The following is a 72,089-nucleotide window of genomic DNA, read 5'->3' as shown; positions in this document are numbered from 1 at the left end:
TGTGGCATGATAGTAGAATTAATTCATCCCCATGTTTGTGCCGAATCTGGGGGGAATGAGATCAGTGGAGCTCCCTCTGGTGTTGTGTCCGAAGAAGAAGAATTATCCCTTTAATATTTATCCAACAGATGTCGAACGTTACAGATAAAAATCTAGCTTGCTCTGTACTGTCTTGCATCCTGTTTCAGAGAAGACTTTCTCATCCTTCGGGAAATAGCCAAATTCTTTGGCCAACTTGTCGGCCACGTCTTCGTCTGGCATCAGGCCCTTGGCAGCCATCTCAGCCTTAGCACACAGGACAACATGCTGCTTTTCCAGAGGGAGAAATGGTACGAAGAAGTCCACCAGGTTCTTGACTATCAATCCGCTATGACCACCTACACCATGAGGTTTAAAAAAAGACATGGGAAGGGGGGGGGGGGGTAGTCAGTATTTGTTTTTATGTATCCCCCTCAATACAAACATTTTCTGCAAATGCTCGCATATTTTCTCCAGAATGCCTACTATGACATGCCCAGAATAGGGACGTTGGTTTCATGTTCTTAATCAAATTTTAATGTCAATGTCCCTCTCTTTATACAGTATAGGCATTTCAGTAACGTATTAATGTGTAATGTAATCACTTTGCTTGTTGTTGGTCAAAGCCTCAGAAAGATTCCTTTCCAGGTCTTTCAGTTCAATCTTCTCTCTGTCTCGTCCTGATCTCACGAAATCCAGAGTTGTGTTTACGATGCCGTCTCCTCCAGCATTACTATTACAAACAAAATATAAAAAAACAATCACAATTGTGTGTTACAATAAATCTAATAAGCAAGTACATTTTTTATTGTGCACACCAGGGGGTAAATCGTGATTTTGCTCTGGGCAAAATTAGATACATTTCAGCTATACTTATAAAGACTATGTAATTTTGCGTACTAAATAAAAAGGAAGGATGGATACTGTGGATTTAAATACTTCTGAACCATTCATTTTGATTGTTTGCATAATTACAAAGAAGATGTATTGGTGATGGTAACTAGGCCAAGCTTGAAGGATTGATACTAGTACTACATCAGAGGATGAGAAAACACATCCATACACTGGAATTAAAGCTGAGGAAGACTTTCCCCACTTTCTTAACCACTTAAACCCTAAATACTTACTGTACAGAAGGTACAGAATTACAAAAAGGAAATAATATAGAATTTACAAATGTTCCTAGTGCATTCAATGAAACAACTAATACATCTCAATAAGTGAACAGTTGCAGACAGAGTGGCACATCCATAGAAATAATTATTATTTGCCTAGCACTGAGATTGTGTTGGCAGTGAGAGAATTAGCAGAAGTAAATTACAACATAAGTAATTCAACCAATACAGTATGTCACATCAGCAATTCTAACAGAGTTTGTGTTCATTCAACCAGTTGATTCCCCTGATAAGAAATATTTTTTATCTAAAGGGATTCTAGGCAACATTAAGCCTAAAATTTAAAGATATTTTTATATATATATTTAGCATTTCCCCCCCTCTATCAGCCACTATATAATGATGCTGGGGTGTTTTCCTACATTGAAACACAGTCCTCTTTCTGAAATCGGTATTTTCCCTACTGTTTATGTTTTGACATCTGGGTGTCCGGGAGGTAAATCAAACGCACGCATGTGCACGTCCGTGTGAACTGTTCGAGTGAAACCGAATGGAACCGAGTGCAGCCGACAAAAATGGAACGAGCCGGCATTGTTTTCTGTGGGCAGTTTTTACTTTTTACTTTCGGTTTTAAAAAACTTCATATATGTGGTCAATTAATCATGACAGAGCCTATTTAAAATTTTTAATTCAGAGAACCGGCAGGGGCGGGCAGTGACACGTATGTATCCGAATAAAGCAACCTATTTTCGGCATGGCCCCTTCTAAAGTCCCCCTGCGTCATATTGGCTGGGGATGGGGAAAAGGAGCTGCTGATTGCCTGAAGGGGACTGAACTGCTGATTGGCTGAAGGGGTTGTCAGTCAACGGTACTAACTGTTTGACAACAGTTTTTTTCTTTTTTTGATCTTTGAACTTGCCTAGAATCCCTTTAAGACAATAATGAGTTTTGTCTTCACCTGATGAAGATAAATATAGCTTTCCGATAGGAGATTCCATTCAGTTTATCATAGTAATCTAAGAAGGACGTAATGCTGTCAATCAGGAGAGGAGACATCTTGTCCACCTCATCAAAGATGAACATGGAGGTCTCACAGCTGCTGACACCGTCTCTGATCTGATCTGGTAACTGAGACTGGGGATAAACAACAGACAAATGCAGAACGATAAAAAACAATTGTATCTGTGTAGTCAGAAAGAACCAGTTGTCCCAGCGTAGTAACCTTTTAACAAAAACTAAAAAAGGATTTATTGATTCTAGAGCTAGATGTTACAATACCTTGTAGGTGTCAATGTGACTGGCGTGTGGGAAATCATGTCCAGATCTGAAATGAAGGATAAATTTGCTGCTTGCGCCCTCTTTGTAGATGTTCTCAGCTATGAGGTGGCTGACAAAGGTCTTCCCTGTACCAGTCCAGCCATGGAGAGAAAGGACCAGGGGCTTCTTGCGGTTGTTGTCGTTCATGAATCCAGACAACGCTTTCAGGATGACGCGTGTTGCTATATGCTGCCCAAACAGCTTGAGCTTCAGGTCAGCCTCCAGACCTAATGAATGCAAAGTATAATATCAACATGATTACAAACATTGTATCAGTTTGTGTGGTAGAGACTTGACATGTGACCTTAAAACCTCTTTTCCTGAATTTTCCCTGTGAATAATTTTTTTCTTGATTTGCCTTTTAAGAAAGAAGTTCAGGCTGCTACGCTTTCCTCATATCTAGAGTTCGGCACGGCCGATCCGACCGATCCGTTAATGCCGACCCATTCAAACAAATTTACATTTCCAGCCAATATTTCACAAAATGACCATTTAGACAGGCTGCTATTGCTAAAGGATAAAAGAAAGCATTTAGTTTCCTTTCAGTGTGTTCAAAGAAACGAACAGATATAGGGAGAAACAACAGCACTTTATTGACTCCAGGATCCAGGCGCTGATGCCTCGGCCTACGAAATAAAATACTAAACATTTGTATTGCCAAGTATAGGCAATGGTAGGCATAATGTTTGACCTACAATACACATTCCACAATACCAAAGTGGCTTTTATATCATAACAATCATCAGTGAATAGAAGTCACATCCTGCCACCAGCACCTGCACGTCCTCTCTAACTTTATTGTATAAAAGGGCCAAGTGGATGGCAGAGTTCACACCAACTATAAAATAATTACAATGGTGAACGATATAGTTATAGTTATAGTTATAGTTATAGTTATAGTTATAGTTATAGTTATAGTTATTGTTATAGTTATAGTGCTCAGCATGAACGGCCATTAAAGGAGAGATCCGCCCATTTTAAGTGTTATCTTTGATGTGTCGCTAATCACTCACCATCATTGAAAGGGACGTTGAGTTATTTCAGAGAGTCCCGTGTCGTGCAGTCTGTCGAGATGATGCTGGTTGCTTACTTCTTCCACAGACGCCAGGTTCTGTGGAAGAAGTAAGCAACCAGCGTCGTCTAGTGCTGCACGAACGATAACTCGTGCGCGACTTTCAGTATATGTTTGAGTATCATGAGACTCCACAATGAGCAATAGTAGAGAAAAAACTAACTTTGCATCGGTTAAAATAGACGAATTTCACTCTTACACTGGCTCCCATTATGCCACGGAGGGGGTCGCCAGACTGCATGACACGGGACTCTCTGGAATAACTCAACGTCCATTTCAATGATGGGGAGTGATTAGCGACACATCAAAGATAACACTTAAAATGTCCGGATCTCTCCTTAAGTCAGGTATAGACATTTTTGAAATAACCTTCTACCTGGCAGCTCATACTGTGGATCCAATTTGCTCACCATGTCTTTAAACCCTTTTTTTCCCACCGTTTGGAAAGACACCATTCTCTTTGCTACAGTAGGTAGTTGGTTACAGCTGCGGTGCATGACTTCCACCTTGCACTGTCCCTGCTGTACTTTGTGGATTTAGCGAAGGCATTCCTGGCTAATTGGCTATCCTCCAGCTCCAGGTCGCTTTATGCCCACTTGAGCTGGAGCCAACCTCGATTAAGTTAGTGGTTCTTTTATATATGATTTTTTTTATATGAAGCTTTTATTTGGCGCACTGCCATTGTCTGTACTGCTTCTTTAATCAATAGTCACGTGACAAGGTTTGGCTGACAAGATGTCAAGATTTCATAACACCGCGCAACCTTATTGTTCAGTAACAGTGGTCTCCCCGTCTCTCCAGCTCTTCATTAAACAGAAAATGTTCAGGTGGGTCATTGAAAACAGTACCTTGTTATGAAAATATGGAGTTAAATTAACCGTTAAATATAAATATTGTAATGCCAAATAAATCTTCCAAAAGGAATGATTCAGGTCCAGACAAAAAGGCAATAAGGTCGAGTTGAACTTTATTCCTTTATTCCGAACTATTCACCTGGCTCCAATAAAATCAAGGGAACCCAATGCATATAATTAACTCTCAACAATATTAACGTTTGTGTTCAACAAACCAAACATTGGTGTATGTTGTTATTATGAATGTTACCTGTTTTGTTGAAAGAGATCCAATCCGGTCTGCAGCATTCCTTAAAATAACAAAATATCGGATTGGTGGTCACTGCCGCTGTGAGTACTACAGGGATGATATAAATATATTCATTGTTATTGAGTCTTATTATTCTATATATACCTCCTGGTATATATAGTATACAATTTTGTATTATGGTATAATAGATGGTATATTATATATATTATATATATTATATACTATAATATATATTATAGATGGTATAAAATATTATATACCATACACTGCCTAAAACCAAACAAATCTGCTGCCGTTGCCACTGCCGTTACCGCTGTCGCTGCCGCTGCAATGCCACCAAACACGAAGGCTTCATTATCTGGCATGTTGGCCAGTAACACCAGTATTAACATCAGTGAAGCAGCTGGCTGCTTGTGAGGCTGCATTTCCATCGATGTCACCAACTTCTTAACAATAAAATAAACGTCCTGTGCCACAAAACTATGTTAAAACCCGCAGCACTGATTCAATCCCTGTGTTTAAATGATCAAAAACAACAACATGAACAACGGCGATCCAGAAAGTCACTTGACAAGAGGAGACATTCTCTGGGATTGACTTCTGCGTTACACAAGTAGTAGCCTCGATCTCCAGGCTTTTATTTTAAGCCGTTGAAATCAGGAAGTGGGAGTCAACCTTTCATTTACCCAACCAACCAGAGTGCAGTGGGCGTCGCCCGTCAATAGGAGCCCAAGGATGATTTTGAATACCCCCTCTAGACCAGATATGAGACTGGCTGGGGCAGGCTACATAAGTAGTAATACAAGCACACACACGCACGCACGCACGCACACACACACACACACACACACACACACACACACACACACACGCACATACACATACACATACACACACACACACACACACACACACACACACACACACACACACACACACACACACACACACACACACACACACGTGTGTGTGTGTGTGTGTGTGTGTGTGTGTGTGTGTGTGTGTGTGTGTAAGGCTTATTACTTCATTAATCCAATGAAATAAAATGTGAGTTCTCTTCACCTCTCTCTCTCTAAGCACAGCATTGCCATTTTACTTTCACTTTCACATATGCTGTGCAAACAGATCTGATCTACAAGCATACAACGCATCACGCAGCGACCGTTTTCTTTTTTGCTTGGAGATCAGACATTTTGGGCAGCAGTAGCTGCATTGAGCAAATGTGTGAAACATACCGATGCTTGTTGCGCTGAGATAGATAGAAAGGGGAGATGCTTTAATGGCAACTGAGAATGTGAATATTTGTTGGTTTGTCAAGAGATAACACATGTGTTTAATTAGACAGATACAGTGATTATGACGGCCAGGCATGCACTTGGACATCTCTCCTTTCAATGTGAGATTTCTTTCTCCTTTGGTCTCTCCGCTTAACGCAAGGGAAATAGCACTGCGTCTTGTGCTGATCTTAAAGGGAATGGCAGCCGATACGCTGATTGGTTTGATTAAAGTAACGCCCAAACACACCCATGTTAAGTTATAAGGCCTGGCGGTAATTAAGACGTCCATAATAGGGCCCTCAGGGTATAACGTTAACTGTTCGAAGTCTGAGGCTCTCCCCCTGACGGCATATTGCCCCCGCAGCCTCTTCCAGGAAGGGGCTTCCATCGGCTTGAGGTATTTGGGAATTAGGCCTACTCTTCCTCAACAAAATTTGTTTTGTTTAAATAACATCATTTATGTAATAAATGATGTTATTAGTGGAGTGAATATGGACCGTCTTTTTATAAAGATCCCAGTCGATGTGGAGAGGTGGTCTCGTTTGTCTTTGTGGGGAAAAGTAAAAGTCTTAAAAATAAATTGAATCCCGAAGTTAAACAATTTGTTACAGTCACTCCCTCTAAATATCTCTAGGAAATATTTTATACGGTTTGAATTTTATATGGACCGGTAAAAGAGCCAGAATGTGAATAGAAAATCTACAGTTGTCAGTTGATGAGAGAGGACTTGGACTGCCTAAACTAAGTAACTTGGTTTCCCCTCTTTATCCTTGCTGGCCTTTCGGTTAAGCTGCCATCTGAATTCCAGTCCCATCCTATTATATCCCATTTTTAGATGGTTTGGAAGAAAGTCTCCCAGATCTTTAAAACTAACCCATACTTGAACTCTGAATCGGGTTCTAAAATGTTCTAAATGTTTTGAGACATTAATCCTAGACTTTAGTCTACCCAGGACACAGGCCTGGCGATATTTAGAACTGAAGCATCTATACTGGTTAAAACTTTTGGCTCAACCAGGACTGTCCCACTTTGTTCAGTTCTTTTTGGCAACATAATCAAAATATTTGGTCTGGGTCATGAAGCATCACATTACTATGTCATAGTCTAACTGTAAGGGATCTGATGTTGAATGGATCCAGACCAGTATGATGGTGGGAAAGCAGATCATAATGAGGGGGTGGAAGATGTCAGGGGGACCCTCTGTGCAGGAATGGCTGACTGAGCTGGGAAAAGTTGCAGCATATGAGCGTTTACAGAGATGGACAAAGTACTCAACCCCAGTACTTGAGTAAGAGTACTGTACAGACACTCCTGGTCAAATTTACTCCACCAAAAGTAAAAGTAGCTCATTCAAAATGTTACTCAAGTACGAGTAAAAAAGTAATTGCTTTTAAATATACTCAACTCAAGAATTCAAAAGTACATGCTTAAAAATACTTAAAGTACAAGTAAAAGTAAAAGTCCTTTGAAGTCCTCGACTACCTCGAGCACTGTACCGTTGGCAGTGGCAATGATGTCCTCTGTGTTAAATACCGATACTTTTGTTTTCTTGGCATAGAGCTTGAGGCAGTTCTTCCTGCACTCCATTTCTACTGCCAATAGTAGTTCCCTTACATTCTCTGCTGTGTCCGAGACTCGGACAATGTCATCTGCATAGTCGATGTCAGTAGTAATCATGATGGGAGTTACTAGCTTATCAATCAATCAATCAATCAATCAATCAATAAAACTGTATTTATAGAGCACATTTTCACACAACCTTAGTTGACCAAGTTACCAGTGCTGCACAGGTATTAAATCAAAGAACAAAAACACATAACATGTATAAAACACATAACATAAATGCATGGAGACACAGACACATAGCGAGATTGTACATTTACTTTGTATCATTTGACAATTGAAAATTTGATTTATTTACAGAAGGTAGGAAATGTTGGATAGGAGTTAAAATAGGAATATTTATGAGTGGATGTTGATAAAAGCCAGAGAGAAAAAGTTAGTTTTTAGTAAGGATTTAAAATTCTCGATGGACATAGCAGATCTGATGTGGGGGGAGATTGTTCCACAGCTCTGGGGCCGCCACCGCAAAAGTGCGGTCAGCTTAGTCTTCCTTGGGTCCAGCGTGAACCCCAGTGCCTCAAAAGATTAGTATTTTCTCATGAGGAAATAACAGGAGTCACACATAAGCAGGGGCCATGAGTGACACATCGCCGACAAATACCGTGACCAGATCCAAACTGTTCATTTGAGGGACAGAAGTACCGCATGTGTGGGACAATGTGGGACGGGCGGTGGGGGAATTAATAGCAGCGTATTACTTAAGTTGCTATTAAATGCCTTGATGTCATATTCGTCCATAGGCCTAATACTGCCTATCATTTTGTTATTAACCTGCTGTAGGCTAGGGGATATTTCTCATGTTATTTTAACAGGCTTAAAAACATATCTTGCTGGAAAAGAAACAATGAGTTTACAAACAATGATTAACAAGTGGAAAGCCAACTATTAGGAGGATAGGTTCAAAATCCAACACTTACATTGTTTCATTTTGAACCGTTGCTTTTAAAACAAGCTTGCAAATAACTGTGTGTTCTAACTTGATTCTGTAGTAGAGGATGTTTCGCCGACATGCAAAGCGACGAACTTCACCCTGTCAAAACAAGATGGCAGACAGACAAGTCAACTTGCTTGGTCTCCACACAAACAACCTCTGATTTCCTATAATAACATATCTGGTCAAAATTCATGTCAGATCCTGTGTCTAGTTGAGACATGACCTTTGACACGGTCTAAATGTCTCAATAGAAGAGCAGGGAGAGAAAACATTTTATTCATTAAAAAAGCCTGCAGAAACACCTAAACAAACGAAAATAGAAATGACTGAGGAACCAGAACTAAATACTTTTACTTCTATACACCCATACAAGATGTAACAAAGAGGCGAGCGGAGGGGGAAGCCAGAAACACGGCTAGGGTGAGAGCAGAAGTGTGGCCAATTACATTTTAGGGGAGAAAAAAGAAGCAGCCAACCTAACAGTATTGGAAATGTACTCAAGTAAGAGTAATAAGTATCAAAACAATCTAATACTCAAGTAAAGTACAGATACTCAAAATCTGTACTTCAGTACAGTACTCAAGTACATTTACTCCGTTACTGTCCACCACTGCTCATCATGCAGTCTGCGTGCAAAGTTTCACACCAGCAGTGCCCGAGATTAGATCTTTACGGATGGAAGGACTATAAAGAAAATCTATTTGGTACAAATTCTCAACTGTGACCTTTTTGTCAAGATACAATAATATTCAGCTTCAAAGGTTAGGACATGGAGCTAACTTTAAACTGAGGCCATCTGTTCTTAAAAAATAAAGAAATAAATTAAATGCATAGAGTAACTGTCATGAAGGGCGTTTTGATTACCCATATTTTTTCACCAGATCATAAGTAACATAGTGATATGACACAATACCTTACATGCTCATTCTGCATGCATACAGTTGACATAGAAAACAGAACATTCTCTCTGTTCTGTGTATGTTTGTGCAGAGACCTGCAGACATTAGCGCCAATCCTTTGGGTGCCGGGGAGCCCGAGCGAGCACCCAATGAGAAAGCCGAGCACCCACAGGAAATGTGTCGGTCGGATGACTATTGTGTGATGCTTTGTAACCTGCACAGGATACATGATGTACCCACTCTGATACCGTGTGTTATTGTGAACAGATTTCTGTCATTCAAACTCTCTCCCTGTAATCTGCAAAGTCCTTATACCAGTTATGGTTTCATCATCAGCCAGTAATCAAATTTTATGACTTGAAATGTAGTTAAAAAAAAAGTTATTTTTGCACACCTACTGGGACAGGTGCGTAGGAGCAGGCAGCCAGTGCATGAGACAGGAAAGAATGATGATCGTGCACACTGTCTTCACTTACAGCAAAAAAAATATTCTATTGCGAGTACAATGTTTCCAACTGACATTCATCAGGTATTTCTGATTAAGGGGTTAAAACTTGGTTGATGTGTGTGTGACTTGTTGTTGAGTACCCTACCCACCCAACATAAATCGGCATCCATGCCTGCAGAGATGGTGGTTGCAGAGAGGCAGGTGTTGTTTGCAAGATTTTTTTTTCTTTGTGACCACACGCTCTCATGAGAGCAGAGGATGTTTCATACCTACCCACACGCACGAGAGCAGAGGATGTTTCATATCTACCCACACGCACAACCGTTAACTTCACCTTGTCAAAACAAGATGGTGCCGACATGCACAGCGGTGAACTTCACCCTGTCAAAACAAGATGGCAGACAGACAAGTCGACTTGCTTGGTCTCCACACAAACAACCTTTGATTTCCTATACTGACACATCAGGTCACAATTCATGTCAGATCCTGTGTCTTGGTGAGACATGACCTTTGACACAATCTAAATGTCTCAATAGAAGAGCATGGAGACAAAATATAACCGCCCCAATTGGATAAGTTATATTGTATTAACATACAGTACCATACAGATTTAAAAAAAAAACATTTCATTCATTAAAAAAAAGTTACATAGTGCCTCTTTAAGTAGATCTCATAACTCACCTGCGCTGATGTGCTTGTAGAACCACTACGTTATGCAAAGCCTGCAGAAACACCTATAAAAATGAAAATAGAAATGACTGAGGAACCAGAACTAAATACTTTACTCCTATACAACCATACAAGATGTAACAAAGAGGCGAGCGGAGAGGGAAGCCAGAAACATGCTAGTGAAGTGTGGAAAAAAGAAACAGCCAACCTAAAAGTACTCAGTACTTTACAGCCTTCTTAGAAATGTACTCGAGTAAAAGTAAAATATTTGTCTCGGAAATGTACTCAAGTAAGAGTAATACGTATCAAAAAAATCTAATGCTCAAGTAAAGTACAGATCCTCAGAATCTGTACTTAAGTACAGTACTCAAGTACATTTACTCTGTTACTGTCCACCACTGCACGTAATAATGAAAATAGACTATGATACCTTAATGAAATTGCGGAGGGACTGACTTGCATCTCCAGTGTCCGTGCTGCGGTATTAATTTGTAATAGCCTACTGTAGGCTACTGTATATTGATCACATGAACGCCACACACAACAGCCTAATAATAATATTATTATTATAATAAATCTTACCATCTGATGAGGAAACTATAGTGGATGAAAGCTGTGTCCGACGTAATAACCCATTCCGACATAGGACAGTGATATATTGATCAAAAATTTACTAATTTAATAAATAAGTAATCAATAAGCTCTGGTCCATAATCGGATAGCAGCGTTCCACTTGTATGCTGGATTTCATCATCTTTTTACCTCGGTAAAGGTGCGCTACTTTCATTAAAAAAGGCTTATATAATATCTTTCCACGTTTTATTAGCCTTTTATTTGGTAATGGGGTTAAACCTTGTAAACTTCTTTATTCTCATTACACATGAGAGCATTTATTACGTGATCCGCTTCAGACAGAACAGTAAGTTGTCAAGGCGATGCGACGCATCTGTTATCTTTAGACGAGAGACGGCAGAGTTGAACTTGCATCAGCGTTGCCAGATGTTGTGAGAGAAATAAGCAACCTGATCTAGGAAAACAAGCCCAAAAGAAGCAACTGGCACTTAGGCCATTATGAGCACTTTAATTAAACCGTTGTGAGCATGTAGATCTGCTATTTATTTATTTTGATCTTGAAATAAAATGTGGAATATTTGGAAGATTTTTTAAACATTCTAACAACACAAATCTGGTACGAGGCTCCAGCTGGCACAAAACATTATCAGATGGGGCTTATAGGGATAAATTAGCCTAACTTGGGGGTCCATGACAAAAAAATATTTGAGAACCACCGGTTAAAATAATTGAACAATTGTGAAGAAAGCCCAAATAATCAACTACACTTTAGAAACAAGCCCAAAAAAACGCACCCCACAGCTACCAATATTTACAAGCAACTTTACAGAAAAATAAGCCCAAATTCGCTTATAATAAGTGGACATGGCAACACTGTTCAGTACGGTGACGTTGAAGTTGGATGCAGCCTTCCATATTAATCATGTCCTACACCTGGTCATATGCAAGTCTCAGGGATATACGAACCCCTTTGAGAATTGCACGTCATTTTGTGAGTACAGAAAATACGCCCTCCTTTACGAACTTTATTTACCGCATATTTACGAATTAATGAATCGGGGCCAATTGTCACTAGCCTAGTAGGCCTACACACAATACAGAGATTGGAAGGCAGCTGTTCTGCTAGATGTGACGGTTCTACGGACCATGTGGTTATCACAGCAAGGATGTTATGGTACCACATTATTGAGACAAAGTAGGCCTACTGTAGATCCCTCTAGGGTAGTAGATCTCAAACTTTTTCACATCAATGACCCACAAATTGATTATGTATTTGGCCGCGTACCCCCATCTGAACAGATTTTGTGCCAGGGACTTCCATAAGAGAAGATGTGTAAAAAAAAAAGATTCCTTTTTCTTTTCATGATTTTTTTAAATGGGTAACCGGAACCTTCGGCACCAATACTCTGCCCATTTTTTTTCTCGGCCAGAGTGTCCCGGAACACTGGGCCGCTTGGTGAGAACTTGGTGAGAACAGTGGGCACCAGCGAACACTTGGCCCTTAGTGTTCTGGAACACTCTACACCTTTGAGAAATTCATACAAATTAGCGAGACAGAATAATTGTTAAATTGGCAAATTTTGGGGTTAGGGGAGAAAGAATATGTGCTTTGCCTTTCTGCTTTATCGCCACGAGGCAGAAAAGTTTAATAGAAATTGGTAAATTGACACATTTTCGTGACTAAACAATTGAATACATGTGCTTTGAAATATGGTCGGAAATTATTTTAACATTGTATATGAATGCAAATGAGACCTTTGGAAGGCGTTTAGCCTGGAAGCTGATAGCTCAGATGATGACCTCAAGTGCTAACTGAAACATTACCACATCAATAGTATGCCGCCTAATTGATTGTCTGACTGGATTGCAAAAGTATAACAGTGTAAAATATGAAGTTAGGATCTAGTTAGGCAAATAACATATTTATGCCTCCAGACTACAGCCCCCAATATTAAGTTAGGAACTAGTTAGGTAAATCAATTATTTTATATATGCTTTCAGACTACAGCCGCTATTCTTTTTTCCCCCTCTTTTTTTTCTTCATAAACACAGGTTCTCAAACATGTTCATGTCAAAAACCCATTTTGTGCCAGGGATCCCCATAAGTGAAGATTTGTGTTCAAATCTTCAGAAGTATTCCACATTTTTCAAGATTTTTCAACATCTTTCAAAGAAAATTAAAAACGGCTATTTTTAGATAGCTGAAGCAGAAAAAAAGTGTTAAAACTGATTTTGATGTGATCCTTGATGCGGTTCCAGGGGGGTCACCAGCAGCAAATAAAAATTAAAATAGTAGATCTACAAGCTCACAATACGTTTTATTTAATATTTTATGGCAGTTTAACAGACAATTCAAGACAATACAGAAACGTAACATAATTGATTGATTAATTGATTGAATATTTTATAAGACAAAAATTTAAATCAGCACTAATACATTTAAGATACTTTGTCTAAAAGGTCCATCCAAAAAAGTCATTGCGGTCTTGTTTCCATTGAGGTCCTTGGTATTCAGAAGAAGATTGATTGATTGATTGATTGAATACTTTATTAACAGTTTGCAAAAATTACAAAGGGTTATACAATAATGCTGAAAGGATTATACAAAATAAAGCCATGAGGGCTTGTTTCCATTGTGGTCTTCAATTCATCAAGACATATACAGTAAAGACATACAATATTATACAAAAAATCATCAATACTAGGAGCGGTAAAAGTACAGAAAAATAATAGGGGTAATTTATTTTGGCAAGTTAGAAGACTTGCATATAGGTGCTCTTTTATGGCGGTTTTGAAGGAGGGTAGGGAGTTTTGATGGCTGGTGGTAGGGCATTCCACATTGTGGCATGATAGTAGAATTAATTCATCCCCATGTTTGTGCCGAATCTGGGGGGAATGAGATCAGTGGAGCTTCCTCTGGTGTTGTGTCCGAAGAAGAAGAATTATCCCTTTAATATTTATCCAACAGATGTCGAACGTTACAGATAATAACCTAGCTTGATTTGTACTGTAAGCACCCTGTGAGAGAGAAGACTTTCTCATTCTCCGGGAAATAGCCACGGTCTTTGGCCAACTTGTCGGCCACGTATTGGGCTGGTATGCCCTTGTCTTTCATCACAGCCTTAGCACACAGGACAACATGCTGCTTTTCCAGAGGGAGAAATGGTACGAAGAAGTCCACCAGGTTCTTGACTACCAATCCGCCATGACCACCTACACCATGAGGTTGAAAAAAATACATGGGAAGGGGGGGGGGGGGGTAGTCAGTATTTGTTTTTATGTATCCCCCTCAATACAAACATTTTCTGCAAATGTTCGCATATTTTCTCCAGAATGCCTACTATGACATGCCCAGAATAGGGACGTTGGTTTCATGTGCTTAATCAAATTTTAATGACAATGTCCCTCTCTTTATACAGTATAGGCATTTCAGTAACGTATTAATGTGTAATGTAATCACTTTGCTTGTTGTTGGTCAAAGCCTCAGAAAGATTCTTTTCCAGGTCTTTCAGTTCAATCTTCTCTCTGTCTCGTCCTGATTTCCAGAAATCCAGAGTTGTGTTTACGATGCCGTCTCCTCCAGCATTACTATTACAAACAAAATATAAAAAAAACAATCACAATTGTGTGTTACAACAAATCTAATAAGCAAGTAATTTTTTTATTGTGCACACCAGGGGGTAAATCATGATTTTGCTCTGGGCAAAATTAGATACATTTCAGACTATGTAATTTTGCGTACTAAATAAAAAGGAAGGATGGATACTGTGGATTTAAATCCTTCTGAACCATTCATTTTGATTGTTTTCATAATTACAAAGAAGATGTATTGGTGATGGTAACTAGGCCAAGCTTGAAGGATTGATACTAGTACTACATCAGAGGATGAGAAACACATCCATACACTGGAATTAAAGCTGAGGAAGACTTTCCCCACTCTCTTAACCACTTAAACCCTAAGTTTCCCCCCCTTTTTTTTATCACACACATAGGTACAGAATTACAAAAAGGAAATAATATAGAATTTACAAATGTTCCTAGTGCATTCAATGAAACAACTAATACATCTCAATAAGTGAACCCTTGCAGACAGAGTGGCACATCCATAGAAATAATTATTATTTGCCTAGCACTGAGATTGTGTTGGCAGTGAGAGAATTAGCAGAAGTAAATTACAACATAAGTAATTCAACCAATACAGTATGTCACATCAGCAATTCTAACAGAGTTTGTGTTCATTCAACCAGTTGATTCCCCTGATAAGAAATAATTGTTATCTAAAGGGATTCTAGGCAACATTAAGCCTAAAATTTAAAGATATTTATATATATATATATATATATATATATATATATATATATATATATATATATATATATTGCATTTTTCCCCCTCTATCAGCCACTATATAATGATGCTGGGGTGTTTTCCTGCATTGAAACACAGTCCTCTTTCTGAAATCGGTATTTTCCCTACTGTTTATGTTTTGACATCTGGGTGTCCGGGACGTAAATGAAACGCACGCATGTGCGCGCCCGTGTGAACTGTTCGAGTGAAACCGAATGGAACCGAGTGCAGCCGACAAAAATGGAACGAGCCGGCATTGTTTTCTGTGGGCAGTTTTTACTTTTTACTTTCGGTTTTAAAACGCTCTCAAACTTCTTTTTTTGAGGCACGGAATTTACTTTTAAGATATCGTTTGGATAGAATGTAGTTGTTTAACTTCATATATGTGGTCAATTAATCATGACAGAGCCTATTTAAAAATGTAAATTCAGAGAACCGGCAGGGGCGGGCAGTGACACGTATATATCCGAATAAAGCAACCTATTTTCGGCATGGCCCCTTCTAAAGTCCCCCTGCGTCATATTGGCTGGGGATGGGGAAAAGGAGCTACTGATTGGCTGAAGGGGACTGAACTGAACTGGCTGAAGGGGTTGTCAGTCAATGGTACTAACTGTTTGACAACAGTTTTTTTCTTTTTTTGATCACTGAACTTGCCTAGAATCCCTTTAAGACAATAATGAGTTTTGTCTTCACCTGATGAAGATAAATATAGCTTTCCGATAGGAGATTCCATCCAGTTTATCATAGTAATCTAAGAAGGACGTAAAGCTGTCAATCAGGTCAGGAGACATCTTGTCCACCTCATCAAAGATGAACATGGAGGTCTCACAGCTGATGACACCGTCTCTGATCTGATCTTGTAACTGAGACTGGGGATAAACAACAGACAAATGCAGAACGATAACAAACAATTGTATCTGTGTAGTCAGAAAGAACCAGTTGTCCCAGCGTAGTAACTTTTTAACAAAAACTAAAAAAGGATTTATTGATTCTAGAGCTAGATGTTACAATACCTTGTAGGTGTCAATGTGACTGGCGTGTGGGAAATGATGTCTAGGGTTGAAATAATGGATAAATTTGCTGCTTGCGCCCTCTTTGTAGATGTTCTCAGCTATGAGTTTGCTGACAAAGGTCTTCCCTGTACCAGTCCAGCCATGGAGAGAAAGGACCAGGGGCTTCTTGCGCTTGTCGTCGTTCATGAATCCAGACACAGCTTTCACGATGACGCGTGATGCTATATGCTGCCCAAACAGCTTGAGCTTCAGGTCAGCCTCCAGACCTAATGAATGCAAAGTATAATATCAACATGATTACAAACATTGTATCAGTTTGTGTGGTAGAGACTTGACATGTGACCTTCAAACTTCTCTTCACTTTTCCTGAATTTTCCCTGTGAATTTTTTTTTTCTTGATTTGCCTTTTAAGAAAGAAGTTCAGGCTGCTACGCTGCCCTCATATCTAGAGTTCGGCACGGCCGATCCGACCGATCCGTTAATGCCGACCCATTAAAAAAAAATTACATTTCCAGCCAATATTTCACAAAATGAACATTTAGACAGGCTGCTATTGCTAAAGGATAAAAGAAAGCATTTAGTTTCCTTTCAGTGTGTTCAAAGAAACGAACAGATCATTATGGCAGAAACAACAGCACTTTATGGACTCCAGGATCCAGGCGCTGATGCCTCGGCCTACGAAATAAAATACTAAACATTTGTGTTGCCAAGTATAGGCAATGGTAGGCATAATGTTTGACCTACAATACACATTCCACAATACCAAAGTGGCTTTTATATCATAACAATCATCAGTGAATAGAAGTCACATCCTGCCACCAGCACCTGCACGTCCTCTCTAACTTTATTGTATAAAAGGGCCAAGTGGATGGCAGAGTTCACACCAACTATAAAATAATTACAATGGTGAACGATATAGTTATAGTTATTGTTATAGTTATAGTTATAGTGCTCAGGATGAACGGCCATTAAGTCAGGTATAGACATCTTTGAAATAACCTTCTACCTGGCAGCTCATACTATGGATCCAATTTGCTCACCATGTCTTTAAACTCTTTTTTCCACCACTGTTTGGAAAGACACCATTCTCTTTGCTACAGTAGGTAGTTGGTTACAGCTGCGGTGCATGACTTCCACCTTGCACTGTCCCTGCTGTACTTGTACTTGTGTGGATTTAGCTAAGGCATTCCTGGCTAATTGGCTATCCTCCAGCCCCAGGTCGCTTTGTGCCCACTTGAGCTGGAGCCAACCTCGATTAGGTTAGTGGTTCTTTTATATATGATTTTTTTAATATGAAGCTTTTATTTGGCGCACTGCCATTCTCTGTACTGCTTCTTTAATCAATAATAACGTGACACGGTTTGGCTGACAAGATGTCAAGATTTCATAACACCGCACAACCTTATTGTTCAGTAACAGTGGTCTCCCCGTCTCTCCAGCTCTTCATTAAACAGAAAATGTTCAGGGTCATTGAAAACAGTACCTTGTTATGAAAATATGGAGTTAACCGTTAAATATAAACATTGTAATGCCAGATAAATCTTCCAAAAGGAATGATTCAGGTCCAGATAAAAAGGCAATAAGGTCGAGCTGAACTTTATTCCTTTATTCCAAACTATTCACCTGCCTCCAATAAAATCAAGGGAACCCACTGCATATAATTAACTCTCAACAATATTAACGTTACCTGTGTTCAACAAACCAAACATTGGTGTATGTTGTTATTATGAATGTTACCTGTTTTGTTGAAAGAGATCCAATACGGTCTGCAGCATTCCTTAAAATAACAAGATATCGGAGTGTAGGCCATTGCCGCTATCGCTGCCGCTGCCCCGAACGCTGCCGTTGCCACTGTCGCTGTCGCTGTATTTGTCAGATAAACTGTCGCTGCCTTTGCCGCTGTCGCTGTCGCTGTATTTGTCAGATAAACTGTCGCTGCCGCTGTCGCTGTCGCTGTATTTGTCAGATAAACTGTCGCTGCCTTTGCCGCTGTCATAATCATACTCTGTTTGTCCTCTATGGCAGTGTTATATGGCATGTTGGCCAGTAACACCAGTACTAACATCAATGAAGCAGCTGGCTGCTTGTGAGGCTGCATTTCCATCGATGTCACCAACTTCTTAACAATAAAATAAACGTCCTGTGCCACAAAACTATGTTAAAACCCGCAGCACTGATTCAATCCCTGTGTTTAAATGAACAACATGAACAACGGCGATCCAGAAAATCACTTGACAAGAGGAGACATTCTCTGGGATTGACTTCTGCGTTACACAAGTAGTAACCTCGATCTCCAGGCTTTTATTTTCCTTCGCGTTTTGCTCAAAAAGAAAGCCAAGCCCTAGACCAAGCTGTTGAAATTAGGAAGTGGGAGTCAACCTTTCATTTACACAACCAACCAGAGTGCAGTGGGCGTCGCCCGTCAATAGGAGTCCACGGATGTTTTCTCTGAGATGTTGAATCCCCCCCTCTAGACCAGATATGAGACTGGCTGGGGCAGGCTACACAAGTAGTAATACAAGCACACACACACACGCACACACACACACACACACACACACACACACACACACACGCACGCACGCACGCACGCACGCACGCACGCACGCACGCACGCACACGCACACGCACACGCACGCACACGTACACGTACACGTACACATACACATACACACACAAACACACGTGTGTGTGTGTGTGTATGTAAGGCTTATTACTTCATTAATCCAATGAAATGAAATGTGAGTTCTCTTCACCTCTCTCTAAGCACAGCATTGCCATTTTACTTTCACTTTCACATATGCTGCGCAAACAGATTTGATCTACAAGCATACATTTTTTTGCAAATAACTGTGTGTTCTAACTTGATTCTGTAGTAGACGGGGGTCATCAACATGTCCGTACACGGACAAACATGTCCGTGCAAGACATGTCCGTGGCACATTTTGGTTATAATGTGTACATATCTATCCTAAATATTCAAAATAATTTTTTTAAATAATTTGTTTGAATGATTTTGGTGGCTCGTAAAGTGTCCGGATCAAGTTATGCTCATTAATATGTTGCTGGAGATATATATGTATAGCCTACCTACCCTATAATGTATTATTGTGCTGCTTGAACAGTGCTGTGTCCAGTGTGGTCCAGTTTAGTTTGCTGTGTGCTCATGTTAAGAGCTTCAGCAACAATCAGCGCACCTCTCAACACCTGCACATTGATTTATTACTGTACACTGGAGCCTGCCAGTCACAATGTGTCTCAATTTGATGCCTGAAAAGTCATGGAAATGTGGGACTGTCCCACGCAAAGGGGGACATCTGGAATATAATTCTGGAATATAATTCTGGAATATAATTCTGGAATATAATTAATGTGATCTGAGTGCAGCTTTGTCAGTGACAAAGCTGCACTCAGATCACATTAATTATATTCCAGTTCTTAATGTACTTTGGTGATAAAGAAAATCTATTTGGTACAAATTCTCAGATCCAGGGCCATCAACTGTGACCTTTTTGTCAATATACAATAATATTCAGCTTCAAAGATTAGGACATGGAGCTAACTTTAAACTGAGGCCATCTGTTCTAAAAAATAAAAAACAAAAAATAAATAAATAAATGCATAGAGTAACGTCATGAAGGGCGTTTTGATTACCGTGATTACACATATTTTTTCACCAAATCATAAGTAACATAGTGATACAGTATGACACAATACCTTACATGCTCATTCTGCATGCATACAGTTCACATAGAAAACAGAACATTCTCTCTGTTCAGTGTATGTTTGTGCAGAGACCTGCAGACATTGGCGCCAATCCTGTGGGTGCGGGGGAGCCCGAGCACCCAAGGAGAAAGCCGAGCAACCACAGGGAATGTGTCGGTCGGATGACTATTGTGTGATGCTTTGTAACGTGCACAGGATGCATGATGTACAGTACCTGGGCTGATACTGTGTGTTATTGTGAACAGATTTCTGTCATTCAAACTCTCTCCCTGTAATCTGCAAAGTCCTTATGTCAGTTATGGTTTCATCATCAGCCAATAATCAAATTGTATGACTTGAAATGTAGTAAAAAAAACTAAAGGTCCTTTTGCACACTGAGACAGGTGCGTAGGAGCAGGCAGCCAGTGCATGAGACAGGAAAGAATGCTGATCGTGCACACTGTCTTCACTTGTCTTCATTTCTGATTAAGGGGTGAAAACTTGGTTGATGTGTGTGTGACTTGTTGTTGAGTACCCTACCCACCTAACATAAATCGGCATATGCCTGCAGAGATGGTGGTTGCAGAGAGGAAGGTGTTGTTTGCAAGGCATGTGGTTAGGTCCTTTCTCAGTGCTAGACATGACATACAGCCTTCTTTGTGACCACATCCTCTGCTCTCATGAGAGCAGAGGATGTTTCATATCTACCCACACGCACAACCGTTAACTTCACCTTGTCAAAACAAGATGACGCCGACATGCAAAGCGACGAACTTCACCCTGTCAAAACAAGATGGCAGACAGACAAGTCAACTTGCTTGGTCTCCACACAAACAACCTCTGATTTCCTATACTAACATATCTGGTCAAAATTCATGTCAGATCCTGTGTCTAGGTGAGACATGACCTTTGACACGGTCTAAATGTCTCAATAGAAGAGCAGGGAGACAAAACATTTTATTCATTAAAAAAGCCTGCAGAAACACCTACGAAAATAGAAATGACTGAGGAACCAGAACTAAATACTTGTACTCCTATACACCCATACAAGATGTAACAAAGAGGCGAGCGGAGGGGGAAGCCAGAAACACGGCTAGGGTGAGAGCAGAAGTGTGGCCAATTACATTTTAGGGGAGAAAAAAGAAGCAGCCAACCTAACAGTATTGGAAATGTACTAAACAATCTAATACTCAAGTAAAGTACAGATACTCAAAATCTGTACTTCAGTACAGTACTACTCAAGTACATTTACTCCGTTACTGTCCACCACGGCTCAACAGGCAGTCTGCGTGCAAAGTTTCACACCAGCAGTGCCCGAGATTAGATGTTTACGGATGGAAGGACTATAAAGAAAATCTATTTGGTACAAATTCTCAGATCCAGGGCCATCAACTGTGACTTTTTTGTCAAGATAAAATAATATTCAGCTTCAACGATTAGGACATGGAGCTAACTTTAAACTGCGGCCATCTGTCCTATAATTTTTTTTAAATAATAAATGCATAGAGTAACTGTCATGAAGGGCGTTTTGATTACCGTGATTACACATATTTTTTCATCAGATTATAAGTAACATCTGGTGATTACCTTACATGCTCATTCTGCATGCATACAGGTGACATAGAAAACAGAACATTCTCTCTGTTCAGTGTATGTTTGTGCAGAGACCTGCAGACATTAGCGCCAATCCTGTGGGTGCTGGGGAGCCCGAGCACCCAATGAGAAAGCAGAGCATCCACAGGAAATGTGTCGGTCGGATGACTATTGTGTGATGCTTTGTAACCTGCACAGGATGCATGATATACCCGCTCTGATACCGTGTGTTATTGTGAACAGATTTCTGTCATTCAAACTCTCTCCCTGTAATCTGCAAAGTCCTTATACCAGTTATGGTTTCATCATCAGCCAGTAATCACATTGTATGACTTGAAATGTAGTTAAAAAAAAAGGTCCTTTTGCACACCTACTGGGACAGGTGCGTAGGAGCAGGCAGCCAGTGCATGAGACAGGAAAGAATGATGATCGTGCACACTGTCTTCACTTACAGCAAAAAAGTATTTTATTGCGAGTGCAATGTTTCCAACTGACATTCATCAGGTATTTCTGATTAAGGGGTTAAAACTTGGTTGATGTGTGTGTGACTTGTTGTTGAGTACCCTACCCACCCAACATAAATCGGCATCCATGCCTGCAGAGATGGTGGTTGCAGAGAGGCAGGTGTTGTTTGCAAGACATGTTGTTCTTTGTGACCACACGCTCTCATGAGAGCAGAGGATGTTTCATACCTACCCACACGCACGAGAGCAGAGGATGTTTCATATCTACCCACACGCACAACCGTTAACTTCACCTTGTCAAAACAAGATGGCGCCGACATGCACAGCGGTGAACTTCACCCTGTCAAAACAAGATGGCAGACAGACAAGTCGACTTGCTTAGTCTCCCCACAAACAACCTTTGATTTCCTATACTGACACATCAGGTCACAATTCATGTCAGATCCTGTGTCTTGTTGAGACATGACCTTTGACACAATCTAAATGTCTCAATAGAAGAGCAGGGAGACAAAATATAACCGTCCCAATTGGATAAGTTATATTGTATTATATATACTCTACCATACAGATTCAAAAAAATTACATTTCATTCATTAAAAAAAAGTTACATAGTGCCTCTTTAAGTAGATCTCATAACTCTTGTTTCAGAGAAGTAACTCTCTGAAACCACCTGCGCTGATGTGCTTGTAGAACCACTACCTTATACAAAGCCTGCAGAAACACCTAAATGAAAATAGAAATGACTGAGGAACCAGAACTAAATACTTTACTCCTATACAACCATACAAAGATGTAACAAAGAGGCGAGCGGAGAGGGAAGCCAGAAACATGCTAGTGTGAGAGCAGAAGTGTGGAAAAAAGAAACATCCAACCTAAAAGTACTCAGTACTTTACAGCCTTCTTAGAAATGTACTCGAGTAAAAGTAAAATATTTGTCTCGGAAATGTACTCAAGTAAGAGTAATAAGTATCAAAAAATCACACCCTGTGTGAAGTGGGCGGTGTCTTGCTAGCTAATCACAATACTGAATGGAGTCAACCAATCATGTACAAAAGATAAATACATTTATTGAAACACTCTTTATGATGGACGAAACCATAACTTTAAAAAAACCAAGTTATGTTTTTTTTAAAGTTATGGTTTCTTATATAGGGCTATGCACATGTGTCATGTGACACTGGCCAATCACAGTCCTGAATAGATTGTGATTGGCCAATCACAGCGCAGGATAATTGTACAAATTTCCAAACCTCACTTATAGGGGCGGTTTCACTTCCCAAGATAATTGTACAAATTTCCAAACCTCACTTATAGGGGCGGTTTCACCGCCCAAAAAAATCTAATACTCAAGTAAAGTACAGATCCTCAGAATCTGTACTTAAGTACAGTACTCAAGTACATTTACTCTGTTACTGTCCACCACTGATCTTGAAGACCAGGCCCATTGTAAGTTGCTGTACTCTGTCCTCAACCCTAAGCCATCCAATCCTAGCAAAATGAGCAGGGGTTAAATGGGTTTTGTGATTGAGGCCAAGAAGTAGCCTTACTAGGTTGTTTTGGGATGTTTGGAGCCTTGTTTTTAAGGCCTTGGTGGTGTTGTGATACCATGTGGAGCATGCATAATCGTAATAACCTTGTATGAGGGCCCCTGCAAGAATCTTCAAAGTATTCTTACTGACTAGACGGCCAATCCTATACAAAAAGCGTGTTCTTTGGTTGACCGTTTTGATCACCCTTTCGGCCATTTTACTTTCGGAGAGGTTTGCCTCCAAGATGGAACCCAGGTAGGTAATTTCTTCTTTTCTTGTAATAACATCATCACCTGCTTTGATCGTGAAACTCTCAGCCTTGCTAAGGTTAGTACTGGACCCAAGGAGGATGGATTCAGTTTTACCCAGGTGTAATGATAGTTTGTTGTCGGAGAGCCAGATACGGATCGTGTCGAGTTCACAGCTGAGAGTTTTCTCAACCTGCAGCCTGTCCCTGTCCGAGACCAGCAGAGCCGAGTCATCTGCGAACAGGAACAGTTTGCAATCGCAAGCTGAAGACATATCGTTCACATATATCAGGAACAGTAAAGGTCCTAGTATACTTCCTTGCGGAACACCACAAGTCACTGGGAGGGGAGGGGACTGGGTGCCGTTTACATCCACCACTTGTTCCCTCCCTTCCAGATAATGGCAATGCGTGCATTTTAAGTCCAACGTCTGAACACTTGCTATTGCATCCGACAATGTAGCACCGTCGTACCATTGCTAAATTAGAGCGACCGACAAGTTAGAGATGGAAGAGAGAGCTATGGGCGCTGGGGGCGTGTTCTCTCCTCCGCGTCATCAGTGCCCATACCCTAGGTGGGGTTGGCGAAAGGGCCTTTCTGTGTGGAGTTTGCATGTTCTCCCCGTGTCTCCTAGGGTAGATACCCTCACAAAAACATGCAGTAATCCTGGTCACTATACTGCCTCCCCCTGGCCAGCCGGGGCGCCTGATGGAGGGGAAGGGAACTGGTTGGAATAACGTGTTCCTTCCACACGCTACGTCCAACCAGGGAAACTCTCCCCTGTCAGGTGAAAAGAAGGTCAGTTGGCTCTCATGCATTGAAGGAGGCATGAGCTCGGCCCTGGCCTCCCTAGGTTGGCAGACTCTTAACTCTGACGTCACTACGCCCAATCCCTTATAGCATCTGTCAGAATATTAAGAAAATATCTAGGGACATTAGAATCAGACTTATTCAATTTAAAATACTCAATCGGTTTTACTGGACTCCTTCAAGGTTACATAGAATTGGACTAAAAGTGTAGTCTACAGTTTTACACACATTATGCTGTATGGTCTTGTTCTATTATCCAAGAATATTGCTCCCAAGTAGGACATAATATTTTTTTTTGACATTATGAACATTTACTTCATTTTCAGCCCTAGACTTTTTGTTGGGTGATCCTCTGCTACTCGCTAACTAAGGAATCTGATGTTGAATGGATCCAGACCAGTGTTATGGTGGGAATGCAGATCATAAGGAGGGGGTGGAAGATGTCAGGGGGACCCTCTGTGCAGGAATGGCTGAGCTGGGAAAGGTTGCAGCATATGAGCGTTTATCTTCCGGGATGCAAAAGAGATCAGAGGCGTTTGTACTGAAATGGGGGAAATATTTAACTTGTATTGGGGAGGCGTGAGGTCTTGGGCCGGATTTGAGGCCCATATGATCTGCTGGCCTTGCGGCACACGGTGTGGGCGGTCTTGTGGCGGCTTGCTGGCCCAGTGGAGGGCACACTGGGCCTGGGTGCTGCCGGTGGACACACGCCGGGGGGCCCATGGGTACGGCGTGCCCGCCACTGGTCCTGCTGGCCGCAGCCGTGCCGTCTGTCTGCCCCTCTGTGGCCTTGGACCTGGCCTGGGGGTGGCCGCAGGCTGGCTTGGGGTCTCAAACCTCAAACCTCTTTAAGTAGGCCTATGTAGTTGTGGCACATTCATGTATTCGGTTGTGGGATCCTGTTGTGGACTGAGTGAGTGAAGTCTGTTGGGTCGAGATGTGCAATGCAAATGATGCTTTACTAGCACTAGAATACCAGCACTCAAGGAACTGTCCTTTAAGGCACTTAAAATAACTTATATAATAAGTTGAGTTTTCATGAACTGTGTACATACTGCTTACAAAAACTGCTCAAAAGAATTAAGGGATCAAAGTGGGTCAGGGTACTAAGTGTTCCCTTAATTATTTTGAGCAGTACTGTATATTTGTATATTTGTAAGTAGGCTATGTATCGCCGTGTGCAGGTGTGTGCATACATGGATATATTCTTTTATGTGTTTTTTGTTATTTGTCTTGTGGGATATTTGTATTGATTTTCTGTCTTTAGTAGTTTGTAGTATGTCTTAAAAAAGGAAAAAGCGAAATAAAATATAAATCAGTACAAATATATATTTATTTTAAAAGCCTGTTACTGCTCCCCAGTGGCCGTGCTGCTCCTTACACCCAACTGCACCCAGGTTGGATTCAATATTCAAGATTCAATTGTTACATCTATTCTATACTACTACAACCCTGTATTCTGTCACTATAAATGAAAATCGAGAGAGAGAGAGAGAGAGTGAGAGAGAGAGAGAGAGAGAGAGAGAGAGAGAGAGAGAGAGAGAGAGAGAGAGAGAGAGAGAGAGAGAGAGAGAGAGAGAGAGAGAGAGAGAGAGAGAGAGAGAGAGAGAGATTGGTTTAAAATGAAAAAGAAAAAACAAGTAGAAATGTTGGACTCAGCATGGTGCTATAGAGGCTATGGGTCAGTAGTGTTAAGCAATCTGCCCATTAGTTCATATAGTGCAATGTTAACATTTCTGCCTGAGGGCTCACCCAAATCGGTTGGTGTTAATCTTTCAGGGATCATGAATGCTCTGAGCTAGTTGTAATTCTAGCCAGTAGTTTGCAAATATCAGTGTTGGACCACCGACTATTTATTGCCATCCTTACACAAGTCTGAGATGTGTAAGCTCTATGACAAAGGCAAATCAAAGTGTATGTCAGGCAGGTAGGTAGGTAGGTAGGTAGGTAGGTAGCCCTTGCCCTTCACTAAACAGTTCAACTGGGATACATTTGATTAACCTAATTCTGCTTTTTCATTGCTGATTCAACCAAAAAGTTCATTGATTTCACAGAGCAGATGATGGCAGTGGCAGCGTTCAATGAGCAACAGATGGATATTTCATAAAACATTATTAAATATAAAAAAGGTAGACATGATGCACTGGACTGGCTCCTTGTACTGTAGCTACAGCTATTACTGTTTCCAATCAACAAGCACAACTTTTGACAAAATATTCAACTTTATTTCTTACTTCATGTACCTCTTTTATTAAGATTTTAACCAGTTTATATATATGTGTTCTCATTCAGATCAGTACATTATTTCATCCCATACTTGGAGTAAGGTTTTGTGTAATGGCCACTAAAGTGTGATCACCATTGAGAGAGACCTTTCTGTCACTTTGTATGTGAATGTTTTTAACACCAAAACAGTTCATTTCAAATAGCAGTTTTGACACTAGGTGGCAGTGTGAGACCGTGGGTTACACCAGGGACTGTAGTCAGAAGCACATATGCTGTTTTCTCCTTTGAGAGGAATTCAGTGAAGATAAGCCATGTCTCCCTGTCTCACCTTTTGTTCCTGTATTTCAGGATATGGGTGCTGCAGCCTGGTACCTGTAACATGCAGTTTATGCTTCGGTTCTTCCAGGTAGCTACAAACATGGGCCCATACTAGATTTAGACTATTAGAGAATGTATTTACAGGCAGGGTGGTCTGTTATACAGGGTTTATGTTTTGTTACCATCTCCGGATCTACTTGGTGTCACTCATCTGTGTCACAGATGGGGCAAATAGGCCATCAGCCATCAGTTGTGAGTCATTTTCGAAAACCTGGAGGGAATTTTCACATGACAAGCATGAATGAATGAATCCATAGTCTTTAGCGACCCTGTTTCACTTCACTACCAAAAGACATCTTATATTAAAATGGGCACGTGGCTGTACATCACAGCAAAAGGAAAAATGCCACAAAACATAACATCCGGATATGATTGGCCAACTGGCCAAGCTTCGCATGACATATAGCTCTGATCAGCGCAACCAGATTCTCAAAAGAGCCATTAATGTCCCTCCCACCACACACACAAATATGAAGGATGCAGTTTTTTTGTTTTAATTTATTTAAAAATCATGGTCAATCTCCACTAGTAAGACACAGCAACAGCCACCTAGCATTGACACAGTGTGAGGCTGCATAGTTGAGGTTGAACATTAGCATCTATTGCCTGATTTATACTTAGTTGTGTATCGTGTCTTGCACCAAAAATAGCCGATATACAAGCTATCTGTGTGAGACACCGGCACGCAACTAGTATAAATCAGGCTTTCAGACCCATTATTTCATTCCAGTTTGCTGTTCTTGATCAGTGCAGTTATGAAGATGAGAAAGTGTCAGAGCGACCCTGTCCAGTACTCAGCCTGTCCACGGTGCGCGTTTACATCAACCACTAAGTTGTTCGTTGACCCGTTCAGATAGCACCAACTGAAACCAAGATAATTTTTCAAAAATGAAAATTGAATCATTATCTCAGTCATGTGTTGTGTTTTTTTAAGATGCCTATACTGAACAGCGCTGTGGCGACTGCCATCAACGGAGGTGAACGCTTCAGGGGTTGTGTTTCTTGAAGATGCTGATGTACTCCTTGACGTCGTCCGGGGAACCCATGACCACGGGGACGCGCTGGTGAATGCCGGTGGGCTGTATATCCAGAACATTCATGGCTCCCGTCGTGGCCATGCCTCCGGCCTGCTCGATGATGTAGGACATGGGGTTGCACTCGTACAACAGCCTTAGCTGGACCGCACAAAGAAAACAAAGCAGAGAGGAAACAGTCAACACATGCTAAATGCTAGAATAGCTGCAAAGTGGATACTAGACACAGATTGTTGCCATTCATTTGTTTTAAATCATCGCCGTCAGGTGGAAACCTTGTCATGTTCAAAACCCTTACTCCAGGAAATGGAAAATTCTGTGTTCCATTGGATCCTATGTAGTTGCTATTTAGCCACAAGCTGTATTTTTTTCATTAGTATTTATAAAAACCCAAACACAGATATAACCACTTTAAACCTGGCAGTCCTGTTTTGGGTACGTCATTAAAAGGTCAACACACAAGTTAAAAATAGCCGATCCTCAAGCTCACAACGTGCCACATTGCGAGCTTAGATTTTTTGCTACTTTTGTGCGTTGCTGTCATACGACAAAGTAGAAAATAGGGTGTTAAGTTATGGGGAAAAAAACATAAAAAGATGAAGTATGGAGATATACTAAGGTTTCTGCCCGACAGCGATGATATGCAGGTTGTTGCACTTCACCTTGCCCTTAGGACTCTTGACGTTGGCGGGATATAAGAAGATTCCTCCATACACTAAAGTACGGTGAACATCAGCCACCATGGAACCAATATACCTGCCACCGTATGGAGCACTGCCATCCTGCAAAGAACACACACCAATGTCAAGCGAACTTTATAAGCCACTGTGACCAATTCATAATATTCACACAATATGGACTCTAACAAAAAGCCTGAGTGGTAATTTAACTGAGAGTTAAAAAATGTACCCTTTATGGGCCTGTGAGGGTCAATTTCTTATGTACTTGTTCAGCCGTGCTCAAAGCTTGAATTGAATATGGATGAACCATTTATTTATAAATATAATAAAAACTTGAGTTTAGCTCTCACATACCATGAGTTCTTGTATCATGAGTTCAGTAAATCAAGTCTAATGTGCTAGTTTCAGCGAAAAGATTTGGTATACGGGGAAAAAAGGAGCCAACCAAGTACAGAGCCCTGGGGGACCTCGGTCAACTAAGTAAATGGGAGTAGGCTATACAATAGTGGTTAACTAAATTAAATATTGCTTTCTATATACAGAAGGGTGCAATATTTAATTTAAGTTCCAGATTTAAATTCTATTATGTATAAAGTCACCTCTGGGAATTTCTTCTTCTGCAGGTACTCCGTTACGTCTGGATAGAAGTGCTGTGCATATCCTTCATTCAGACTGTAGATCTTCCCCTTCTGCTTTATCTTAACATCTCGATCCACCAGGATGAACTCACCAATGGCCTGGAGAACACACATGAGAAACCTGTCGGTTACCACAAAGACAACTAATAGAGGATATGCAGTAGACTAGCAAAACAAATTCAAAACATTTAAATTAGATTACAATTAGTTAGGCAATCATAGTTGGTTATACAGAAGGCATAGCTTGCAATTGGTTCATGTTAGTAGGCTGTGTTATGGTTAAGATTAGGCATGGGACTGGTGTGGTTTAAGTAATGTTGACGTTGGTTCAGCTAAGACACTGTTAGTGTAATGACTTAAATTCATATAGTGCCTTTGAAGAAACTCAGTATGGTTTAATTCACCAAATGGGTTTGGTGAATTTAAAGGTAAGGATCTGGAGAAGGCATTCACCATTTGATAGTGAGAGCATTTTGTGTTTCTCCAGAGCGCCCAACGGCTTAACAGCCTTTCCTTTACTAATGCCGTTCTATGGCTCAATACCAGCTACTATTAACATAATGCTTTGACTCACTGGATCCAGCATGAAGCAGTTGACTCCTTGGCCAGTGGAGATCACCATCATGGTGGCGCTGCCGTACAAGGCGTAGCCGGCGGCCACGAGGTTCCTGCCAGACTGAAGAGCGTCCTTCTCACACGGTTCATCATCTGTTGTCTGTGGAGAAACACAGAGGAAAACTGATCTATTCCTCACTTTAGCCAACCTTCCACATTTAACTCACGTTAACTGATACTATACTGATTTGAAACATTTATGAGTGAGCAAACACATTTCCTAATAATGACGACACTTTCCCTTCTTGAGATTCTAATCTTGATCTTTCTTGACCTCAGACTTCCCAGTAACTGACTTCATTGACCCGTCATCTTAGGTCACCAGGTCATTTAGTGCACTGCTTCTCAAGTAGTGGTCCATGGACCACTAATGGTCCATGGCATGATTTACAGGTGGTCCATGTCTGTCTTTTCTTGGCTATAGTGGTGGTGGTCAGGGACAGAGTCTCATGTCATTTTCTGGCTCCAACCTTGCCCTGTACATACTGTAATACTATAATACTAGTATTCTTCAGGTATGCCAGTGTGGCAATACCACTCTCACTGAGATAGCCTACATCGTTACAAAAGGTAAATTACATTTTGCTTTTACTGTCTGAAAACTCATTCAGAACTTCACAAGGGACTATGTTTCATACACGTCTCTTGAAAGAGTCTGTGGAGCTGATCCTCTTCTGTAGTAAAGCTTGAAGTACTTTTGGAATTGAAACACAAGCCTCCTCCAATGACCACTGATAATGTTTTTAATTCCACTGTCCTCATATCACACAAATACCAAATGACTAAGTTTCTCCAAAATAAAACAACATGCAATGATGAACAAAAACAAAATCTTCAGTTTATACATTACTGAATGGACAACCAGGGACCACATGAAATACCTTCACGGACCACCAGTGGTCCACGGAGCACCAGTTGAAAACCTCTGATTTAAACTTACGGTCACGTTCAGTCAAATTTACACAGATTATTTGTAAGACATGGTGAACAATAGCTGACTAAATCTTAAAAGTTTTGTTTCATGCAATATCACAAACTTTCAACTACTGTGGCTTACAAACCTTTTTGTAGATTGCGAAGATTGTTCCAATTGATACAAGACAGTCAATGTTGGATGAGCCATCCAGGGGATCGAAACACACAATGTATTTGCCCTGGAAGTTAAGAGAAAGAATACCACTGTGTCACTGTGTTGAGGAAGTACAGGAGCAACATGATACTGAACCACACGCACACGCACACGCACACACACACACACACACACACACACACACACACACACACACAGTGTGTTACTGTGTTACTATACTTGTGAGGATATCAATCAATAACCTGATGAAGGCCAACTGTGGCCAAAACGTTGTACCATGTCATTTTTTCTCTGTGTTTTAAAGTAAGCTAAACACTTAGTAGCAGTCGTGTTCTGCTGACTTTTATTCTTTTGAACTGTCACTTTGTGTCCAGCACCAGCAACAAAGTGGATGTGCGCGACCCACTGTTTTGAACTAGATAATAACTCCTGAATCAATAACCCTAAAGCCGAAAATAGCTGATGTACAAGCTCACAACTTGTTGTGAGTGGTGTCAAGCTATATTCAGTGCTTGACACCGGTACGCAACTTAAGTACGAATCGGAAGGACCACGAAATGTGTCCTCATAATGTCTACTTCTCAAATTCTACAATACTTGTGGGGTCATTAGGCCCTCACAAGTCACAAGTATAGTAATATTCGCACGTTCGCACGCACGCAGACACACGCACACGTTGCACATAATCCGAAAGGGCAGTGGTAACAATTTATTTCCTTGTGTGCACATCATGGGTTAGTTAGCAGACATACCCGTTTATCTGGTTCCACAATAATGGCGTGCTCGTCCTCCTCTGACACCAGCACACAGGAGGTGAAGGAGGACTTGATCATGTTGATGACCAGGTCATTGGACAGCACGTCCAGCTTCTTCACCTGGTCACCTGTCACGTTGGTGCTGCCTGCAATACCATATCTGGGTTAGAGGAGAGGACAGATAAGAGTTCAGCATTACACCAGTGGTTCTCAAACATGTTAAAAGCAGTTAGTGCTCAAAAATGTTTGTGCCAAGGACCCCCAAATTGATATATATCTGGCCGTGGAACCCCATCCACAAAGGTTTTGTGCCAGGGACTCCTAGAAGAGAAGATTTGCGTTAAAAAAAATCTAAATTATTCAAAATGTTCGATATTTTTCAAAAAATCTCAAAAATAGTAGATCTGCAAGCTCACAGCGCGGCATGAAGTGACACGCTGTGCACTTGTAGATCTGCCATTTTTGAATAGCCAACCTATAAATGTATAAAGTGGTTAAAATGACCGTGATGGTGTATTAACACATTTTACTGGGGACCCCCTGGAACCACCCCAAGGACCTCTGGGCGTCCCCGGATCCCACTTTGAGAACCAATGTGTTAAAGGACACCCCAGATTAATATGTATTTGGTCATGGAACCACATCTGAAAATATTTGGTGCCAGGGAAACCCCATAGAAGATGTTTGTTTTGTTCTAAAAAATGTTTCAAAATACATTAAAAAAATCTTTCTAGACTGTTGGAAAAAAGAATAGCCGATCTGTAAGCTTGCAGATCAGCTATTTCAAATAGCCAATGTATAAAGTAGGGTTAAAGTGGTTAAACTGATTTTGATGCTTTATTATTAGGCTATTACATTTGGCTGGGGACCCTCTGGAACCCCCTCAAGGACCCCTGGGGGTCCCCGGACCTCACTTTGGGAACCACTGGATTAGACAATGTCCTTTTACATGATAATAAAATATACGAGGTACTTAAATTCAATGACATTTGCTTTTTTATAAATGTATGTGTAATACATTGTGTGCATATGATGAAGGGTGGGGGGGCGTGTCCTGATGGAAACAGTGTAACAGTATGTTCTGTTTCCTGGATGATTACAGTCTGAACACATGTACACATAGTTCACCTTTGGACAATGCTCAGAGTTAAAACTCTACTATAATATTTCACAGGCTTATAGTAGTAAACTATAGAAGCAAGACTTTAACTAGCAGCCAAGCAAAACAGAAACTGCATGGCCATGGACTGAAACTTACAAGTACAACAAACAAAACAAACACGTTTTCCTTTTAAAACATCCATTCATTCACTGACTGACTGACATTCTGCTATCAAGTGTTTAATGCTTTGATGTTGATGCATCCACACTTCGTCGCACGGCGGTGTCGTTTGCCGAAAATAACAGATCTTCAAGCTCATTACAACTTCAGTCTGTTTGTGTTCTGTTCTTTAACTGCAATGACACGTCGCCCGAAAAAAAGCGTACAATTGAGCCTGACAGTTGACACAATGCATGCTGCTGTAGATATGACCATTGAAATTTTAAATGGTCATCTGCAGCATGCATAATACCGAAACCAACATAGTGAAAGTCATAATAAGCACTTTGGTTGAAAGTAAACAAAACTTTCATTTCCCAAATTCCCATCATATCCTCTTCCTCGCGGTAGTAGTAAAGCCGGGTTTTATACGTCGTCGTACGACGGTGTGTAGTGTAAACGAAACTATATCGCCGATCTCAAGCCCAGAACGCGTCGCTGTTGAGCGGAGCGATCGATGAGCTTGTAGATCTGCTCATTTCAAACTATGAAAGCTATGCTGCTGCTGCTACAATCATACTCTACTACTACTTAGCCTGGGATCAAGACTATCATAGATGTATTTGTGATCGATTTTGATAATATGCTAATATCAAAATCGATCAAATGCATCTATGATGATAGTCTTGATCCGAGGCTAATAACATTAATACTCTCACTCTTTCTACTCACAGGTTGGCGATGCCAGCCTTCCTGACGGCGCTGGAGATGGCTTTGACAGCCGTGCAGATGGAGTTGAGCAGGGTGGTCAGCTCTCCCGTGGCCCCCGGTGCCTTCCTGCCCTCCTCCAGCACGAACCTGGTGAGGGTCACCACGTTGGTGTCAAAAACACCCTGATCGGTCATGATGATGTCTGTGTGTGTGCCTGTGTGTGAGAGGGTGCCTGTGTGTGTGTGTGTGTGGAGTGCAACTTGAGCCTGTTTCTGCTTCAAGTGAAACAGCGAAGGCTAGTTTCCAAACTTTAAAAAGAGGACTCACTGCTGGGTAGAGAGAGCTATGGGTGGAGATAGAGAGAGAGAGAGACGGACATGGGTGTGATGCTCTCTCCACCAATCACAGCTCTCTCTACCCCTCAGGGTTAGGGAATGGATTGATCCCAGCTTGGCTGTAAAAGCAGGGTTGAGACCAAAGTTCAATGATAAGGAACTTTGTTTTACTCAGCACTAGATTATTAAGTATGGCTTTGTTGTTATGGTCCACTTCAAACCCAAATGCTCACCACCTTTTTGTTTTATGTGACTTGAAGTGTTTGTTGATTTTGAGTTGTGCTTTTGTTAGATTGATTTGAATGTTGCATGGAGGAGAACTATGAAAATAATTTGGAATTAACTAAATTACTATTAGTCACAATTTAGCCTAAACATGACTGCAAACAGGTCATGGTACGTCTTGGAAAGATTGCCTGCTCATAATAGATTTGTATTCCAGTGAACATGACACTACGTCACCTTGTTTCTTTTGCAGTATTTTACTAAAAGGTGGATGGGAAATGGTTTGCCATTACCAAACTCTGAGGTCTCAGCATGCCTTGCTACTAGGAAATTGCATGAATGCTAATTTCTTTGTGTTCTCTCTTCACCGGTTTGGTAAGATTCCTCATAGGCCTATCTAAGTAACATTTTCCATGACACTGAATATACCTTTTTCACAGCAGCCACTTTGATAAAATATTAAGATAAACACAGGTGTTACCAATGATACTAAATAACCACTTTCAACCTGGTGTTCCTATATTGGGTATGTCATATATAGGCAAGAACATTAAAAAAAAATCTTTACAAAAAGTTAGTTTTTTTTGGAAAAGGGGCCGCTTAACCCATTGAAACCGGGAAAGCACCTGCGTCATTTTAGATTTTATACGTTGGCTATTCAAAAATAGCAGATATACAAGCTCACAGCGCGTCACTTTGTGCCGCGCTGCGAGCTTGTACATCTGCTATTTTTGAACATTTTTGAAAAATCTTGGAAGTGTGAGAACTACTGATTAAGAAGGCATTAAGTACTGTAGAAGCGGCAGGTCTTATTAAGTGGTTAAGATTGCATTCCATTTTGGTCAAGCAGATAGTCAAGGTGCTGGTATTGGCTTTGCAACACTAAATGGAATGGGACTTTAATTAGTGGTAAGTAACACCTGTTTACCCTGTCAGTGTGGCTGCTGGAAAAAAAGGTCTGGGGACGTGTTCATGGCACCCTTTATGGATAGCCATGGATGGTTGAAAGTATCATCGTCTTGTTTCATATCTAACCACTCATTGTTTATTTAAGATAATTGAGATGCAACAAACACTTTAAGCCCAGTCACAGATTTCACAGATTTTATTGAAGGGATAGCCCCTTGAGATGCAGCATCTCATTTCCGAGGGGGTCCCATCAAAACATGAACAACAGACATAGATACATACAATACAAGTATACATTCACACACAGAAAGCTTGCTCACCCACCCCACCAACCACCACACGTCAGCTGTTAAACAGTAACAAATACATCAGTGTTTATATCCCTACAAGTAAGTCAATTTAGAAGCATAAACAAGTTGTATCAAGATGTGAATATAGGGAAGTCCTGAAGCGACAGAAGGATGTAATGGATTTAAGTCTAAGAGATAGAGGAAGATTATTCTAATCAAATGGAGCTTTGTAGCAGAATGACCTACGTCCAGCCTCTTTAAAAATGTGTGGGGCAACAACGTAAGGATATTGCACAGTCCCACAACAATAATTTGCAACGCAACTCTTTACAACTTTCAACAACCCCAAACGTGTGCTGACCTGGCTGCAATGGGTCAGTGCAGACTGTTGCAACTGGTTTCAAGTTGCAACAAGTTGCGTTGCAAATCTTTGGTGTGGACAGAGCTATACCACTTCTGCTCTCAAAAGAGCAAACACAATCTATCATCCTGTTCAGAGCATTTACATGTAAATGTATGTACATGTTAATTGTACATGACCTTATAACATTAGCCAATATTTAATTGCATTTCTGGGATGGGAACTTTGTGTTCATTCAGATTTCAGGGGTAGCCAAGGCAATTTCAGGCCAACCTCTGGACTTGCTACTGAATTGGATTAAGCATGCCTTGTCTGCATGTGTGCATGCTTTGTCTGCATGGCCCTCAATTACTTGGAGGATAAAGGTCAAATTCTCTTGTCCCAGACTATCCTAACGTACCTGTCTGACACTATTGTGTGTGTGTGTGTGTGTGTGTGTGTGTGTGTGTGTGTGTGTGTGTGTGTGTGTGTGTGTGTGTGTGTGTGTGTGTGTGTGTGTGTGTGTGTGTGTGTGTGTGTGTGTGTGTGTGTGTGTGTGTGTGTGTGTGTGTGAGATACTGTATGTGCTTTGACAGCCTTTTAACACGGAAGAATCATGTTAACCACTTTCAAGCCTGGCGTCCCTATTTTGGGCAAGTCATGTATAGGTGAACGTTTCTTTTTTTAATTCCAAAAATAGATCAACTAGCTCACAACACGATGCGACACGTTGTGAGCTTATTCGTAGATCAGCAATTTTTTGGGTGCAACACCATCGTATGATAATGTATAAAATAGGGCTTAAGTGGTTAGACAAAATGTGTTTAGATGACAAGGTTTTAAGTCCACAACAGTGAGAGAGCAGTTTCACAACAGGGACCCTTAATGTGGACTTTGAACTTGCAGGGTCTCTATGAAGCATGACTATATGACAACACTGTGAAGTAATGACGTGCAAGGGACAAAACACATTCAATTTAGTGTTGGATGTGCTGTAGATATGTATCTGCTGAGAGGGAAAGCTAATGGCCAGCTATTGAAGTGGGCAGATTCTGTAAAGATTTTTAAAAGGCAGCTGTAAACCTATCTCTTCCGTTTCTGCCTTTGTGATAGCAAATGGACATGGCTGGCAGCACTATAGCTTATCACAAAGACCGACTCCTTGCATATTTACTCACACACATGGAGGACAAGTATTCAGTCAATGCAGAGTTGGATTTGGGGATTCATTATGCTTTATTTAACAATATGAAGTGTTATGAACCTTAGCGTCCCTATTCTGGGGTGATCATTCTGTGAAACAGCAAAGTGACTCTGAACAACAAAGTATCCAGGGTTTAAGTCATATATACTTCTGTTGTAATGCGACACGTAGTGAACTTGTAGATCTGCAATTTTAGCAAATTTGTTTCTCTAAAATTTGAAAATAAATGGTTTAATAAATTGAAAATGTTTTAAAAATAAATGTAAATTGTGAAAAATCACCTACAATGAAATACCCAACATAGGGACACCAGGTTTAAAGTAGCTAATATTGTATATTGGATGTTATTGTTGAAGTGTTGTGGCGCATTTTGACCAGCAGATGGCAGTGCTGTGTTGAGAAGAGGTCCTGAACAGACTTGGCACCCACAGCACTAAAATGTGGTATTTCACTGGCTAAAACAGAGGCCCCATTGAAAAGAAGTTTCAAGTTTTTATATTGCACAGTGTCTTGAGTTCTTGTGGCTCATGGATAGGAGCTGTGCCTGAGGGGTGGTGGTGGTTGGTTCTGGTACTGTTTGCCAGATGGTAGCAAGCAGAGTGAAGCCTCCTGTTAGTCCACTATCATCTCCTTTGTTTTGCTGATGGAGGTTGTTATCCTGACACCATGGTGTCACTTCCTCTCTGTACATTCTCATCATTGTCTGTGGTCATCAGGCCAGTGATGGTGGTGCTGTCAGCAAACTTTGCCATGGGGTTTGAGCTCCAGCAGGGGCAATTCTAGGACCAGACCTTTAGGGGGGCTCAGCCCCTAAGCCTCTGGATAACAATTAATAGATTCACATTGTACGATATTTAAATTTACAACAGTAATACTTTTAGTGAAGTACTGTATGGCCTTGACCATGTATCCACTTTCTCACATTGTGTCTGTCTGTCTGTCTGTCTGTCTGTCTGTCTGTCTCTCTCTCTGTCTCTCTCCTACTCTAGCAAAAGACAAACATAACAACTGAACAGATAATTGATATTTGATTTATAATAAAAGCTATAAAATATAAATTCATAACATTATTTAAATTGAATTGGGTTGCTGTGGGCAAAACAGACAGATAATGTCATTTTGACTTTAGCCTAGGCCTACTCTCTCACCTGAATTTGGGTATTTTCTTGATAAAGTAAATCGTATGAGGAACAGTTTAAACAAATGAGACCTATTCCATTTTCAGCTAGCCAGATCTACAAGGTCACAACAATGTGTTGTTCCGCGATGCATTAGCCTGTAAACTTTTATTTTTAAAGAAAAAAGACAGTATTGACAGATGCATGCTGACAAATCTTTTCTTATGGGGGTCCACAACCAAATACATACATTTGAGGGTCCTTGACTTGAAAATGTTTGAGTAACACTTTACAATCCACAAAACATTTAGGATGCAAATATGCAAATGATTGAGAAGTTAGTTTTCATGACAGGACTATTTCCAGAGGAAGCTTTCCTGATCTGACATCTTGTACTGTACAATGTACAAGATGTTATACAGCATCACTGTACTGTACAATGTACTGTACTGTAAATCACTGATATACACTGAAGCTCACGGTTTTGCTTCATGATGTGCCTTTTGCAGAATTGTGCGATATATCTTGCTTGGTATTATATTTCCTTTGTGTAAGCACTGTAAGGTTATCTGTTATTGACTGTTGGCATCAAGCCATGTGTATGTGTGTGTGTGTGCGAGCGCGCGCGTGTGTGTGTGTGTGTGTGTGCGTGTGTGTGCGTGTGTGTGTGTGTGTTTGTGTGTGTGGGGAGACAGAGAGTGTGTCTGCGCACGCGCTTAGAATGACAAATGGGAGGATCAGCATGTAGTGAGACATAATGGTAAGCAAAATGATAAAACATATCACATAAGTAATGCTCCTATTTTGTCATTTCTAATGTCCATGTTTTTCAATTGAAGGACTGAAGTGAGTCTCCATGGATCAAGACATTCATATCTTGAGTAGGTAACTATAATATTGTTTTTTACATTATATTGAATTCATTATGTTGTAGTTCTTTAATTTGATATGTACATTGTTAAGGCATACTCAGTCCTTTGTTTATTGTGGTCATAGTGGTGATTTAATTAACTAAAATAGCTAAATAATAATACACATTTAAAAAGTAAGCTAGTTAGTTATTTTGAATTAACCTTGTGTTGTCACTTAAAGAATATACACGTGTTATTCCATTAAGTATCAACTGCTAGTAAACTACCTATTGTATAGACAGGGTATAGACAGGGTTATATGTTTGTTCATTCATTTATTCAGTCTCTGAAAAGAAGGGCTGGTGCCATGACAAAAAAATGCAAAGAATGCACAGTAAAAATCCTCACTGTTCATTTATTCATTTGTAACTCTGAGGAAGTATACAAATGCAACAATTGTATACTCACAGAGTTAAATGAAAACTGAGGATTTTTACTGTGTGGTTAGCCATGCAGAGGGAGACTTCCAGAGTAATTATAGATTTCATCCCGTCTGTGCAGAGAAGCCTCCCATTGGAGAACTCTCAACCAACAACTATTCAAAACTGTGTATCCACACATCTGGTCAAATCTATTCTGTCCCTTCTCTGGTCGGATAAAGGCAAAGACAGACTAGTCACGTCCTCTGGTGGGATATAGGCATAGAGAGACTAGTAACCTCCTCTGGTGGTATATAGGCAAATGTAGACTAGTTACTTCCTGCTGTGGGATATAGGCAAAGAGAGACTAGTAAAAGAACTTGGGAAGTGAGACAAGTAAAGCTGTTGATGTTCTTGACAGAGCATTATTATCAAAGAGGAATACTATATTATGCTGAGGTAAGTTAAACCACCTGGCTCTACGAGGGATGAAATGCAGAATTGTGATTGTACTTGCAGTACATTTTACTGACTGGGCTTTTGACAACATATCAGTTTTCAATTGATGATTTTGATGATGATGTTTCTTTTTTTTAATATATTTTTTTCGGGGCTTTTCTTTTGCCTTTATTGATAGGATAGTAGGTTGACAGGAAATGGGGAGAGAAATGGGGAGTGACATGCAGCAAAGGTCGTCTGGATCGGGACTCGAACCCGCGACACGCTGTCAGGCTACATTGAAGCTACTTCAGGCTACTTTGGAGCCTTGATGATGATTTTTGACAGTTGAGCATATAGATAGTGAAGTTTCTAAAAGTTGATTTACGATGCAATTTTTTCATTTGCATTTTCTAGATGCCATAGTTATATTAAAGGAGGAGTTCACCCAAAACATGACTTATTTTCTAGCACACCCCATGAAGCCTTGAATTCATGGATTTATTTTTGTTTTTGTGGCATTCCTAAGCCAATAATTTGATGACCGGGTGTGTATCCGGTAGGAGACACAAATAATCTACTTTGTGTCTCCTACCGGATACATTAGCCGGTAGAAGACGGGAATCAAATTATTGGCTTAGAAATGCCACAAAAACAAAAATAAATTCAAGGCTTCATGGGGTGTGTAATTGATAGAAAATAAGATTTGTTTTGGGTGAACTACTCCTTTAATACTTAATTTGATTGCTATCTGGTTTGAAATGTGAAGGTGCATATAATGTCTGTTTGTTATGTTTTTATCAATGAATCATTGTTTTACACCATACCATCATGGAGAGCTCTTTTATTTCCCATTCTGTTTCTGCCCCCTGCTGGCAAAACAAAGTTTTTTTTTTCTTCCAGCTATTAACTTTTAGTCATTCTCCTGATCTGGACTCTTAACAGATCTCAGTGGAACCTACTTTGAAGAGTTCATCCTGAAGTGCGTGGACGATATCTCTAAAACAACACCACCATTAAGCGACTAAGCTTCAAGAGAAGGACCAGCAATGAGGAAAAAACACAGAAAACACAGAAAACACAAAGTAGCTCTTCGGCAGGTGAATGGACGTCCTCAGACCTGTCCCTCCCGTCAAGTCACAGTGATGACACAGTCGCTCGACTCTTGGTCATGTCCTCTACGACCAGAGGTCGGCCACCTCTCCCTCCATCCCATAGTTCCTCCTCCATCGCCACAGCCTCCAGTAATGAGGGGCTCACAACAACATTGAGGCCCTCACCGTCGGTGACATCTCTGACATCGTCCAGACACAATCCTCAGGTAGGCTCGTCGCAATTATTACGTCATCGCCTGATTGCAGTTATTTCAGATAATCGCAATTATTTTTGCATAATTGACAGAAAGAATCCTGTCCATTCATCTGTACAAATTAATCTGTTGAAAAAATTTGAAAATGGCCGATCTACGAGTTCACAATCTACGAGCTTGTAGAGAGGCTATTTCTGCTATCTTTGGACATTTTTTAAAGAATAAAAGTAATAAATATAAGGCCTGTTTTGGCCATAGTACATTTATTTTGATTATTGCTACTGGTCATTTCTTTGTATTTTTAAGTTATTTGTCATATCTGCCATGTGCAATTTATATTTACAGTACAAAGCCTTAACCAATTTAGACCTTTCAATATGGGAGAGCATCTGTGCCACATTAGTTGTTGCTATATATATATATATAGCAACATCATTGTTTTTTTTTTTAAAAAGGCATTTTTAGAATCGGCCTCAGGTCTAAATGGGTTAAGGCAAACAGAAATAAAATTTGTATTCATACATTCCAATGTTCAGTGGTGGAAGAAGTACTCAGATATTTTACTTAAGTAAAATTAGCAATATAACGATGTAAAAATACTCTGTTACAAGTAAAAGACCTGTATTCAAAATGTTACTTGAGTAAAAGTACAAAAGTATTGGCATCAAAATATACTTAAAGTACCACAAGTTAAAGTACTAAAATGTCTGAAAATAGCCTATGTATAAAATAGGGCTGAAGTGGCTAATGTATGTTTTATAATAGAATTCTTTATATCTGCAAAGGTACTAGTAACTAAAGTTAAATGTAAATAAATGTAGTGGAGTAAAAGTACAATATTTGGAACCGAGATGTAGTGGAGTAGAGGTAAAAGTATTGGAAATTGGAAATACTCAAGTAAAGTACCAATACCTCAAAATTGTACTTACTGTACAGTGCTTGAGTAAATGTGCTTAGTTACTTTCCACCACTGCCAATGTTCAAAGCCAAATACACAATTAACTCATTAATAATGATGGCAATCGTTTCTGTGACAGTTAATCGTCAACTAATTATTTCCATCGTCCTGACCAACCCCCTGTCCTCAGGTGGAAAAGACCCTCATGGAGACTCGAAGGCGCTTGGAGCAGGAGAGGCCTCAGCCGGAGCCCCGTCCGCGTCGACGGCTGGCCAGCTTCGGAGGGGTGGGCTGCTCCGGGTCCCTGTCTCCCTTCACCGGCCTGGGCGCCTACAACCAGAACAACAACGGAAACAAGCCTGGTGGTCCTGGAGGAGGAGGCGAGCTGTCCTCCGTCCACCTCAGCTCCTCCCTGGGAAGCCGAGGCAGCACGGGGTCCCTGAGCTCCGGACGATCCACCCCGCTCACAGGTCAGTGGAAGTGTGTTTAAAGTAACCTTACATTAAGTACATTTACTCAAGTACTGTATCCAACCCATTTAGACCTGACTAGCAGTGGTGGAAAGTAACTAAGTACATTTACTTATGTACTGTACTTAAGTACAGTTTTGAGGTATTTGTACTTTACTTGAGTATTTCCAATTTCCAATACTTTTACTTCTACTCCACTACATCTCAGAGGCAAATATTGTACTTTTACTCCACTACATTATTTGAAAACTTTAGTTACTAGTTACTTTTCAGATATAAATTATTACATTATAAAACATACATTAACCACTTTAGCCGTATTTTATACCTAGGCTATTTGAAAATAGCCGATCTACAAGCTCACAACGCGTCGCATCGCGACGCGTTGTGAGCTTGTAGATCTGCTATTTTCAAACATTTTAGTACTTTTACTTTTGGTACTTAAAGTACATTTTGATGCCAACACTTTCGTACTTTTACTCAAGTAAATTTTGAATTCTGGACTTTTACTTGTAACAGAGTATTTCTATATTGCAGTATTGATACTTTTACTTAAGTAAAGAATTTGAGTACTTTTTCCACCACTGGACCTGAGGCTGACTTCTAATCCTGACCTAAGTTTTCTGAAAAACTTCCAAGTCTTTATTCAAACATTTCAAAATGTTTTGTGTCGCTGTATTAGCAACAGCTAATGTGACACAGAGGTGTTCCCGGCTTGAAAGGTTTAACAACGCATAGGTGTTCCAGGTCTAAATGGGCTAAGTACAATTTCCACTCAAGTACTTTCCATTTCTTAGTTCACTACATCTCGGAGGCAAATATTGTTCTTTTTGCTCCACTACATTTATTTGACAGCTTTAGTTACTAATTACTTTGCATATTTAGATTATCAATAATTTGTACAATTATTAATCAAAAAACTAAAAGTTTTGAAAATAGCCAAGCTCACAACGCATTAGCCTGGCATGGCCAGACTAATATCACTGCGTATATATTAGTCTGGAATCTCTGTGTGGAACCTGCATTTCCAAGGGGCAAATAAAAAGAATGCCTCTGGTGTTAAACCCGCCCCATATCTGCATACTGGGCTCTGATTGGTCCCTCACAACTTCGGAGGGAGAGAAATCAAATCTCTATTGAGAGGGGCCAGACCTAATCTGCCAAGGGCAAATGTTTTTTTTTCAATGGCAGATTTGTCTGGAACCAGGCTAACAACGCGTCACACGCGACGCGTTGTGAGCTTGTAGATCGGCTGTTTTCCAGTAGCCTAAGTATAAAATGGTGCTTATTGGTTGATGATCAATAATTAAAGTTCAGTAACATGATATATAATTCTGAAATTGACATTCTTCATAATGAGTACTTTTGCCACTTTAAGTATATTTTGATGCCAGTACTTTTGTCCTTTTACTCACGTAAAATTTCGAATACAGGCCTTTTTACTTGTAACTAAGTAGTTGTATATTTTGTGGTATTGCTGCTTTTACTTAAGCAAAATCTCTGAGTAGTAACACTTCTTTTCCACACAGGTCTCGGCCCCACACATTTGCAGCACGTCCGCGACCAGATGGTGGTGGCTCTGCAGAGGCTGAAGGAGCTGGAGGAACAGGTGAAGACCATCCCCGTTCTGCAGGTGAAGATCGCCGTCCTGCAGGAGGAGAAGAGGCAGACGGCGTCCCAGTTCAAGAACCAGAACGAGTGGGACCTGAGCGACGCGTTCCGGAAGAGAGCCTACAGCACGGGGAGCCCCGAGTGTTTCCAGAAGGTCTCCGAGGCCGAGAACGAGGCCGAGACCGATGCGGGACTGCAGAGCGCGGTGGGGCGAGGTGCCCGTTCCGGGCTCAAGGAGTTCAAGCAGCTGAGCGAAGAGATGCAAGCCCTGGAGCGGACCATCAAAGGTGGACGTTTACAACCGCGGCACGGACAATTCTACAGCACGCCTCACGGCAAACCCGTGAAGTCAGTCGCAGTTGGCACAGAGGAAGACGTGTTTGTCCTTTCCAAGCCATCGAGGGGAAACCAAGATGCCTCTGTGGGCACCGAACCGATAGAGACGAGATCCGTTGCGACGCGCGTGTCGGAGGTCAACCTCGGATCCATCGCGGAAGGGGACGCGGAACCCGACGGCCAGCAGGGAGTCGTCGCCGTCCTGCAGGAGAGAATCTGTCAGCTGGAGGCGGAGCTGAAGGAAGCGGCCCTGCAGACGGAAATGAGCCGTCTGAAGCTGGAGCTTCAGGCCGCGGGGGCGAGGAACCGCGTCGACAAGGCCTCGAGCGCCAAGCCCTCGACCGAGAGCGCGAGCTGCGAGGCTAAGGTCCCCACCAGGAGCCAAGGGGTGCTCCTGGACGCCAGCACGGGAGGCAGCGCTGAGGTGAAGGTTTGCACCGTGGGGGTCACCTGTAGGCCCGAGCTCCACAGTGTGAGCACGGGCCCAGATGAGCCTATGAGCCACTGGGAGGTCAGGCCGCACGTGGGAAGCAGGGACCAGTGTGTCGGCACGCACGTAGATACCAGCACCAAAGCGGTGGAGGCGGTGATGGAGGTGTGTGAGGCAGGCACCAACACTGATGTGAGAATGCAAAGTCTGGGATGTGGGAGAGAAGGGGTCGAGTATCGCTCGGTGGCTTGTGGGGACTGTTCAGTCGACGTGACCGTCGTTGAAGCAAAACAAGTGGTTTCTCATGGCATGGCCACAGATCCGGTGATAGGGGTAAATCTGGGCATCATGGCCTCGCCTCAGACGGCCTCGCAGCGCACCAACACGGAACTCAACTCCGTGTCCCGCTTTACCAGCACCAGCCACGCCTTCAGCACCAACTCCAGCACTAATACTGTGCTCAATACGCAGGAGAAGCACACCAACACCGCTCAGGCCGTCACCAGGACGGTGTCTGTGGGCGGCAGGGTCCAGGACGTCCAAGGTGGTCCAGAGACGCGTTCGGTCGGCGTGGGGACCACATCCTGGTCAGGTGGCGCTTTAAAACAACGACCGGTGTCGGTGGCCAAGGCAGCAACCCGAGACGCAGGAGTCGGAATGACTAACATAAAGGAAAACTTCCTGGTTGGACTGAAAACACGCAACATGGCCTGCGGACCGTCTCATTTACCCGACCCCAACAGAACGAGGAGTGTTGGTGTAGGAGAGGGGAAGATACGAGACCTGTCCAACCCGTCCCAGACACCTGCCCAGACGTCCCAGGACGCCATGCAGTCCAAGTGGGACGCAGAGCTCAATCTGTACATAGAGAGGATGCAGAGGCTGCTAAAGGAGCAACAGCATATACCCCAAGGTTATTAGAGCTTTGAGATGTGTTAGTGTTTATTTTTAAAGTGAGCTTGCTAGTTTTGTTTAAGTATTTTTTTCAGTGTATTTTTTGTTTTAGACAGGTGAGAGATTAAAAAAGGTCTGTGATATTATGTGGTTGTTTTTCAGTATTTGTGAACATTTAAGAAGACGTTTAAAACAGGGCTTAAAACTGGCACAGCTAAATGACATATATGAAAAATATTGACAATAATAAAAATAGACAATTTCTCTATGATTTTAGTTATCGGTTTTCGTAAAGCCTAATTTTGATAATTTTTTTCAGGTAATATGTGTTGTCAATTCTACTTATTATTTTGTGAGTTTTAGTTGACTACAATAACCCTGGTATTACCCACAGAGAGCTACTGTGAGCTGGGGAAAGCGTTCATCCAACAGCAAAGCAGAAACATCACCCCCAAGCTGGTCAGCACCTTGTCCAGCATCAACACAGCCATGAGACACAGAGAAACAGTGGGCCACCTACCAGAGTCACAACCTGAAGGTTAGAGAAACTGTGGTCCATCTACCAGAGTCACTACGTGAATTTTAGAGAAACAGTGATCCACTTACCAGAGTCTCAACCTAAAGGTTAGAGAAACATTGGTCCATCTTATAGTTGATTTAGTCGACTCAAATGTATTTTGGCGGAGCCTTGATGGTGTTGTAATGGCTGATTTTACACTTGGTTGCATGCTGAAAATAGCAGATCTACAAGCTCACAACGTTGTGAGCTTGCTATTTTCAGAGTGCAACACCTGAACATAAAATGACTTGTCTTTTAGTTCTACTGGATCTCTTCTCGACTAGTCCCTCACTAAAATTTTAGTCTAGTTTTTGTTTGTTGACGAAATTGTCAATATATTTAGTCTTAGTTTTAGTCATCGTAGCTTAGTTTTCGTTTTTTGGCTGGGAAAAAAGGTAGTCGACGAACATTTTCCGCCATAGTTTTAGTCAACTAAATCAACACTGGTCCATCTGCCAGAGTTACCTGAAGGTTAGAAGAACAGTGTTCTCATCAGTGATGGAAGAAGTACTTCCACATTTTATTCAAGTAAAAGTATCAATACTGCAATGTAGAAATACCCTGTTCGGGTGCGGTCACACCGAACTTTAATTCTGCCCCTGCGGGCGGATTCCGCCAATGCTTTTCAATGGGAACGGAGCGGTTTGTTGCTATTCGAGGATTTCCGGAAAAAAAACGCTCCGTTCCCATTGAAAAGCATTGGCAGAATCCGCCTGCATAGGCAGAATCTAATTTCAGTGTGACTGCACCCTTACAAGTACAATTCCAGTATTCAAAATGTACTTGAGTAAAAGTACCACAAGTAAAAGTACTCCTTTGTGCAGAATGTATAAAACATTTATATGAAAATGGCCAACGCATTGTGAGCTTGTAGATATGCTATTTTCAAATGACCGAAAAATATAGGGCTGAAGTGGTTGTTTGTTTCGTGATAATCTAAATCTGCAAAGTAACTAGTAACTAAAGCTGAAAAATATTTTTTGTGGATTAAAAAGTACAATATTTGCCTCTGAGATGTAGTGGAGTAGAAGTGAAAGTACTGAAAATTGTATATACTGAAGAAAGTTTAAAAAAATACCTCCAAATTGTACTTAAGTACAGTACTTGAGTAAATGTACTTAGTTACTTTACACCACTGGTTCTCATATCCTCGCTGTTGGGTGGAAACCTTATGTCCAAAACCATTACTTTTCAGGAAATGGGGGGGGGGGGTTGAACCTGTGTTCCAATGGATCCAATGTAGTTATTATTAGTCACAAGCTCTTGTTAATATTTATAAACACCCACAGACAGGCTTAACCGCTTTCATGTCTAGTTTTTTTCTGGCATGTCATTATTATTATTATTATTAATTTTTTCCCCAAATTTATTTTCTTCCAAAAATAGCTAAAATAGCAGATCTAAAAAGCTCACAACTCATTACATCGCCATGCATTGTGAGCTTGTAGAAGTGGCGAAGTACGAAGTATAAATAGGGCATTCATTTATGAAAAAGCTAAAAGATGAAATATTGCAGATACAAGATTTCTGCCTGACAGCTTTGATATTTTACTGGTTTCTCTTGAATGTTTTGGCAACTTTCATAAATCGTCTCTGTCCAAAAGTGTTACTTTTCAGGATTCAAAAAATATATATATCAAAAGTAGCAGATCTACAAGCTCAAATGAAATGTATTTTATTTTATTGCTGTTCTCTGTTGCAGACTATAGGCAGGTTCAGTCCACATCATGTCCCTCGAACGAGGTCAGTCACCTGGGATGTAATGATTCAGAGGTCAAACGAAAGATCCAAATGATAGAACAGCATGCATCTGTTCTTCAAGGTAAACTCTCTGTGTGTGTGTGTGTGTGTGTGTGTGTGTGTGTGTGTGTGTGTGTGTGTGTGTGTGTGTGTGTGTGTGTGTGTGTGTGTGTGTGTGTGTGTGTGTGTGTGTGTGTGTGTGTGTGTGTGTGTGTGTGTGTGTGTGTGTGTGTGTGTGTGTGTGTCCAAGATTTGCTGACTGTACATTCCTTTTACAGCACACCTTGTAATATTTGTCCTTGTATTGCATCTCTTATGTGGACATAAATAAATGATTAAGTGTGTGTGTGTGCGTGTGTGTGGCCGCGAGGGTATTGCAAATGACCCCCCAAATAATTGGCAAAACAAGATTTTGATGATAATATAAGATGCATATTAAAAAGTGATACCAATAAAGAACTTCAAGTATACTAGGTTAGTTACATCGATCCAAGCTGGAACACAATCCATGGATTGATCATTCCAATAGACATGCTTTGAAAATGCAGAATTAAGGGCCCACCCATCTGACCACTTAACACGTGTTAAGCGGTCCAGGTGAGTGGGCCCTCATCCAGAAAAGGTTGAGAACTGCTGGGTTAAAACAATATTAATGTTTTATTCATAAAAGACCGGGGACGCATCTGTGTCATTTTAAGATTTCTTTGGCTATTCAAAAAATAGCAGATAACCAACTCATAGAGTGCCACGCTATGAGCTTGTAGATCTGCTGTTGTTTTTAAATCTTGAAAATTTGCACAAATCTTTGAATATATATAATATATATTTTAAAGCGATAATTTTTAACTCTGATCTGTGCTTCTGGGGGTCCCTGGAACAACATATTTTGAGATGGGGGTCCGCAGCCAAATACGTATGACATGGAAAAGTTGGAGCACAACTGATATAGCAACTTACTGTTAGGATTTAGAAAACATTTTTAGATACGTATTTGGCCCGCGGACCCCCATCTCAAAATGGTTTGTTCCAGGGACCCCCCCCGAAGCAAAGATTTGAGTTACAAATATTCACTTTAAATATATATATATTCAAAGATTTGCACACATTTTAGTTAGATTTAAAAAAAAATAGCAGATCTACAAGCTCATAGCCAAGGAAATCTATAAAATGACACGGATGCGTTCCCCGGTCTTAATGGATTAAAAATATGTTCTGGATTGTAGCTTTAAACTGGTAGGAATTGGAAGAAGTATCTCTCCTTGGCTTGGCTTTGAGTTGATCTTTGAGGCGTACACTTGCAATGTTTGGAATGATGTCGGGTTTTTGGAAAGCACACATATTGCACTACATAGCAGTTTGTGGCTTCAGACGGCCTAAAATTGACTTGGTTTTCTGGAATGTCTGTGTGAAAGAATGTTTTTTTTCATAATGAGGCTGTCATATATATATTCATAACAAAGCTTGAAGCAAAGCCCTCAAATTATTATGAATTATAAGCTAACTAAATCCTACAGAACCAACCAGTCATGTTACATCTGACGGTGTGGAATAGATATTAAATATGATATAAATAGATACCCTTCATTATATTGGTATTGTGGGATGGATGTGTGCGAGGATAATGAAGGCTTGTGTTCCATGGTTGTCTCTAGACAGACAATGGTGGATTAAGTTACTCGGATTTCTTTACTTATGTAAAAGTAGCAATATCACAATGTAGAAATACTCATGTATTAACATTTTTACTTGAGTAAAAGTACCAAAGGTAAACGTTGTTTTTTGAAAAGTAAAACAAAAAAATAGATGAAGTTTTGGGCTTCATTGGTTAAAGTATGTTTTGTAATAATAATCGAAATCTGCAATGTTTTCAAATAATTGTAGCGTTGTAAAAAGTACAATATTTGCCTCTGAGATGTAGTGGAGAACATGTACTTAAATAGAGTACGTAAATTGTCCTTGTAAACTTTCCACCACTGTACTCAATACTATAAATAGGTACCCTTCAAATGTCACATTGCATTGGTATTGTGTGGTATATTATGCAAGGATAATGTGTTCCATGTTTGTCTTCAGTGGCGGAAAGTAAGTACATTTACTCAAGTTAAAGTACTGTACACAAGTAAACCGTTTGAGGTACTTTAACTTTACTGGTATTTCCCATTTTCAATATACTCTACTACATCTCAGAGGCAAATATTGTACTTTTTACGCCACTACAATTATTTGAAAACTTTATGTTACTAGTTATTTTGTAGATTTGAATTATTATTACAAAACATACATTAACCACTTTAAACTTTGGCTATTTGAAAATAGCCGATCTACAAGCTCATAACACGTCGCTTTGCGACGCGTTTTGAGCATGTAGATCGGCTATTTTCAAAAGATATGAATACATTTTATACATATGATACCTTGTGAAACTGCTTGAGTACTTTTACTTGTGGTACTTTAAGTACATTTGGATGCCAATACGTTTGAACTTTTAATCAAGTAAATGTTGAATACAGGACTTTCACTTGAAACAGAGCATTTCTACGTTGCGTTATCGATACTTTTACTTAAAGTAAAGAAAATGTGAGTACTTCTTCCACCACTGATTGGTATTGTGTGGTGTGTGTTATGCAAGGATAATGAGTCTTGTGTTGCATGCTTGTCTCGCAGACAGGCCTGCTAATGCCAGCATGCTGCGGTCCATCATGAAGAAGAGAGATGGAGAGCAAGGCTGCAGCAGCAACAGGAAGAGCTTAAAGTTCATGGGCGTGACCGCAGGGTAAGAATCACATGTCGTTGCTGTCGGGCAGAAAACTCTTATCTCCATATTCTAACCTTTTTGTGTTTTTTCGTCAAATTAACACCTTACTTGATCACGCTACAGTGTCACACAAAAGCATCAAAAGTAGCTGATCCGCTAGATCGAAACGTGGTGCGAAGCGACGCGTTTCGAGCTTGTAGATCTGCTACTTTTGCTGCTTTTGAATTCGAATCCTGAAAAGTGACAGTCTTGGACAAATGAGGTTTCCACCCGACAGAAACAATGTCCAACTTATTTTTCTTTGTTTACACAGACTGCTGAAATGATGATGGCCATGTCCATGTCCACTTGTGATTCGTTTCGCTGCATTTCGTATTGTAGGTTCTTTGTATTGGAACAACGATTCCCACTGGTGGGCCTGGAGGATATTGCAAGTGGGCGCCCAAATAATTGGCAAAACACTATGATTTTGTTGATAATATAACATTAATGTAAACAAATTATTGTAAAAGAAAAAAAATATCACGGTACTTCTTTCTCTAAAACCTTGATTGCAATTAGTTTTCATTGCGATACCGATAAATGGTAACTACGTTAGTTCCATTGATCTGAGTCAGAACACTATCGATTGATTTGCAGAGAAAAACTAAGAAGCCAACCAGGTGCTCAGAGGAGATACAAAGTTTAAACAGTACACTGATGGTGCTACTAGGCCCTGATCCAGAAAAGATTGGGAACTGCTGTATGTAGAATTAGAATATGATGGTGTGGCCTGGGGCCGCAGCGTGATGGTCCAGGCACCCAAGGCTGCAATGCCAGCCTGGGACCCCCGTTCCCGACGACCTTTGCTGCGTGTCACCCCCCCATCTCTCTCCCCATTTCCTGTCAGCCTACTTTTCCTATCCCTCTCTAAATAAAGGCATAAAAAGCCCCCAAAAAAATGTATTAAAAAAAAAAAGAATATGATGGTGTGTTTCCAGGTTAGATCCCGTGTCAGCATCGTGTGGGTCTTCCAGCAGCGAGGACACAGCTGCCACAGAAGAGGACTGGAATCGGAGTAAAAAATGGAGGGACGTCCCGGGCCTCCCGTCTCATCTAGGACCAGCGGGGCAGGGCAAAGCTGCTTCCAATGCACAGCCAAAGTAGGAGTCTGCTACAAGCTTTTAAATGTTTCTTATTGTAATTTTTTTAAGATATATTCTTGGGCTTTTCTGCCTTTTTTTTGGATGGACCGGGTTTGCTGATTGGATATTTAGGTTCTGGTGTGGAGGACAATCCAGAATGATGAAACGCAGTGTGTTTGTTCAGTGTTTGGCGGGTGTGTGGTTTGTGAGAAGGTTTGGAATCGCTCGTTGCTGTATAAAAACAGCATACCAACATTGTATATCCGTTATATTATGTCAGTGGTTTCCAACATTTTCATGTCAAGGACCATCTCAAAATAGTTTGTGCCAGGGATGCCCATAAGGGAAGATTTATAAATTAAAATGTTAAACAATTTTTTGATCATTTTCCCACAATTCTATAAGATTATTCCAAAGGTTTCGAAAATAGCCAATCTGCAACATGCGATGTGAGCTTGTAGATCGGCTATTTTCGAACAGCCAATGTATAAATGGGGTTAAAGTGGTTAAACTGTTTGTTAGGGACCCCTTGGAACCTCTGAGGATCCCCGGACCCCACTTTGAGAACCACTGCATTGTGTAATAGGCTCTGAGCACAAATGTAGTCCCACGTCTCCAGAGGGTGGCATACCCGTTTCCTGAACAGGAAACCACAGGAAACAGGTATGCCAGCCTATGGTGATGCCCAAACTAGCTTTTATCACTGGGATATTGTGCATAATGTATAATAACCAGTAACTCTTTATTCCTATAAGGTTTAAATTAAGTGAGAAGATGATTTCTGCGTGTCACGCCTTGAAGACCCACCTGAACGATGACACAGCGTTATCCTCCAGGGAACTAGTAAGTTTCACTGCTTTTGATCTTTTCTCCTCGTCTTATAATGTCTTATATTTGTCTTTTCAATGCTGACACTTTGGCCAGGTCTTTCTCGATACAAAGAACTTTAATCTCAAGTGATTATTATGGTAAAATAATGGTTGAATAAAATTACGAGAGTCCAGAAAGATCTATTTCTGTGTTTTGAGGAATATAGGAACACAGAGGATATTGTATGTACATAATGTACTGTAGGAAATGGGGTGTAAGTGATGAAAGTAAGCCATACCGAGCCATGTGGCCCATAGGGCAGGAGCCTATCTGTTATGTTTCTGTAGTACATCCCCCCCAGCCATGATATAGAAGTACACCCCCTGGACATGACGTTAGTATGTCGCAGGGACTTAACCCAAATCCAACCCTTGATGCTGAGTGCCAAGCAGGCAGGGAGGCATTGTGAACTATGTTTTTAATCGTCTTTGGTGTGAGTTCGATGCCGGAGCATCGAACTCACACCTCCCAATCTCAGGGCAGACACTCTAACCACTGCTAGGCCACTGAGCAAGGTGTAAGTGATAAGGTTTTGGTTAAAAAGTTAAAAATCTTATCTGATAGTAATCGTTGCTATAGAGTGTTTGTTCAGTAACAGGGGGTCTCCCTGTCTCTCAGCTCTTTAGCTCCATCTCTCCCACCAAGATCTTAGAGCAGCTTCAATTATGTTGTGTTCACTTTTTTCTTTCATCACTTCCAATTTAACTTTTTGTACAAATGTAACCGGTTACATTTGTACAGTGGTGTAAAGTAACTAAGCACATTTACTCAAGTACTGTACTTTGAGTATTTTTTACTTTACTGGAGTATTTCCAATTTACGGTACTTTCACATCTACTCCACTGCATCTCAGAGGCAAATATTATACTTTTACTCCACTACAAATATTTGAAAACTTTAGTTACTGGTTACTTTGTAGATTATTATTACAAAACACACATTACCCACTTCAGCCCTATATACATTTTGTTGTAGATCTGCTATTTTCCAAAGATTTTTATACGTTTGAAAACTTGTGAAATGGGACATTCTGCATAATGATAGACTACTTTTGGTACTTTAAGTATATTTTGATGCCAATACTTTTGTACTTTTACTCAAGGACATTTTTAATTCCCGGACTTTCACAAAGTATTTCCACTGTACATTGCAGTATTGATACTTTTACTTAAGTAAAACAAATTTGAGTGCTTTTTCCACCACTGCATATATACCCTGTCAGAGTTAAACGAACACTGAGGATTTTACAGTGTGGATGGGTGGGCGTGTGTTGTGAGGAAGGGTGTGTTCAAGAATGTAATGTAAAAAGACAGTATGGTATTGGACATACTGTGTGTATATATATAGCCCAGCTAGATGCAGACTCTATAATTTTCCTGGACTTTTTTCTCGAACAAAAAGTCAAGTCTGAGGAACTTCCTTATTGTTGTGTTTTTGTCTGGTGACACACGCCCTCCCCTGCCAGCACACATTCAACCACTTAAACCCTATACTTTTGTTGAGCGGGGTCCCTCAGGGCTCTACACTGGTGTCTCTTCTGTTTTCGCTCTACATTAGATATCTTTGCTGAATAAAACGCATCCCATTGTGACGTGTTGTGAGCTTGTAGATCGGTTGTTTTCCAATAGATGAAGCTCAATGTATGTTTTGTGATGATAATAATAATCTAAATCTGCAAAGTAACTTGTAACTAAAGTTTTCTAATGATTGTATTGAAGTAAAAAGTATGTTTGACTGTGAGATGTGGTGGAGGAGAATGATGGACATACTCAAGTACCTAAAAAGATTCCTTTGTACAGTACTTTAGTAAATGTACTTACTGTAGTTGCTTTCCTCCACTGTAAACGAGGGGGGTGCAATTGTATTTAAAAGTACTCTCACTTACATAAACATTAAATGTACTGTACACTACATTGTTCATATTACTATCTAGCTACAGGTACAGTAGAGGTTATAAAGATGTTTATGAAGAATGCTGTTTATGGATACCAATCATTAAGATCCTCACCCTTACCAGTGTCTGTGCTCTTTAAATGGTTTGCTCACATGCCCATAATTATAACATGGCTATTCAAATTGCTCTGTACACTGTGAATTATAGCAATTTACAAAACGGGCTCTGACAAAGATGGCGTGTGTGTGTGTGTGTGTGTGTGTGTGTGTGTGTGTGTGTGTGTGTGTGTGTGTGTGTGTGTGTGTGTGTGTGTGTGTGTGTGTGTGTGTGTGTGTGTGTGTGTGTGTGTGTGTGTGTGTGTGTGTGTGTGTGTGTGTGTGTGTGTGTGTGTGTGTGTGTGTCGTAATATCGTATCATGGTATGTTTTTTCAGGTGGTTTTAATCACTTAAGCCTTATTTTATTCTTAAAACAATTGTGAAAAGCTGTTGAAAATCTATTAAAAAAAATCTAAACAGCAAACATTGCATCTGATCTGCAATTTTCAATATTTTAGAAAATCCTTGAAACAGGAATTTTGATGTAACAGCATCATCATAGCACAACATTATCGCCACAATATTGAGGTATTTTGGTCCAAAAATATCACGCTATTTAGATTTTGCCCATATCGGCCCACATGCAGCCCCACCATGTTGTGTATCGTCCTTAGCGTTCCTGCCTGCACACACTGCAGCAGGAGTGGTTCCGGGTGTCCAGCCAGAAGGCGGCGGTGCGGGCGCTGGTGGAGGACTACATGTCTGCCTTCAGGCTCATCTCTCCCTCTGTCCTGCAGCATGTAGCCAACATGGCCGACGGCAATGGGAACACCGCTCTGCACTACAGCGTGTCTCACTCCAACTTTCACATCGTCAAGAACATCCTCGATGCCGGTAATAACACACCCTCCTCCAGCCAGGGCACTTCAGCATTCTGATACAGTGGTTCTCAAACCTTTAAATTTCAAAATGACATAGTATTTTCTATCAATTACACACCCCATGAAGCCTTGAATTCATGGATATTTTTTGTCACATTCCTGAGCCAATAATTTGATGACCGGGTCATCGGTCATTAGGAGACTCAGTAGGAGTCTCTTTGAGTCTCCTACTGGAGACTCCGCCGGTCATCAAATTATTGGCCATGAATGAATGAATTCAAGGCTTCATGGGTTGTGTAATTGATAGATAATAAGTAATTTTGTGGGTGAACTACTCCTTTAACTCTGACAGTATACAAATGGACCTTGATGGGTCCATTTGGTTCCATTTGTATACTGTCAGAGTTACAGACCCTCAAGGAACCCAGAGAGTCCCTGGACCACACTTTGAGAACCACTGTTCCAATCTAATACGTAATTGTATCATTTATTTCCTCATTGTAGACATTTCTTTTTTAAACACAGTAACGGTTTTAGCGAAAGGAAGATTTATTTTATTTTGTTGAATGAATCATTGATGCATTATATGTCATAGTTGGTGCATCCAGCAATGACAATATATTCTGCATATTCTGTACCAATCAACATGCTCACAGCTATCTTCGGTGAAGAGATTTTGAGGGGGGAAAAGAGGGAGCTACTACAGACCCCTGGGGTCAACTAAGTATAATAGTGTTTAAAACTTTAAGTGGTTAATCCATCTTTGGCGTGGTATAGTAAGATCCTTCAGTGATAGTTTATAACCCCTCAGGAAGATACAGCTTTAGTTTGCACTGATTGGTCAGCTAACATATAATCCCTTGGGAAGATATGTCTTTCTTTAGCCTATGCTGATTGGTGGTCACTGGTCACCAACCATATAACCCCTGGGGAAGATACAGCTTTGGCTTGTGCTAATTGGTCAATCGCCGTATAACCCCAAGGGAAGATGAGGCAAGATGATCAGTCAGCGCAAGCTTATCAACATCTTGGTCCTTTTAATACTCTCCTCACCCAGGGCAAATGTGGTAAATATATTTATTATGGCTGACACGACAGCTGAACAATCGACACAACAAAAGGTGTATCTACTCTACTCTTATGTTTTTCCAGCTTCGTACCATCGCCAAAATCAAGCTGTTTCTCTCTTTCAAAGAACTTCAGGAAGTCATCCTCACCCTTATATCCTCCAGCATGGACTACTGCAACACCCTGTAAGGGGATTAGTCAGTTTACCCTGTTCCACCTACAACTGTCCAAAACGCTGCAGCCACCTGACAGGTACCCAGACGAGGGACCACCGTACCCCCATCCTTGGCCTGGCCACTCTCCACTGGCTGCCAGTACGGTTTAGAATCAATTGTTAATATTCTGCTGATGGTTTGGAAAGTTCTAAATGGGTTTCCCCCCTCCTACATTGTTGACCTTTTAACCCCTCCTCCTACTGTACCTCCATGTCCCTCAGGTCAGCTGACTTAGACTGGGAGCTTGTAGATCGGCTACTGTACAACTAAACTTAGACTGGGAGACTGGGGAGCTGCATTACCCTCCACTGAATCTTTGAACCACTTAAACCCTCTAGTCTTAAAGTGAAATGGACCTGAGTTGCAAGTGTACTTGACTGCTTTTGCCTAAAATAGACGATCTACAAGCTCATAGCGTGTTGTGTTGCAACTTGCAACGCTTATAGATCTGCTATTTTGGCTACGCTTGTAGATCTGCCATTTTGGCTAATGTTCCTCCCAGAATATGTATGGACGTTGGGGTTCAAGTGGTTAAGTCCACTCTCTCTTTTATTCACTAGCCCTCCCCTAATCATTAGGCATTAGGGCCTAAGGTGTCTGATTGTATTGTTCCTATGGATGATTGGTTGTGGTTTTATGACTGGTTGTTTATCTGAAAGTCTGACTTGTCTTGTTGCTTATGTCTATGGCTCCTGTATTTATGATTCATTATTAGCTCCTGGTCTGGACAGTGCTTTGGTTGAGAGTCGTTTTTAAATGTGCTTTACACATTTGACTTTGATATTGATGACGTCAGTGGGGACCTCCATATTTGGGACAGACTGACATACTCTGATGGGATCAGAGGTACTCTGATCAGATCCCATAGCCTGGAGGGACAGTCAGTCTGAGATTATACATTCACACATACACACAAAAACAGTTGTCGTTGACGGATTTGAAGAATATTCAAAGGACCGTTATTCTGCTATGGGAGGATGAATTTGCCCTGGAGCTTTATTTCTCAGTCATCCACTTTCCCCTCGTGGAGGGGGTGTGAGGAGTTGGACAGGATTGCTTCCAGCTTCCTCCCGCTTGCCTTGAGCCTGGAGGAGATGGTAATACTGATACTGTTAAAGGAGTAGTTCACCCAAAACATGACTTATTTTCTATCAATTACACACCCCATGAAGCGTTGAATTCATGGAGATTTTGTTGTTTTTGGCGCTCCGAAGCCGATAATTTGATGACCAGCGAAGTCTCCAGTAGGAGACTTGCAGAGTGTCCTATAGACCGATGACCCGGTCATCAAAGTATTGGTTTAGGATTAGGAATGCAAAAAAAAAACATCAATTCAAGGCTTCACAGGGTGTGTAATTGATAGAAAATAAGTAATGTTTTGGGTGAACTACTCCTTTAATAACAGCCTATTAGCTGTGCCTGATTGGCCAGCCCAACCTGTCAGAATACGCTGCCAATTGGCCACGCTTTGCGTGACGTCCGTGCCGCTGATATATCAATATAAGGGGTCGTGATTGCACCACGACAGCATTCTTGTACATTCTTGTAGAGAGCAAGAAGACTTGAAGAATTCACATTAATCCACCTCGGGGCCTGGTGTGAGAGATGTTGCGCTGGACTGTGTCCCTGAAAGCACAACCAAAGAAGTACTATCATGCTGCTGTGGCAGTGGGACACAAGGTGTATTCCTTTGGGGGGAAGGGTTGTACCAGTACCTACAACAACGTGGGTCAGATCGACGTGCACGAATTCAACACAGTGTCTTTGCGCTGGAGGAAGTTGCCCCTGGGGACAAGCGGAAACGGTCCCCCTTACATGTGCTGGGGTCACACGTCGGTGCTGATAGAAGATCAGTACCGACAGCAGATCGTCTACATCTGGGGAGGGGTCACCTTCACGGTGGGCTACTGCAACGACCTGTATGCGTTCGACGTCAACAACCACAGATGGTTCAAGCCCAGGGTTTGTGGGGCTGTCCCGGAGGCGAGGCGGCTCCACTCAGCCTGTGTCTTGGAGAACATCATGTATATCTTTGGAGGTTTCAGCCTGCAGATTGGATGGTCTAATGACATGTACAAGTTGGACACCGCCATGATGGTCTGGTCTTTTATTACCACCACATACACTCCGTCGCCCGTTTCGGAATGTCACTCTGCCACCATCATCGGGAAACAGATGTTTGTATTTGGGGGTTATGCGGACGAGTCCTACTACAACAACATCAGAGTGTTTGACACGGAGACAAACTGCTGGCTGAGCATGCCTTCGTCACAGCTTCTCCCGGAAGGACGCGAGGATCATTCGGCCTTTGCCTACAATGGAGAGCTGTACATATTTGGTGGTAACTCACGTCTGGACCGGACCTTCAATGACCTGTGGAAATTCAATCCGGCGACCTTCTCCTGGAAGATAGTCGAGCCCAAGGGGAAAGCCCCGTCTAGGATGACCAGCATGTGTTGTTGCAAGGTGGAAGATCGTGTCATCCTCTTTGGAGGATACAGATACACACCGGATGACCTGTATATCTTAGACTTAAGTCCTAGTCTGAAGACGTTATGCAAGCTAGCAGTTAGTCAGTATGGTCTGGAGCAGTCAGGACTCCCGCACGACATCAGGTGGGAACTGGCAGCCATGGTGGAGCCATCGCTAAGAGACATTGCCATCGACTAGTTTTGATTGCGAGGAAAAAGCCTTGATTCTTAGAAGCTGAAAAAGGTATTTGAAAGAATGCATGACATCAGATATCACATGGTGGGAAAACAAGATTTTGCGTGCAATTCTAAATAACTAGTTTTTTTTAACTAGTTTTTTTTATATTTTTCAGTTAAGAAATTTATTTTTTCCCTTTCAGTTTTAGCCTTAGTTGAAGTAGTATTTTACAGCAGGATGGGGGGAGAAGGAGGCAGTCTATTATGTATTAAACGTACAACATTTCTTTTGTTATTATTGATTATTTCTAGGCTTGAGTTCTTGATATCTACAGATAACTTTCAATTGAATAATAATGTACAGCTACAGCGCACGCACACACACACACACACACACACACACACACACACACACACACACACACACACACACACACACACACACACACACACACACACACACACACACACACACACACACACAGACATGCTGTATCTCCATGGTTCCCAACCTGTGTTGTCTGTTTGGAAGTAGTGCATAATTTTAAATAATAGTCTTAAGAGACAAGAAGGTGGCCGCACTCAATACCAATACTTTGGACGCAGAGTAAAAAGAAACCATCGTTTCGGCAGGTAACTGCCTTCTTCATACCCTGAAAAGGGCAGTTACTTGCCTGGCACCACTAGGACTTGGTGTGGGTAGGGTAGCATTCTCGTGCACAGTCCAGAATTATAAACATGTTCACAAAATCATAACTCGCCTTCATCTACTGTCTGCCTGTATGTTCTCAATGTGATATCAGTCCAACTTGTCATACCGAAAACATTAAAAAAAATTGTCAATCTACAAGCTCACAATGCGATGTGATGCGTTGTGAGCTTATAGATTGGTTCTTTTCACTATTTATCATACGAGAAGCATAGGTCTTAAGTGGTATAACATCATGTCTAAAAAACAATCAGAATCAACAAGTGTGTGCATGTAGGAGGGTTTCAGGTTTTATGGTAAAGAACTGTAAACAGGAAATACGTTTTGGGCATTTCCCCCTGAAATCTCACCTGATGACACGTTCAGGTGAGTTATCAGTGTCACTAATGGCATATAATTCCTAACAACACCAGTATTCATCCAAGGTACACCAGTCTTCTGCCAAGGTTTCTATGCTATCGCCATCTTTAGGCTAGAATAATTACTTCACTGCTTTCAGTGGACATCCCCCCCCCCCCACAATCCTAAACAGAACATTAACATATTATTCTGCGGTCTGAAAAACTTTTAATGCATAATACTGCTTATACGCCTACTCATACTGGGTTAGGGTACTTCCTGTTTATGGGCTCTTTAATGTTGATTTAAGCAATGAGCACTGTTCATCTGTACACAACATAACCAGCATCTTCCTAAACACGTACTAAGCATTTGTTGACAAATAAACGACGTAATTAGGATCTCCTGTAGGAGACCTAACTAAAATAATATAATTTAGTTACAATTAGAGAACATATAGGAGGAGATGAGGTTGAGTCAGAAGAGGTGAGTTTTATTAATTCCCGTAACCACTCAAACCATATACTTAGTTGAACGTTGTCCCCCAGGGGTCTATACTAGGCCCCCCTCACTTTCTCCCTCTACAGTCTACACCAAAATGTATCTCTTCGCTATTTTTGCCGAATGTTCACCATAGAATTTATGTGGTGAAATCAGATTTGTGGTAGTGCTTTACACCATTCTCCTTCAACTATCTGGCTTTCTTTGTACGTTTTGTTAATTGTATTCGTCCCGTCTTGCTGTCATCATCATAGAGGTGTGTAACGTGAACCAGCAGAACCAGGCAGGCTACACACCCATCATGCTGGCCGCTCTGGCAGCTGTAGAATCCCCAGAAGACATGGGGGTGGTGGAGGAGCTCTTCAGGAGAGGAGACGTCAACGCCAAGGCCAGTCAGGTTAGTCCACAAGACGGCATCGTCATTTTTGATCTCAAGGGACCCTCTGTTTGATATGCCATTAGGCCACGGACCCCCATTTGATTTAGTTTTTTCTCTGGGACGGCCCAATCTACACCGTTACAAAAGTGCTTTAAAAAAGTGATTTTTAAAATCACTGTTAAAATAACAGGGATCTTCCCTGTCTCTCCAGCTCTTTAGTAAACAGAAAATACACTTTCAGGACAAGACACCAATTTCATCCAATCAGGAGAGAGAATTCAGCTAGTTGGGTTTGAGAACAACACTTCCGCATTCCAGTTCGGGCAGGATTAACCAATTAAAACCGGAAATTTCATTTTAGATTTTAGCGTTGGCTATTCAAAAATAGCAGATGTACAAGCTTGCAGCGTGGCACGGAGAAAAATCTTGCAAGTGTTTGAAGGTTAAGGCTGTTCTTATTTTATTTCTATTTTTGTTTCTTTTCAAAATGTATGCGACTTAAGATGCTATGTATACTCGCCCCTGGGCTTTTGTCTAAAATTCTGAATAAAAAAAATTGAAAAGAAAAAGTTCCCTGGCACAAAGCTCCCTGGCACAAACCTTTGTCAGATGCGGCCAAATACATATCATTTTGGGGGTCCTTGGCACACAACTTTTGAAAACTACTGATTTGTAATGTGTTTTAACTGGATGTTGCAAAATGATGTGAAGAGGGTAGGCTACTCGTCACGTCAAATGTTGCAATAGGGTCAGATGTTGTTCCAAGCTGTTGAGATTGAGACATAAAACAACCAAAAACCTGCGAGACAAATTTAGAAATGGAACACTATAAAATTTGAAAATCTTCTCTCTCTTGATTGGTTAAAAAAAATATGTCCCGGATTGCAGCTTTAAAAATGTTGCTTCATACATATGAGTGCAAGTATGTAATTTTTTTTGACCCGTTTATTGTGTTTGTCGCCGGCGGCAGGCCGGTCAGACGGCGCTCATGCTGGCAGTGAGCCATGGCAGAATGGACATGGTGCAGGCGCTGCTGGCACAGGGGGCAGAGGTCAACCTTCAGGACGACGAGGGCTCCACGGCGCTGATGTGTGCCAGCGAGCACGGCCACGCCGACCTCGTCAAGCTGCTGCTGGCGCAGCCTGGCTGCAACGCCACGCTCAGCGACAGTGTGAGTCACTCCTGCCATATACCATCTGCAGCCTCGTTGGACCTGTCATGGCTAGGGTTGGGAAAACAGTTCTCAAATTCTTTACTTAAGTAACAGTACCAATACTGCAATATAGAAATACTCTGTAAAAGTACAAAAGTATTGCCATCAAAATATACTTAAAGTACCAAAAGTAAAAGTACTAAAATGTTTGAAAATAGCAGATCTACAAGCTCTAGGTATAAAATAGGGCTAAAGTGGTTCATGTATGTTTCATAATATCACAATTTATATCTGAAAAGTAACTTGTAACTAAAGTTTTCAAATCATTGTAGTGGAGTAAAAAGTACAATATTTGCCTCTCAGATGTAGTGGAGTAGAAGTAAAAGTACTGAAAATGGGAAATACTCCAGTAAAGTAAAAAAATCCTCAAAAGTGTACTTCGGTACAGTACTTGAGTAAATGTACTTGTTCAGCTACTTTACACCACTGCAGTATTGACACTTTTACTTAAAGTAAACAATTTGAGTAATTTTCCCACCACTGCAATATATTGTATTGATTGTTTATTTATTTTACATAGGATGAAAGCACTGCCCTGTCGATTGCATTGGAGGCTGGGCACAAAGACATCGCAGTGCTTCTCTACGCACATGTCAACTTCTCCAAAGGACAGCACGGGGTTTGTGACTCAACTGATACTGTATACTTACCTCCCAATTTATTTCTGTCACATAATTCCTTTTTAACAGGACGTTCATGAAAGTCCTTGCGGGCTTGTTTCCAATGAGGGCCTAAGAGTCTTGCTCAGGGACAAATTTCATTTCATCGACACATATGCTGGCGTGGCCTGGAATCGTACCTGGGGCAACCAGGGCCTCTGGCTCCCTAGGCGGGCTCACTAACCACTCAGCTATGGCCGCCCCTATATATATATATATACATTAACCTTTCCATTGTGTTAGGGTAATTTCTCACCCGTTTTCAAGTTTAAAATTTAATTAAATTTTTTACCTTCTATGCTATGGTGTACATTTTTACCACCACAGATTTTTTTAAGTAAAAAAACTAAAACAAGTATTTTATTGTTGGAAGTGTGTTCTAATATTATATTATATATTATTACTGGACAACCTCATTATCCATTGTCTTCATTATAGAAAATGTAATGAGTGAATTTTAACATTTTCATAATTAAAAACAAGCTATATTGAAAGATGAAACCCTAACCCTAACCCAAAATAATATTTTTAAAAGTGTTTACATGGATATGAATGCATAACAAGTCAGCTATCAGGGGGGGGGGGTAATTGAGTATTTTGGGCTGAGTTAAATCACAGGTCAAATTTGACCCGCTAACACCAAAAGTTTCAGCAGGTTTCAACACAATGCAAGGGTTAATATGATATTAATGTGACTGTTTTCCTCTTTCTCCCTGTAGGGACCAGCACGTCTTGGTGGCAGATCTCTCCCTTTATGCTCTGGTGAAAGAAGCATCTTTGAATAGAAGTCATATTCCACAACCTTGTGACCTTACATTGCTGCCATAATGACCCAAAATAACATACCATATACAGCATGGGTCTTCAACAGGAGGTTCGTGACCCCTAGGGGGTCCTCAGAGTTACTACAGGGGGGCCGCCAAATCTTTGTGAGATCGGAGAGTTTTTATTTATTTAATTTTAACACATTGGGTGCCAGAGGTTTATTAAAATATTATACGTTGAGTGCCTGCATTTCTTCCATCCACTTGCGTTATACGTTTCGTGCTGTGAGAAGCCCAGACGCGGAAGTGCATGTAAACAAAGCGTGCGTGCGAGACGGCGGAGGGTCCCGACTAACGCCTGGAACAATAATATTTCCAACGCGACCCTCCATTGCAGCGTGATCGCCGATCGAAAACGGCTCGTTTCCACCACATTAAAAAGAAATGGAGATATTAAGCTTTTAGTCAAGGAGATAACATTGAAAACGCCGACCGGAAGGATTTTTGACATGGAGCCAGATCCAGCCTCTTCTTCTCAGAAACTCCTTGGGTGATGTCAAAGTTTCGTTTTAGCGCCCCACGTGGCCCACATGTATAAAAATAGAATTGGGTCAAAAACGGTCCGGACCGTTTTCGGCACTTCTCGTTTGGACCCTCAAAAACGGTCCGGACCGTTTTTGGCATTCAATGTGTTAATAACCACTTGATCCCTGGCATCCCTATTCTGTGGCGAACATTGGCCGAAAATAGCCGAGCTTGTAAATCGGCTATTTTCGGCAAAGAGGTTTGGTGTAGAGTGGGAAAAAAGAGCAGACCAAGTACAGAGCCAAATGTCAAGCTATGGATTGAGGTTTTAAGTTTAAATGTCTGAGAATACACACTAACGTGAATCCATCATATTAATAGAAAACATAAACATAATTTACACGTCAAACAAGTCTATAAAACTATCTATAAAAAGGGGTCCTTTGCCTGAAAAACGTTGAAGACCCCTGCTATATAGTATTTTAAGAGGATGTGAATTTCTATATCTCATTTTGCTGACCACATTCCAAGTGTAAGACTAAGGGAATATAGTACATATGTCTGTTGTACCAGTCGGCATGATTCTTTGTCCTAAACAGCATCTTTTGCATTATTCCTACAGTATATTCTGGATTATACTGCAGTAGTTAGTGTTGAAACACTGACTGTAGTGAAAAAAAAGGAAAACGCAAATCCACCATTTGTAAATTATGTCAAAATATAGAGAATGGTGATTTTTTTTTTTTAAAGAATTACTGATACTATCTCTGTATTCAATGAAACAGATTGTTATGTTGTAGAAGTATCTGCAATAATTAGATGCTTCTTTCATAATCACATTAGACATGATTGTTTAAATACAGTCAATCTTGACACCGGGGACAAAATGAGTTCCACTGAGCGATGTATTGTTTAAAATTAATTAATTAATTATTGCACACATGTATTACTTTTATTAATGCCACCCTGGCAGTTTTGTATATTTTCTTGTTCTATAATATTCTTAAAGACGGGGTGCCGTGATTTTCAGTGATTTCCCCCCCCCCTAAAACATAATCATCAGGTATTATGGTTATACTAGGAGGAAGATTTTTTCAGAAAAGTGTACAGAAAGTGTTAAAATTATGTTTTTATGTGGACACGCCTCCAGTTCATTAAGTATACCTGGTTCTCACCTTAGCACCTCCTCCACCACCTTAGCACCACCCACCTGTCCTAGTCCCTCCTCCTCCTCATGCCCACACCTGCTGTGTTATGATAATGAGGGGGAGGGCATGTTTTTACTATGTCACTAAAGCGCTGTTTTTCTATTGGCACGTTTGACCCTCAAGGTTTCAGCCTCCAGGAAGAAACTCAAAGTAGTCAGAGAAGACATAAAACACCATAAAAACACCACCAGGGGGCTTAATAAAGTTCTATCAACTTCATAGACACATGAAAAACAGAAAAAGTGCAAAACCATGGCACCACCTCTTTAATAATGATGGAAAATCCCTATAACCATTTAATAATAAAATATAAAACAAGAAATGGCTTTACTATCAGGTAGAAAGAGGACCTCAGCCTTGTTTGTACATTATTATTATTATAATTATGTTTGTATTTATTTTGTTATGTTACAGCTTTTGTTTATAGTTGTATTCACTTTGGCTCAATGTGACAATCACATGAATACTTATGACATTTCCTACTAAAAGCTAGATAAAGTAAATCAAATTAATAGAAAAAATTGTTGACTATTTATTTAGATGCAACAAAACATGATGTTTTATTCAGACAGTGTGGCCTTACTTGATTTTGTTCTCCTTCTTTTGCTACAGATGTGATAATAAATAAAATCCTGACATTTGGCATAATTTGTCAAATTGAGTTTGTCCATTACATGAGCCTTTGGTGCCATCTACTGGCCATGTGCAAATACAATGACTTTTAAAAAACTGAAACATGTCACACTTGCCTAATAAACCACTATCCACATACCTGTATCTGATTCAAGGATTTTTTTCTCTACTTTTCATGAAATAAAGGAGTGCTACATGACTCCTACAATTTCTGCCTATTTAAAGGTTTTCTTCAACATTTAACCAAATGTATATGCTTTGTCCTATTCTGTACACACACATGCCCTTAATACTGTACTTATGTATTAATTAAAATAAAGTCAGTAAGTATTCTTTCATGTACCTGTAAGTCATGAAAGCTGTCATTATGGATACTGACCATGGTACTGACAATGAAACTGACATATTGACCATGATACTGACATGATACTGACATGATACCTGAAAAACAAAAAGGGGGCTTGCAACTCACTTTTGAATGCTCCAACTTTTTATTCACAGCAGCAGTACGACATTTCGACCTTGCTGTCTTTTTCAAGTATTGACATAGCTACCATCATACTTACTATGGTACTGACCAATATACTGACCATGATACTGACCATCATACTGACATCATACTTACTATGATACTGACCAATATACTGTCATGATACTGACATGATACTGAACATGATACTGAACATGATACTGACCATGACATTGACCATGAGACTGACCATGATACTGTCATGATACTGACCATAATACTGACATGATACTGAACATGATACGTATCATGATACTGACCATGACATTGACCATGATACTGACCATGACACTGTCATGATACTGACCATGATACTGACATGATATTGATCACGACATTGACCATGACACTGACCATGATACTGACATGATAGGTGCTTCCCTGTCTTCTATGATACTTCCCTGTATTTTATGCTGCTTCCTATGGTGCTTACCTGTCAAACATCTCACCCAACCAAAACAGCTTTCAAACCGATGATGCAATACAACAAAAAATAGATGTTCCTCAATTATTATTTTTTTAAACTGAACAAATCAAAAATGGTAACAGGAAAAAAAGAAAAAAAAATTGACAAAAGGTAAATTGCCTCAATAAAATCAAACTAATGTGAAAAAGAAAAACTATTTTTTTCAGTACTTCAGTTCAAGTACTTGTACATTCTAGTAATCTTGAAGCATTCTTTTCTATGTTAGCCTTCAGTTATTAAGTTGAAATACTCCAGCATTGAACTATAGGAGAACTGGGACTTGAACATGGAGTGTCTGTGCTGGAAGTCTGATCAATAGACCACCACTACACCATCACTCAGTCACTCTTGTTCCTGTTGGATTGTGCTGGTTCAAATCCAGTCACCACCTAATTCAGGAAAGAATAGAGTTGTTACTGAATACAAAACAAAAACCAGGTGTCAATAGACAGCTGATAGCTCACTGTGTAAAGATACTGTGCACATAATCTGGAGGTTGTGGGTTCGAATTTCATCTGCTCTTTAATTTGAAGCTTTTCTGGAAGACTGACTTCCAGAAGAACAACTTCAAAACAGCACAGAAAGCAGAGTCAACTGTCCCGGTAAAGTGGGGCAGCGGATAATTTTCGTTGATATCCGGAGTGTTTCCTGTTGGATTGTGCTGGTTCAAATCCAGTCACCACCTATTTCAAGAGAAAATAGTCAAACGAGAACAAAAGCTGTGTCACAGCAGTCAGGTAATAGCTCACTATGTAGAGCTGCTGTGATATGATCCAGAGGTCGTGGTTTCTAATCCCTCCCTGCTCTTTCCTATCTAATGCTCAGACTCTCAGCACAGTTCATTATAATTTGTTGTATAACTGTTGCGTTGGCATTGATTACATTTTTTCAGGGCTGGATTTTGACACCTCACTGTAATGACCTTATTTTTGGCATCACAGATACAGAAGATAATAGTCTTCATGAGTTACTTAGGCTACAGGTTGGGAAAAGCCATGTAAACACTTAAAAGTTCAATACGAAACCCATAATTCAACATTGCACAAATGCGGCAATCTGGGAACCCATGTAAATAAAAAGGGGAAACAGCGCCCCCTGCGACGTCGTATGGACGTCCAAAACGGACGTCCAAACGACGTCTGAGTCAGGACCTCAGTCAGTAAGTAGCTGAACTGAGTGTGATCCGACTCGGACGTCGTCGCAGGGGGCGCTGTTTCCCCATTTTTTGCAACTAGTGAAGTCCGACTCGGACGGCGTATGCACGGCGAGCGTATGGACGTAACGTTGTATGGACTGGACGTCATATGGTTGTAGGCCTACGCACAGTGCGGGGGTAGGTAGTGCGTTGCAAAATGTATAAAGAAATAGTTGAATATATTCCTTCACATTCCGTCACATGACTATCAAGTATATTGCTCATGTTGACATTTGCTCAATTAGTGCATTTCCCCCCCACTGATATAATAATAGTATTCTGTATTTTTTGTGATATAGTGTAGTGTAGTAGCCTACAGTGGTTCTCAAACCTTTTATTTTTTAATATATATTATCAAGGACCCCCGAATTAATGTATTTGGCCGTGGACCTCAATACAAGATTTGTGTTGACTAATTATGGGTCCTGATCCTACCAAAAAGTTATCATCTAGGGGTGCCTGCTGGCCTAGCGGTCCAGGTGCAAATCACACTATGTTGGTGATCCAGCTTGACAGCGTGTCATGCATAGTCTCAACTCCCGATCCGATCCCGACGACCTTTCTAACAAGACATTTTTAACAGAGTAGATGTAATTTCCAGTATTCTGGTGGATTTGGGGAGTTTGACACTTTTATCAGGCTTTATTTACATAGGATCCATTACAAAGTTAAAAGTAGCAATAAAAGTGCCATATTTAATAATACCATTTTGCTGGGGACCCCCTGGAACCCCCCCCCCCAAGGACCCCTGGGGGTCCCCGGACCCCATTTTGCTTAACGCTTTTTGAAAGTCCTGAAAAACAATATAAATATAAATATAAATATATTGTCTGTCGGGCGGAAATGTGTGTGTGTGTGTGTGTGTGTGTGTGTGTGTGTGTGTGTGTGTGTGTGTGTGTGTGTAAATTATTAGTGACGGGCTTAAAAGAGCCTCTTGTACAATGTCAATGAGGAGCATATTTTAAATTATCAATTTCTAGTCAATGGAGAAATTATTTTTGACCAGATTGCCCTTTATAAGCATACTGCCACGGGTAACGGCGACCCCCGTCACCGCAACGGGGACCCCCGTTACTGCCGAGGGTAACGGCGACCCCCGTCACCGCAACGGGGACCCCCCTGTTGCCGTCACAGGTAACGGCGGGCCCGTTACTGCAACGGGGACCCCCCCTTACCGCCGCGGGTAACGGCGACCCCCCGGGGACCCCCGTTACTCCCGTGGACGGCACTGCAGATATATACATAGATGGATTCCATGTAATCTCAACATTGCATGCATGGCGCATATAATAGCATTGTAGATTAGTTGGCGATATTCACTTAAACTCCTCATGTTTAATCATAACAGAATTATATATTTATGGACTATATATATAAATTGTATATATTTTTGGACGACTTGTGCATTTAATTTGTCGGCAATACTTTGCCACGCTTTCTCCCTGGATCTATTTATTGCAGCCATGTTTCCTTTCTTGCTTATTATACATTTTACTTCCTCGTATGATTCCGGGGAAATTTCTCTTTTGGGTCTTGAGTCGAACCAATTACTCCCGCGGAGACATCAAATTTCTCTTTTGGGCCTTGAGTCTTGGGACTCAAGGCCCAAAAGAGAAATGTGATGTCTCCGTGGGAGTAATTGGTTCGACTCAAGACTCTTTTGGGTCTTGAGTCTTGGGACTCAAGACTCAAAGCCCTAAATGTAATTCCTGGGAACGCCACTGTTCCATGAGCTGCTGCAGTGCTGCTGTTCAGCCACAGAGAAGAGCGCCGCTCTGGTTTTGGGCTCCATGATTGGTCAAGTTCAAGGATTCTGCTATCGACTTTCATGGTCTTTTATAGGAATACGTGAAGCCTGGCTTTACCATCCTGGCTCGACACAGCCTGGCTTGACAAGGTCTAGCTCGACAAAGTCGCTCCTTTTCAGCTTGGCTTGGCGTTCATGGAACGGAATAAACCAGGCTGTACAGACCAGACTTTGTCAAACCTGGATTTGACTTAAATCCAGGCTTATTTAATTCTCCTTTCGTGTAATAGGCCCCCGGTCGGATGTGGGAGGATTGGGGTGCCCTGTGGCTTCTGTCGGTTCCGCCGTGGGGTGGCGCTACCCCGTCCCATAGCATTGGACATAAGACTTGTGTCCGGTGGTGTAGGTCGAGGATTTTGACATCGCCAGTCCAGGGTGGGGGGCTGCAGGGGCGTGGGGCCCCGCTCGCTGCAAATTGCTGTCCTTTCCTCATCGGGGTTTGATTGATTGATTGAATACTTTATTTAGAAAGACATGGTAAAAATACATGGAAGTACAATTCACAGAATCAAAACCTATTCATTCAACTGGATACTTAGTATCGGATTCATGTGGATACACCCCGATAACTATACTCCCCTACTTATGAAGCTTTACCACTTGATCTTTTTTTTTTACCTTTTGTTTCATTGCTTTCTTACGCTTATGATTTTCTGTACGTACACTGTTTTGTATGTAGATCTGAGTCTGTTGTAGTCTGTTGTTGTAATCAACTCGCTGTTCCTTCATACTTTAACCTATAAACTTGATTCACAATTTAAAAATTCCACCTTACTGTGGACATGCATGGTTGAGATTTTTACTTTGAAATAATGTGTAGTTTTTGAAATATTTAACTTTAAGCGCCCAATGCAATGTCAATGGCAAAGCTCTGGCAATGGACATTTAAACAGGGAAAGAGTGCAAACTTTGGCAGGCTACTAGTTCTACATACTTACATCTATAAACCCCATTCAAACTTTAAAATGTTCATCTCACTGTGGACATGTTTGCCTGAAAAGGAATCTTTGAAATGTTTCATGGTTTTAGAGATATACTTCTTTAAAAGTTCAGAACATTATAATGGCGGTGGATGGAAGATTTTGACACCTAAAAAAAACACAAAAAATACTTTCACCTAGAGACTCCATTCACACTTTTTTTTAATTC

At 40.9% G+C, this 72,089-nt stretch overlaps 5 protein-coding genes across 8 annotated transcripts in view; 1 reads left to right on the top strand and 4 right to left on the bottom strand.

Annotated features, from left to right (window-relative positions):
• LOC308078773 (torsin-1B-like) overlaps positions 1-5,137 on the bottom strand; it is a 91,381-nt gene extending 86,244 nt beyond the window's left edge. Inside the window, exon 1 of the mRNA XM_080420120.1 lies at positions 5,119-5,137. The gene's annotated coding sequence lies outside the window, so the exon portion shown is untranslated. The remainder of the gene's footprint in view (positions 1-5,118) is intronic.
• LOC308078771 (torsin-1B-like) overlaps positions 1-5,478 on the bottom strand; it is a 6,023-nt gene extending 545 nt beyond the window's left edge. Inside the window, exons 1-6 of one of the 3 annotated variants that reach the window (XM_080420115.1) lie at positions 4,892-5,478; positions 4,627-4,713; positions 2,412-2,677; positions 2,092-2,267; positions 624-751; positions 1-377 (exon numbers count right to left, since the gene is read on the bottom strand). The exon at positions 1-377 is cut by the window's left edge and continues 545 nt beyond it. In XM_080420115.1, the coding sequence (XP_080276241.1) occupies positions 139-377; positions 624-751; positions 2,092-2,267; positions 2,412-2,677; positions 4,627-4,713; positions 4,892-5,057 (1,062 nt within the window). In that variant the 5' untranslated portion in view covers positions 5,058-5,478 and the 3' untranslated portion in view covers positions 1-138. Of the gene's footprint in view, positions 378-623; positions 752-2,091; positions 2,268-2,411; positions 2,678-4,626; positions 4,714-4,886 lie in introns of all 3 variants that reach the window. The other 2 variants (XM_080420117.1, XM_080420116.1) reach the window with 2 other exon arrangements.
• Positions 5,479-13,579: 8,101 nt separating this feature from the next.
• LOC308078769 (torsin-1A-like) lies at positions 13,580-18,848 on the bottom strand. The gene is made up of 5 exons (XM_080420113.1): positions 18,147-18,848; positions 16,410-16,675; positions 16,090-16,265; positions 14,510-14,637; positions 13,580-14,262 (listed from the first exon to the last, which is right to left on the bottom strand). The coding sequence occupies exons 1-5, from the start codon at positions 18,511-18,513 to the stop codon at positions 14,042-14,044; spliced, it is 1,158 nt and encodes a 385-aa protein (XP_080276239.1). The 5' UTR covers positions 18,514-18,848; the 3' UTR covers positions 13,580-14,041.
• An 8,994-nt stretch (positions 18,849-27,842) lies between these two features.
• LOC308078063 (fructose-1,6-bisphosphatase 1-like) lies at positions 27,843-34,449 on the bottom strand. Its single transcript, XM_080419124.1, has 7 exons — positions 34,168-34,449; positions 32,172-32,334; positions 31,391-31,483; positions 30,289-30,429; positions 29,676-29,813; positions 29,059-29,178; positions 27,843-28,537 (listed from the first exon to the last, which is right to left on the bottom strand). Exons 1-7 carry the CDS (start codon positions 34,338-34,340, stop codon positions 28,349-28,351), a joined length of 1,017 nt encoding a protein of 338 aa, XP_080275250.1. The 5' UTR covers positions 34,341-34,449; the 3' UTR covers positions 27,843-28,348.
• Positions 34,450-39,355: 4,906 nt separating this feature from the next.
• LOC308078038 (KN motif and ankyrin repeat domain-containing protein 1-like) lies at positions 39,356-64,915 on the top strand. Of its 2 annotated transcripts, none has more exons than XM_080419096.1 (14): positions 39,356-39,448; positions 41,221-41,596; positions 42,673-42,952; positions 44,482-46,242; positions 46,618-46,761; positions 48,485-48,604; positions 51,187-51,295; positions 52,258-52,419; positions 53,157-53,244; positions 55,876-56,095; positions 61,817-61,959; positions 62,912-63,112; positions 63,675-63,773; positions 64,533-64,915. In XM_080419096.1, exons 2-14 carry the CDS (start codon positions 41,447-41,449, stop codon positions 64,596-64,598), a joined length of 3,543 nt encoding a protein of 1,180 aa, XP_080275222.1. In that variant the 5' UTR covers positions 39,356-39,448; positions 41,221-41,446; the 3' UTR covers positions 64,599-64,915. The 2 variants fall into 2 exon arrangements, with proteins under 2 accessions (XP_080275222.1, XP_080275221.1); XM_080419095.1 differs by lacking the exon at positions 39,356-39,448 and adding an exon at positions 40,162-40,296.
• The last annotated feature ends 7,174 nt before the right edge of the window (positions 64,916-72,089 follow it).

The sequence above is a fragment of the Gymnoscopelus braueri genome (assembly GCF_963280865.1).
Source record: "Gymnoscopelus braueri genome assembly, chromosome: 22".
NCBI classification, from domain to species: Eukaryota; Metazoa; Chordata; class Actinopteri; order Myctophiformes; family Myctophidae; genus Gymnoscopelus; species Gymnoscopelus braueri.
Note: the sequence above shows the minus strand (reverse complement) of the source record. Positions and strands in the feature narration are given on the sequence as shown.

Bases quoted from the DNA above. Each gene is read 5' to 3' on its own strand.
- LOC308078769 (XM_080420113.1), bottom strand. From the start codon at position 18,513: ATGGAAATGCAGCCTCACAAGCAGCCAGCTGCTTCATTGATGTTAGTA. The intron at 14,638-16,089 runs GTGAAGACAAAA...TGTTTGTAATAG, and splicing joins GCTATATTTATCTTCATCAG to TAATGCTGGAGGAGACGGCA. The intron at 14,263-14,509 runs GTGATTACATTA...CTCATGGTGTAG, and splicing joins TTTGACCAACAACAAGCAAA to GTGGTCATGGCGGATTGGTA.
- LOC308078063 (XM_080419124.1), bottom strand. From the start codon at position 34,340: ATGACCGATCAGGGTGTTTTTGACACCAACGTGGTGACCCTCACCAGG. The intron at 30,430-31,390 runs GTTTGTAAGCCA...GTTTCTCCACAG, and splicing joins TCTTCGCAATCTACAAAAAG to ACAACAGATGATGAACCGTG. The intron at 29,814-30,288 runs GTGAGTCAAAGC...TGTGTTCTCCAG, and splicing joins ACTGCTTCATGCTGGATCCA to GCCATTGGTGAGTTCATCCT.
- LOC308078038 (XM_080419096.1), top strand. From the start codon at position 41,447: ATGTCCTCTACGACCAGAGGTCGGCCACCTCTCCCTCCATCCCATAGT. The intron at 48,605-51,186 runs GTAAACTCTCTG...CTTGTCTCGCAG, and splicing joins GCATGCATCTGTTCTTCAAG to ACAGGCCTGCTAATGCCAGC. The intron at 51,296-52,257 runs GTAAGAATCACA...GTGTGTTTCCAG, and splicing joins TTCATGGGCGTGACCGCAGG to GTTAGATCCCGTGTCAGCAT.